Here is a 71,039-nt window from a genome sequence, read left to right on the forward strand (position 1 = left end):
CTAGTGTCTTTCCAAAAGTGACTGGGAAGGCATTCATTGTACAGTGTAGATCAGGTACAGGGAAGCTGCTTATTTTCTTCACTATAAAAGGACTGCTACGTACCACAAGAGACTCATATGCACACATTGACAGAGACTTAAAATGTGCCATAATAACCTATAACTCCTATTACTGTCTCCTAGGTTGTTATTTAAAAACATTAAAGCATGGAACATTTAGTTGGATTGTTGAATAAGCATCTCACCTATACTTTACCTCTTCATTGTCCAAAGGATTTCCTCAAGGTCCAAGTTTTCTTTGAAGTAAGGTTCAGGATTGAGCTCATCTTCCTTTTGGGTGGGATGTTCTCCAAGAGGGACTGTAGTAGCTTCCAGAGCACCTTCCACATTGCAGCCAACAATGACTAAGGGGGGGGGGGGTGAGCAGCTAGGTGATGCAGTGGATAGAGCACCAGCCCTGAAGTCAGGAGGACCTGAGTTCAAATCTGGACTCAGACAAAACACTTGACACTTACGAGCTGTGTCACCCTGGGCAAGTCATTTAACCCCAGTTGCCTAAAAATAAATAAATAAATGAACAATGACTAAGGGACCAGGATTTCCCAACCTTTCAAACTCCACAGGAAGAAAACTGACCCATCTTGCTGCCTAGGCATAGGAATCTCCTCTGTGTGATCCCTGACAGCAGATGTTCACTTCTACTTGAAGACTTTCAGTGATGGTGAACTCAGTCACCCCGAAATACCCCATTTTACTTTGGGGCAGCTCTATTAATTAAAATGATTTCATTACCATCAAGCCAACATCTGCCTCTGTATCATTCACCTATTACCTCTAATTCTACCCCATGTGGCTAAGCAAGAGAAGTCTTATGAATGTAAGGCATTTCTTCTGATATTTAAAAGCAACACTCATACTTCCCACCATCATAGCCAACAACTGCAAAATCTTCAGGCTAAGCATCCCAAGAGACAGCTGCTTTACTAGCTTTATTTCACAAACAGGAAAGATACTCCATAGCTGAAGCCTTTACTTAGCGGCAAGTAACCAGTCTTCATTCAAAACTCTTCCTAAGAAAGGCAGTAAGTGGCTCAAACTTCCACCCTCAGGTCCTTTCTCCTGCTCCGTTCCTACAGTTTGCTTGGAGACAATAGCACAGTAGCTCCGGTGGATGAACCAGAAAGGTAGTTGACAGATACATTCTCTTTTGAAAAGCATTTAATGGAAACTATTCTGTGCTCAGCATTGTACTAGACAGTGAAGGGCATGGGAAAGCTCTCACTATGTGCCAGATGATGGGAAAGGTGCAAAGATCAGTATAGAATAGGTACTGCTTTTAAAGAGCTGTATTCCACTGAGGCTGGGGGAGGGGGGGATACAGCTTCTTCACAGATAAGTCAGTGCAATCTATGGACAAAATAAATATATAGTGATGGCAAGAAGACTCCAACTGAAGGAATCAGGAAAGGCCTTTTTGGAAGAGTTGGCTTCAGAGCTGGAGGTCAACTGGGAGGATATTCCAGGCATGGAGGACAACTAGGAGAAGTCATAGAAATGGGAGATGGGGCATCATGTCCAGGGAGCAGCACATCTGCTTGTTTGGCTGGCAGAGGGGACGTGTGATGACAAATAATAACCTGGAAAGGTAGCCTGAAGTTGGTTTGGGAAGGCCTTTGAACAGTAAATGAAGGCATTTGCATTTTGTCCTAAAAGCAGAGAAACCACGAAAGGAATACTGTTGTAGAACAGGGGAATGGCTGGGTCAGACCTGTACTACAGGAATTGCAATGAGGCAGCTGTGCGGAGGTAGGCCTGGAGAAGAAGAAAGAATGGATTCAGGGAAACCAATTAAGAAGTTACGACAGCTAGGGGTCTAGGTGATGGATGATGATGTCCTAGCCCAGGCTGGGTGGGCCATAAGAGAGAAATGAGTGGATTCCAGAGATGTTAAAGAGTGGAATGTGAGCACATGACAGCTGGTTGGACGAGGCAGAGGAGGGGGAAAGAGAGTGAGAGGGAAGGATCCAGGATGACTTCTAGCTATGAAGCAAGGTAGCTGGGAGGTGAATGGTGCCCTTGAAAGTAGTAGAGAAGTTAGGAGGAGGGTAAGGTTAGAGTGGAAGGGAATGAGTTCTGTTTAGTTGTGTTGAGTTTAACACATCTGTGGGAGTTTCAGGAGGCAATATCCAACTGACATTTAGAAATGTACACCTGGAGCTCAGAAGAGACATAAGGAAATCTAGCTTTGGGAGTTCTCTGCGCAAGTGTTAGAATTGAATCTGTGGGGGCTCATGAGTTTACTAAGAGAGAGTATGTAGAAAATGAAGAGAGTGCCTAGGACTAGGGTACACCCCCACATGGAGCAGTGGGAAATGCATGATAAGGCCCTAAAGGAGACTGAGAAAAATATCCATCAGGTAGAATTAGAATCTTACCATGGCAGTGTCATGAAAAGAGAGAGAATCCACAGAAGGGAGTGGTCAGCAATGTCCAACACTCCAGATGGCTCAAGAAAGATGAGGACTGTGAAAATACCATTGTATTTAGCCATAAATACATCACTGGAGACCATGGAAAGAGTGAGTGGTGGTAGAGATGGGAGCCAGATTGTAAGATTGACAAAGGAGTGTGGGAGGCAGATGGGAAGCAAGAAAGGGAGATAATCTTTTCCTAGAATTTGTTTGTTGAAGGGAGGGAAGGTAAAGAGCTATAGCCGGAGGGGACGGTGGGGTGTTCATCAAGGAACATTTTTTTTATGTGTGTGTGAGACAATGGGATTGAGTGACTTGCCCAGAGTCACACAGCTAGTAAGTGTCAAGTGTCTGAGGCTGGATTTGAACTCAGGTCCACCTGACTCCAGAGCCGGTGCTCTATCCACTGGGCCACCTTTTTAGAGATGAAAATGATCTGGACAAATTTGAAGACAGCAGTAAATGAACCAATGGCTAAAGAAAGGATGGAAATTAGGGAGAAAACAAGAATAATGAATAATCAATCCAGTTTTCCTATAGCTTAAAGAAGGTAATATATAATCTAAAAGAAGGTTAAACAGGTAGAGTAGTCCTCAATGGGGGAAAGTGTTATTTGTCACATTAAATATTTTAGACTTTATTTTGCAGACGATGAGAGCCGTTGAAGGGCTCTTAATGATTGAGTTGCACTGATCATCTATATGTTGCTGACCTGCAAATCTGTATATCCAGAGCCAATAAGTCCCATATCTCTAACTGCCTGCTAGACATTCCCACCCAGGTATACCAGTTATATGTAACACTTAACATGTTGCAGGGAAGGTGAGAGACAGAGGATGTGGATCTAAAATTAAATTCAATTAAAAAACAAAGCTCATTTCTTCTACAAAATAACTAATATGGAAATGTTTTATGTGATTTTACATGTATCTGATCATTTACTCTCTCAGGGAGGGGGAAAGGGAGACAGGGAGAGAGGGAATTTGGAACTCAATTTAAAAAAAGGGGGGGGCAGCTAGGTGGTGCAATAGATAGAGCTCTGGCCTTGGAGTCAGGAAGACCTGAGTTCAAATCTAGCCTCAGACACTTGAAACTTACTAGCTGTGTGACCCTGGGCAAATCACTGAACCCCAATTGCCTCAGTGAAAAAAAAAAAGAATGTTAAAAATTCTTTTTACATGCAATTGGTGGGGGAGATAAATATTAATAAATATTAATTATTAATATACTAAATATTTAAATATTAATAAATATTATCAAAAAATAAAACCAAGCTCATCCTTATGTCCCCTAAGCCCCACTCTTTCTCCCAACTTCCCTGTCTCTGTCGATGGCACTATCTTAGTCCCAGTCACCTCAGCCATAACACCAGAGTCTGACTCTTACCTGTCCTTCAGTTGCTCAGTCCTCTTGCTTCCTGTCCACAGCATCTCTCTCATCTGTCTCCTTTCTATTCATTGCCACCACCTTAGTTCAAGTCCTCCTCACCTCTTGTCTGAACTATTTTAATGGTCTTTGGGCCAAAAGAAGGCAGCATAGTGCTGAACTTGGGGTCACAGGACCCCAGTACAAATCCTGACTCTGCCACTGACCTGTGTGACCTTGGGCAAGTCACTGAAGTTCTCTGGGTCTCAGTTTCTTCTTCATTGCCTCTGAGTTCCCTTCTAGTTTCAAATCTATAATCCCCTGATCTCTTTCTAGTCAGTCTTTCATCACCTCAGAACATAGGCACATCCTGCCATTGTGTAATGTTGCCCATCTAAACCTTACTAGTTGATCTCCAGGAGTTAGTAAGAGTCATCTTCACACAGCAGAAAAAAAAATCATTTTCTAAACGTTCTGACCATGGCCTTCCCCTCCTGAAAACACTTCAGTGCCTCTGTTGTAAAATACAAATTCCTTCCGTTGGTATGTGAGGTTTTCCTAGCTTGGGCTCAAACCTCTCTTTCCAATATTGTTACCCATCAATCTCTTTCATAAATAGCAGTCTATGCTGCAGCCAGACTGGACTAGGAGCTGCTCCCTGAACCTGAACCATCAGTACGGATTTAGGCAGGCAGTTCCCATGAGGGGACACACTCTCTCCTCATTCCCACCAGGTAAAATCCACTCCTATCTATTAAGGCTCAGCTCCAGGGTTATTCCCTCCACAAAGCCTTCTTTTAAGCCCCAACTGAAGGTCTTGCCTTTCTTCTCAAATTTTCCTAAAGCATTTTGTCTGGAGCTCACCTTTGCCTCTATCATCCAACCTCTTCTATGGTAGGCTGTCTCACTATCAGTCAGCAATTATTCATTAGCAACACTTGTAGGTAGTAAACTCCTCAGGGGCAGTGACTATGCTGTTTTTCATCTCTGCATGCCCAACAGAGTGCCTTGGGATAAAGTAGGCATTTAATCAATGTTTGAGAGTCAGCAAGGTCATATGCATGAAAAGACGGCTTCATCTGGCCAGAATGTGTCAGATGGATCGAAGAGACTGAAGGTAGAGAGACCAGTGAGAAGGTGTTTGCGATAATCCAAGGGGGAGGTAATAAATTCTAGTCATGGAAGAGGAAATGAAATAAAGCTGAAGATCAGACACCGTGCCTTCAAGGAACTTACCATCTGATTTGTCATGCACCCATGAAACCGATCATCAAGTGAAAGTACATAAATGTCCAGGGAGGGGTAAAAACAGAAAAGCAACTGAGCATTTCAGGGATGGAGTAGACCAGGGGTTACAGATTTTGAGGGAGGACTTTCTTGCAAAAGATGTGGCAAGCAAACACAGCCTTAAAAGATTGATAGGATTTGGAGAATGGAGAAGAAAGAGGAGTCCAGTGATGTGAAGCAGAATGCCCAAAGTTCCCAAAGCCAAGAGGAGGGGGGTGTGAGGGCAATGAGGGACTAGCTAATGAAGCTCAGTTGAATTGCTCCAGTTTTGGATTGACGTGATTCTTATTTCCATTACCTTTCTTAAAATTTGTATTGTCTTACTTTTATTTTATTGTCTTTTTTATTGTCTTAAGCTCCTATAGATTAGCTTGGTGAAAAATACATTATGCCTCATAGTCCCATAGATCAAAACTTTAAAAGTTATCCAGTCCAACCTGGAATCCATTTTGTAGGTGGGAGAACTGCTCAGTGACTCAGCCTAGGCCACAACATATTTATTATCTAAATGGTCACTGAGAGACACATCTACATCACCATAGAAAATAAGGGAACTATGAAGAATTCAAAAATCATTGATTTGTTGACCTTTGGAGAGGATTTCTTCATTTCACTCCATCTTGAGAGGTAGAGGTTGGGATAAGGGATGGTATACATTCTTAATTGGGTTTGCCATAGCTAATATCAAAATAAGATTGCTTCCTTTTCCTGATTTTTGCAAAGAAATGGTGGCGGATGGATATGGAAGGTTGTTTGTACTATTAGACATAGTCATCACTGGTTCTGTTTTTGGAGAGTTCTATGGGGAAGGGCATATTGGAAAATCACTGACTAAATGGGTCCTCTTAGATAACTGGGGATTGTAGATTTCAAGGAAGAGATACCTTGTTCCCTTGCAAACACTGGCAATTCAACCAGCCTGATAATGTGGAGAGAGGCTTGAATTCTGTGCTGATCTCCTCCATCACAGTGGCTAATACCAGCTGCACCTTTAGTAAATACTCAGCTCCCTGCTGTATTTCTCACCTGATGTGTCTTGTCAGAGACTCATTTAAAAGAGATGTTTTTGTTGTTACATCTTCCAGGTAATCTTGCATGATTTTGATTGATGGATGGATATGAGGTACCTTCTGGTAAGAAGAGACTGCAAGGCAGTCCTTTGTTTGACTGAATCAAGTGGGGGTTTTTTTTTGTTTTGTTTTTGTGATAAATGAAGGAGAAGCACAAAGGGATGTTATGTTCCCTAAGTTTTTTCAGTTAATTGTGAAATAGTAAAGATGTGACTCTTTTGGTTCATAATACGTGAAACTTTAAGAGCACTGTAACTTTCTTACTGAGATTTTCTCTTCTCTAGTTAATTATGGAACCAGTGATGATGCGTAACAAATAGTAGACATTCCGTAAAATACGTTGAATAAATGAATTCATGAAGGTAGAAAGGAATTAGTGAATGCAGTACTTTCTTCCTCCTGATAGAGTTTCCCTGGTTACACATGCACACATGGTAATAATAATAATAATAATAATAATAATAATAATAATAATAATAATAAACAATTTATCGAGCACTTTGTGGTTTGTTAAGCACTTTACCTATAGCACCTCAACAACGGTTTTAGGAGGTAGGATCTATTATTATCCCTATTTTATAGATGAAGAAACCAAAGCAGGTAGAGGCATTAAGAAAGAAAAGCAAGGAGAAGCACATGTGAAATGACTAACACTTTGATATCATTGGAATTCATCTTTAAAAGTAAACATGTTAGGGGCAGCTAGGTTGCACAGTGGATAGAGTACCAGCTCTACAGTTGGGAAGATCAAATCCGACCTGAGACACTTACTAGCTGTGTGACCCTGGACAAGTCACTTAACCCTGATTGCCTCAAAAAAGCTTTTACAAATAGAGTGAAAAACGTTAATTCAAATGATAAACATGTTGAATTTAGCTATTTGCCATTCTAAATGAGTTTTAAAACACCCCACCACTGTGAAAATATCATTGAAAGCCCAACTTATCTGGAAAAGAGGTTGTCATCAATCTCAAAAAACAGTTCCTAGGATTGGAAGTAACATTTTCTAAGACAATCAGAGGCTTACATGGAAAAGGTGACAGATGTGTGGCCCACCTGGGGCCCCAAACACTCGCAAGTGCCAGGGAAAGTGGACCGGAAAATAATTAGAAAATACAATAGCACACAGATAATGTTAATATGTGCTTTTCTAAGTCAATTGGTGGCCTGCAGGGACCCTAACATGAACTTTAATTTCTAATCCCCTCATTTTACAAGTGAAAAGAAAAACAAAAGATGGCTAATTTGATAGGCAGGTTAGCAGATAGTTGCCCAACATACAAAGACATTGTCCTGGGGTTCTGAAGTCCTGAGTTCCAGTGCTACTTTGGCCACATGACCACAGGCAAATTATTGCACCTTCCTGAGTCTCAGCATCTTTATTTTTCCAACAAAGTATTTGTCTAAATGTTCTCAGAAATCCCTTTCAGCTCTGACATTCTATGACTATGCCAAAGCTTGAACAATGTAGCCCATCCTCATTCCTCGGCTTTTTCCCCTGAATATAAAATGTGGAACTCTGATTTCTCTCCTTTTACCCATGGTCCTCTCTTTTGTAGAGCTTTCAGTATTCCATCCTGCATTTTGGTTTCTTCTTTTAGAATAGGACACTCCTGGACCCAGGTTGTGATGCTCTGATAGAAAAGGACTATCCCATGCAGTCCCAAAGGATTGAGTTTAGTGTTGAGTTGACCTAGTTCCCAGATTGACAAGCACCAATAGAACCTGCTGTTTGGGAAGCCGAAGGTTAGCTGCCAAGGGCTGGAGGGTGCAACAGGAAACTTGAACTGGTTTCTTCCCTGCTCATATGATCTTGTCATTCGAATTGTTTGCTCCTGCCACGGCAGCAGAGCATTACTCAGTAGGTTTCTCCTGCTGATTGGTTGAACTGGACTGGTTGGACTGAACCGGACAGGGGGACTAAGAGAGCAGTGGAGGGACCAAGATGAAGAGGCAAGCCAGGGCCAGCAGGATGGAGTCACAGATGCGGTCCTTCCCAAGAAGCTCAAGGAGCACTGTTGGCCACAGCACTGAAGGGGTGCCAGATAGGGAAGCAGCCGCTGAAGGGCAGAGGCTCCTGGGGGCTGTTGGCCAAGCAGTTGGGTGAGCTTTCCCTAATTGGGAAACAAGTAGAGAAAAATGGTAGAGAGCAGGGGTCATGCAGTACTGTGGGACTCACAGAATGGTAGACAGTATCCACACCAAGAAAGCACCAGGACAGAAGCTCCTGCTTCCTTCAGGATTCTGCCCTCTAGACTGACTCCCCTCCATGCTGGACTACCTCTCATACTTGGGATGCTCTGTGCCCTCATCTCTATTTCTTGGTTTCCTTGGCTTCTTTCAAGACTCAGGTAAAATCCAATTCCTACAAGAAGCCTTTCTTGGTCTCCCCTCTGAAATTGCCTTCCTAAGGTGGGTCAGTAGATAAAATGCTGGGCCTAGAGTCAGGAAGACCTGAGTTCAAACCTGGGCTCAAACACCTACCAGTTGTGTGATCCTAGGCAAGTCACTTAACCTCTGTTTGCCTCAGTTTCCTCATTTGTAAAATCAAGTAATAATAGCGTTTACCTCCCAGGGTTGTTGTGAGGACCAAATGGGGTATTTGTAAAAGTGCCTGGCACATAGTGAGCATTAAATAAATGTCTGCTAGTATTGCAAAAGCATACAATGCCTCACCTGTAGTAAGTGTTAGGTAAATGTTCATTGTCGATGTTGTTATTTACGCTGTATATATTTTATATGTACAGACTTGTTTGCACAGTGACTCCTTGGATTAGAATGTGAGCCCACAGGGGTCCCGGACCGTGTCTTTGCCTTTTGGAGTGCCTGCCTGCCACATAGGAAGCACTTGACGAACTGGAGTTGACTGACTGATTGATGGTGGGCTGTAACTTGATTGTTAATTCTGAAGCAAGAGGCAGGATAATCACTTTCCATTGTGTTGGGGGCAGGGCAGAGACGTATTGCCCAGAGAGTGAGTGCTGGTGAGGCAACCACAGGACAGGCCATGACAGGGTCATAAAAAGCCTCCCTGGGAGGTAGCCAGCAGAGGTGTGGATAGAGACACAGCATTTCCATCAGGTAGCTTTATGTTTTAATTAATTTTTCTTTTTAAGAATAATGGAAGGCAGCATGGCTGGTGAATCAGATCTCCTAGTATTTATCAAGCGTGTGTCAGGCACTGTGCCAAGCCCTGGTGATACAAATACAACCAGCGGTAAAGTCAATGTCTCAAGGAGCTTACATTCTAATGGGGGAAGACAGCACAGAAAGGGGAATTGGAAGAAGGGAAAGCGAGAAGGTGCCCACGGGTGAGAGGCAGAAAAGTCCAGAGAGTCTAGGAGGCCCTGGAGAGTAATGAACATGTGAGTGGCCTGGACATTCTTTGTTAAATGGAGGCTCTGGGAAGAACCATCCGATCAGAGGAAGGGGGTACAAGGTGGTGTTTCTGCTAGAGTGAGAAGACCAGGAGTAGAGGGAACTTGTAGGGTGAGGGGGCTTCTGTGGCATGGTGGAGAAAGTCCCAAGAGTCAGAAGAAGACTCAGGAGAGGAAATAGAGCGCCTACATTCTGGTGGGTGGAAAGCTAATCCAACGTGACACGGCTTCCTGCTTCTAGCACACACTGGCTATGTTGTCCTGGACAGGTCACTTAACCCATCAGTGTCTCAGACAATTCCTAAGAAATGGAAGACATATATCAGCATGGATAATGTGGTTCCTCACCAAGTAGCTCCCTACACCAAAGAGATTGCAGGTCCAGAGCCCCTTTTCTACTTCCCCACCAAAAATAAATCTGATTAATTAGGTGCTAAATCCACTTGGTTGTTTTTGCACTGAAAATCGCAACTTCGGGCAGCACCTGCTAAATTTTGGCACCCATAAACAAAGACCTGGTGGACCTACCCAAGTCCCTGTTCTGTGCACAACCGAAAGAGACCCCCTACTTATACTGTGAAATGATGTGTGGAGATGCAAGCTTACAGGCATTGGTTCACCAGAATGTATTGGAGTGGTTTCTCAACGAATCCCCCCCACAACGATTCTTAATATGAAGCTACCTTCTGAAGTCTGCCATCAGCTAGTCTTCCTGCTGAGTATCTCAGTTGCCCCCAGAAATCCATGCCAGGAGAAGCTGGAGAGCATGCCCGGGTTAGAGCATCCTCTCCAGGCCCTGATGAGGTATATTTTTCTTCAATTGGTGAGAAAGCAGGAAGGGGTGTCGCAACGTTACTCTACAGGAAGTGAGGGAGACATGCACCCAGTCACACCCAAGAGACAAACCACTGAATTTGAGGGTTTCAGAAAACCTAAGGAAGATTTCCTACAAAAACTGTATTTGTGTAGAAATGGCCATTGATGGGATCTCAGGAAAGTCATGGGAATGTTCTGGGCCTCAGTTTCCTCATCTGTAAAATGTAGGACTTTGACTAAAAGACCTTTCAGAGCTCCTGCGACTCCTGAGTTATTATCCTACGATAAGTCCACCTGGGGGGTCCCTTCTGGCTCTAAATCTTATCATCCCCCAAGGCCAACCACAAAATTCATGAAAAATCCACCTCTTCACAGGTTTCCCAAGCTGGTAGATCAGAGACATGGGATGGCTACAGGCAACCTATCATTGAGTAAAGCTTTCTGAGTAAGGTCCCCCATACTATACTTGGATGGAAAGGACGTGGGCTAGGAGAGAGCACAGTTAGGTAGATTCAGATGGAATGGATGAAATGGGTGGCTACCGAGAGCCTCGTGGCTCCAGGAACTGATGCTGCTGCTCAGCATTCTTATTGATTTGAACATAGGCAAGATGGAATGCTCATCAGATTTGCCAGTGACACAAAGGTGGGATGGAGAGATGATACGTTAGATGACTGCGCAATGCTTCCAAAGGACTAAAATGTTGGGCTGAATAAGGCTAACATTGAAGTCTGACACTTCAGCTTACACAATTAACTTCCCAAGTACAAAACTGGGGAGGCATGACTAGAAAGCAGTTTATCCAGAAATGACCTGGGGGTTTCAGTGGACCGCAAACTCACTATGAGTCAACAACATGGTAAGATGGCCTGGAAAACCAGGAAGATGATCTTGGGCTCCATTAAGATAGGGGTAGGGCAGCCCTCAGTTACTTTGCCTTCTCCTTCAAGAGGCCTTTCCCCAGTTGTCAGTCCAGCCCCCCAGTCCCCTTCTTAGTCATTTCATATGTATCTGGTGTTTACTTATCCGGAAACATGTTGACCCCTCTCAGGTAGAATGTAAACTCCTCAAAGAGAGAGCCTGTCATACTTTTATATTTGTATTGCCAGCCTCTAGCCCAGTTCCTGAAGCCTGCATGGTTGGCACTTAGTAGATGTTTGGTGATCCATTAAGTGATTGATTGATTGAATAAGGTGATAGTCCTATGGTACTCTGCCCTAATCAGACCACAGATGTCATTTGAATCGATTTCCGGGCTTTTTAGGAAAGATATTGATAATGTGGAGGGTGTCAGGTATCATTGCCTCTAGTGTCCATTGGAGGACAACCAGAAGGGTTAATTAAGAGCATGGAACAGCTGGAGGAACTGGGAATGGAACTGTTTGGACCAAAGAAGAGCAGAAGGTGGGGAGAGTGCCTAACAGTTGCATCCCAAATATTTGAACAATCAACAGTGGATTATAGCTTGCTTCACTCAGCCCCAGACTAGAAGCAATGAATGAAAGTTGCAAAAAGAAAGATTTAGGCTCAAGGTCAGGAAAAGCTTCGTAACAGGTGGTACAGACTGCCTCTGGAGGTGGTGGATTCCTGTACCTTAGTGGGGGTCTTCAGGGAGAAGCTGGAGGACCTCTTGCTGGGATGCTGGAGAGATGTTTGTTTAGGTCCAGGCAGGACTCGATAGTCTCTTCCACCTCAGATAATTAGATCCTCTGGGGCAGCTGGAGTTCCCTGCTGGCATGCTCAGATTCTGTTGGGTTATTTTCTAAGAGTTCAGGGAGCCCAAAGTAACATTTTTTTTCCCATTTAGCTGCTACAGAGGACCTGGGTGGAGCCAAGGTAGGACTATATGGAAGGAAAGAGGAAGGAGGCATCCAAAAGGAGGACCTAAAACTGGATTTCAGTTCCTCTTACCGGGAAATGGGCTGCTTCCAATTCTGCATTTCAAGAATTCGAAGGCTGGTTATTTGCTGGCATATTTTTTTTTCTTCTTCTTTGATCACACTGAATCCTTCACAGTGAGTTATATTTTCCTGGACTTACTTCAATGGTTTGGAACATCTGTAATTCCCATTCTAGGGAGGTGCTCTCTCTCTCTCTCTCTCTCTCTCTCTCTCTCTCTCTCTCTCTCTCTCTCTCTCTCTCTCCCCACCTCGCTCATAACTTCTTGCACACAGTAGGAAAGAATCACACATGGTTGTGACCCCAAAGGAGGTCATCCAGTGGCTACCCCTTCCAAACCCAAGGTGACAAACAGTCGGTGGCACATAGTAGGTGCTTACTAGATGGTGGCTGACTGATCAAGCTCCCAGATGGCAAAGATGGCTTTGATTTTGTCTTTTCATCCCTGGTGACTGGCACAGTCAGCTCTTTACTAAATAGGTGCAAGCTGATTGATTAGAATACAAGCACCCTGAGGACAAGAATAGTATCGCTTTTGTCTTAGATGAGCACAGTGCCTGGCACATGGCAGATACTTAATGGCAGACTATTTGATGGATCAATTCTCCAGCTGGTCTTTGAACCAAAGAGAGTCCAACCCTTCCTAGTCTGATCAGGCCTGCCTGGGCTTATATGCCACTGACCCAGATTCTTTGGGCCCGGTTCACCTCCATGCCATGAGGAGACAGTGAAGGAGGATTTTCGTAGAGGTTTCCTAGCTTTAGGAAAGCCCGACACTAAAGTAAGCTCAAACTGGCCAAGCTCAAACTAGTGACCCCATGACTCCACCTCCATATTGCCAAAACCCATAGATGCTAAGCAAGTTCCTTGGCCTTCTTGCGCCCCTGTTTCTCCTTCTGAAAAATGATAGAGTTGGACTCGATGACTTCTCAAATCCCTGCCACCTCTGGATCCTCTGACCCCTCACATCTGCCCGTGCCTTCCCCAAATATCACGTATATTCACATCATCCTCAATAACCCTTTCTTTATCTTTTTGCTCCTGGCTTCAGGTATTTTACTGAGGTGGTAACACAACCCCCCCCCCCAAAGGTAGGGCCTTTAGAAATGGGAGTTTATTCAATGAAAGCCCCCAGGATTCCAGGTAATCAGAGACTGATAAGATGGACTAAGAGAGCACACATGAGCCCTGATCATTTCATTCAGTGTGGGTACGTCCTCCCACCGAGGGACATTCCATCAACACACATTTATGAGCTTCCTCCAGTGAGCCAGATACCATTCCAGGTGCTGAGGATACACAGACTAGAAGGAAGCAGTCCCCTGCCCCCGGCTTGTTGTTCAGTGATTCTTAATCTTGTCCGCCTCTTCGTCATCCATTTTGGGGTTTTCTTGGCAAGTACCCTAAAGTTCTTTGTCATTTCCTGCTCCAGCTCATTTTGTAGATGAGAAACTGAGGCAAACAGGGTAAAGTGACCTGTCCAGGGTCACACTGCTAGGAAGTGTCTGGGTCTTCCTGACTCCAGGGCCAGCACTGCCCTGTCCCCAAAGCACCTACATTCTATTAGAAGAAAACAACAGATACATATACATGCAAATTTATGGTTTATATTTTCTATTTATACATGTATTTAACTAGAAAATGTAAACTGAGTCAATATAAAGTTGAGTAGAGAGAGATAGTCTCAAGAAAGGCTTCAGATAGAAGGTGATGCTTCAGTTCATTGTGAAAAAAAGCGAGGCAATGTAAGAAGAGGAGGGACGGCTTGCTGGGGCCAGGGACAGCTTGGGCAAAGATGTGAAGGTTGGAGGTAAAAATGTCAAATGTGGAGGCTCATTTGGCTTGAATAGGCCTGGAAAGGTACACTGGAGCTATTTTCACTTTTCAGGGTCTTAGAAGGCCAGTCAGAGGCATTTGGGTTTGGACCTAGAGGCCTTAGGGAGGTGGTGGGGCTTTGGGAGCAAAGGGGTCACAGTTATGCCTTAGGAATATCACAGCCCTTTCCATATCTCAGCAGAAAGTAGCTATGAGTTGCTATGGGAAAACAATAATGAAAATAATCACTTGGTGGTCAAAACTTAGCATTCCCTAATCTGGGAATTAGGGCTCACAGGACCCTAGCCAGAGCTAGGAGCCTCAAGAGACCCAAGGCTCTCATTTTACAGATGAAGTAACAAAAGCCCGGGGATTACAGTGACTTCTCCAAAGCCACCTAGACAGTGTCAGGTCCTCGGGCTCCAGAGCCCACAGGTACACAATCTGTGGCGAGGCACATCCCTTTCCAGCTCCCAGATGCCCAAGCTCCTGCACCCCAGTAGAGCCCTAGAAAACCTAGGGTCCTCCTCCCTCCCCCCGCCCCTGTTATGAGACAGCAGAGAAAGAGAAGAGAGTGATATGTGGAAGCTGGAGGCCTAGCACCTGGATCCCCATCCTAACTCTGCTACTCATTGTTTGGGTGACATTAGACAAGGCACTTCACAGCTCTCTGACTCAGTTTTCTCACCTGTAAAACGAGGGGGCCAGAATAGATGACTTTTACGACCTCTTCCTACTGTAAGTTTTTGCTCCCATGACTTGGTCTGCACATCAAATTTTCATGTCCTTAAGGAAAAAAAACTCATTGAAAGGAACGGATGGCCTGGTTCATTTCATTTCCTCTATTTCTTGGCATCAGCCAAACCATTTTGTCAATAACTAATGACATCTAGCTTCAGTGGTGGAGCCCAAGGACCCCAGACTCACTCCTTCTAGCAGTCTCAAGTTCAGGCTCACAGGTGCAGCTCAGGAAGAAAGAAGCCCTTTGTGCTTGGCTGCCACATACAAGTGAAACAAAGGTGGGGAGAGCGGCAACACCGAACAAGAAGTGCAATTCGAGACTTAAAAAAAGCAAAGAAACCAAACAAAAGAAAAGCGATTTTCTCAGCATGCCTGTGGCCACTTGCTTCAGCTTACACAATGTCAGGCTGCATGACAGGAGTCCTAGAACAGGCAGGAGGTGGTCCTGATGAAGGGATTCCCTACCTACAAACACTGAACTAGCAAGGGGCCAACAGGCCTTTGTTCCAAGGTCCTGATGATCTGGTGGGTGCAGAGCAGATTTCTTCCTTTGGTGCCCCCTCCTAGAGCCCAGGATGAATCAACTCTCTAGGGAAGTTCTCTAGAGAACCAGGCAATTCCCCTCCCATGACATGACTACTCTGACCTCATCCCCTCCAGCAACATTTTTGTTCCACGTAAACGAAGTCTTACTTAGCCTATGGTTCAGGAGAGTCAGTGTTGATGGAGGCAGAACACAGAGCTTGAGCAGATCAAAGGTCACAGGATCATGCCATAGGAGGGTGTGTTGAAGGAGTTAGGGCCATTTGTCTAGGCAGCAGAGAGGCCAGGGTGGTAGCTGAGAATATGGAGCTACCTTCAAGCACTGGTGTGGTTGTCACATGGAGGAGGGGGTAGGTTTGTTCTCAGAGGAATGGGCTATATGAGGAGGATTGTTTGCCTCATAATAAAATTTATCATGGGTAATTAATTATTCATGTTAATCTCTGGGAAATCCAAGTGTATGAACACATTTATTAACATCTATTTAACTAGTTCAACAGCAAGGCACTGTTTGCTAAAGTAGCTCCTTCTTATACCATTCCCTTAGATAATATGAAGACACGTGCACTTGATGATAATAATAAGAGCTGGATTCAGATCCAGTTGGATGATGGGACCTAATGAATCCTGGTTATGGTTCAATGTCAAAATAGCAGCAAGTGCTCCAGGGATCTATGCTTGGCTCTGCGCTGTGTCATAATTTTAGCAATGACTTTGTACAAAGGCATAGATGCCATGATCATCCAATTTGCAAGCTGACACAAGGCTGGAGATTCAGAGAACATACTGGACACCAGAGTCAGGATCTAAAAGGATCTTGACAGGGTGGTGTGCTGGACTGAATCTAACAAGTTGAAATTCAGTAGAGATCTTCCATTTGGAAAGTCTTCCATTTGGGTACCAAACAACCAATGTTGAAAGTCCAAAATGTATTAGGGAGAGTTAGACAATGAGTTTGCCTGAAAAATATCTGAGGACTTTTAGTGAACTGTAAGTGAACAGTAGGATGATATGGCGGTCACAAAAGCTGGTGCCGTCTTGGGTTGCATCAATAGTGGCAGAGTTTCCAGGAGTAAGGAGGTGAAAGTTCCTCTGTATCCTGTCCCTGTCAGATATCATTTAGAGTACTGTTTAGTTCTGGGCATAGTTTGGTTTAAGAAGGGTATTGATAAGGTGGGCGTCCAAGGGAAGACAACCAGAAAGGGCCCTAAAACCTCTCCATGTCCTCTGAAGATCAGTCCAAAGGACACGGAATGTTCAGCCTGGAGAAGGAAAAACAATGAAGGCATATGATAATTTTGTTCAAGTGAAGAGATTACATTTCTTCTATTTGGCTCTAGAGGGCAGAACCAAGAGTGGTGCATGGAAGTTGGAAAGAGGTCACTCTATACTAGCGAAAAAAGAAACAAAACAGCTTGCTAATAACTGGAGCTCCCCCCTCCCCAAATAGAAATGGGCTGCCTTGATAGGGAGTGGCTTCCCCTTCCTTGGAGGTCTTCAAGTAGAGGGGATGACCATCTGTTTAGCATTCCATGGAGCACTGACTGATGGATCTGGTGCCTCCTTGAGTACAGAGCTGAGGGGAGATGTGTTAGCGGCCCCTGCCTAGTGATGACTGATCAGAAAGAAATGAAAAACATCTCTGGAATTAGAGGCGAAATTGAGGTAGTGATGAGCAGGTCTTATGAAAATGTGAGTTATTGTTACCATGTAATTCAATGAAAAATTAGGACTCAGTTTTGAGAGCACTTTGTTTCCCATATTTCTCTTTCATATCCATCTTGCTTAGAGTCATGGATGTACTTATAGTTCTCCCAATTAAATGATTGGCTAATTTATTTGGGAGCAAAAACTCAGGATCCTGATTGTGGGGTTGCCTGCCAGCCTGAATGAACTGTGCCAGGCCCACAAGGCAAGAGAGCCTGTGCTATGTGACATCATCAGTGACTTGGATGAAAGCATAGATGACAGTCTTATTGAACTTGAAAAGCTGGTTGGGATAGCTGTCTTGCTGGCTGACAGAGGCAGGACCCAAAAAGATCAAGACAAGTTAGAACACTGGCCAAAGAGAATATCAAAATGAAGAGGCTGAAATGGCAGGCCTACACTCAACAAAAACAACTTCTTAAGGACATGGTGAAGGAAGTGTGTTTGCCTGAAGAAGATTTGGGCATGGGGTGGGGGGAGGGGGCGGCAGGGAGGAGAGACCTACAAGCTCAAAATAAGCCAAGCAACTGAAAAATTTAATGGGATCTTCAGCAACATTAAGAGGCCAAGGAGCCAGGACTAGGGAGGTGATAGCTCCACGGCCTCCTGGCCAATCAGCTGACATCTGGAGCATCATGCTTCTCTATGGCTCAGGCGGCCACATTTTAGCAAGGACATTGATAAACTGGACAAAGTCCAGAGGAGGACAACCGATCAACACCTGTTCATCTATGGGCATTCATTAAGTACATGTTGGGTTTGAGGTGATACAGAAAACAAAAATGGTGGTCCCTGGCCTCAAGGAACTTGAGTTCTGGCCATCTCTCCACCGTGTTACCTGTCCTCTATCATCAGCCTTGGCTCCCACCAAGCTCTAGCAGCACTTCCCACAGTGCCCTGCACAAAGTAGAACCTTAATAAAGTGCTGTTTGATTGTTGACCATCTGTGGGCCCTGGGCTTTGGTAGATGAACCTTATTCCTCTTTCTTGTCAAGCATCAGGCCTCTGTGCCACTTCTGAGCTGTCTTCACATGCAGCCCAAGCAGGCTCCCACTCTCCCTCCCTCTCCACTATTTAAGCTCCTTGAGGGCCAGGACTCCAGTTTGTTTGTATTTGTGCTTCCAGCACTGAAGACAGTGTCTGGCACATAATAAAGGGGCAGCAAATGCACTCTGTATCATCTACCTATGTAATCCCATGATGAAGGCCTTTGGTTCATGCCATGTGAGGAAGAGCTGAAGGAACTGGGTATGTTTATCCAGGAGAGGGGAAGATTTAAGGAAAAGGGATTAGAGCAATTCCATTTGGTTCCAGAAGACAATTAAGACCAATGGGTGAATTTTGTCTGGACAGATTAAGGCCCAGTGTAAGCAAGGAAAATCCTCTTGACAATTAGAGTTTCTACCAGGAGAGTGAGCTGTATCCCAAATCGGGGATGGGGACTCCCCCCTTCCTGTAAGTCTTTTAGCCAAGGCTGGATAAGTCTTTGATGGAATGCAATGGAGAAGATTCTTATTCTGGCATGTGATTCTGTGGCAGTGGGAGGTGAAAGCCAGTCTCAAGCGGATCAGTGACCTAGCTATTGGTGAGATCAACAGCTACCAGAGTTCTTAGACTTCTAAAATCCCCTTTTACAGATGAGAAAATCGAGGCCCAAGAGGTTGGGTTATTTGGCTCCTCTGGACCCCTAATCCCTCAGAAGGGGCCCCTCACCGGCTGTGAGACATCCTAAGGTTTTGTCCACATACGGCGCTCGATAAAAACGTATTGCCTGAATGAATGGACAACTGTGAAGCCCACGACAATTAAATGAGCTCGACAGAGGTTTGGCCTCATCTTGCCCTAGTCCTGTGCTTCTTAAAGCAATGCCAAGCACATCAGAAAGAAACAATGCTTTTACTATGCCTCCAGAGCCCAACAGGGAAAATGCAGCTTCCACCAACCCTCTCTCTAATTTTAGTGCAAGGGGGCAGCTTCAAGCCTAAGGAGTCAGGCTTTGCCTCCCCTCCCTTCTCCGCTTTTTATAGGAGCCATATTTTTCACAGGATTGCAAAGAAACTGGTGAGGAATTGGAAGGCACTCCCTGGTTTTACAGATGATAAGCATAGATGAAAGTGGGGCAGAAGATGCAACTAGGACATGGTGACTAGAACTTTGCCCCAGGGCTCTGAAATTTAGAGGGCTCTGATAGCTTTAGCATTCCTTCTTCAGTTAGAAACCACTGAGATTTGTGCTTGGCTTCGTTGTTGTTTTGGGTCAGGGAAATTATTTCATTGGTGCAGCATCTTTCAGTGCCTCCTACCCAGTTCAGGTTGGTACTTGTTGGACAACTTACAGCCTTACGGACTGCCCAGGGCAATGAGAGTCCCTAAGTGACTTGGCCAAGGTCATCCAGTCAGTATGTGTCAGAAGCAGGTCTAGGTCCCAAGGCTTCCTGACTCAGACACTGGCTTTTTATCCACTCCAAGAACAGTCAGTGAAAAGAGAGAAAGCTACCAGATGGAGCTCGCGCTCTCTCTCTCTCTCTCTCTCTCTCTGCCCCTTTCTATCTCCATCTTTCTCTCTCTGTGTCTCTCTCTGATACTCCCTTCCCTTTCTCCCTGGCCAGGTACCTGACTCCCTATCAGTACTCTCCCAGTGTCTCTGGGTACTCCTCACCTCCACCCTAACTGAATTTTCCCTAAACATTGATTTAAGGGCATAGGTTTTTTGTTTTTGCTTTTTTGTTTCCCTCCCCACCCCCTGCAATATTCTACCTCTGCTATGGGATTGGGTCAATTTGGATACGACAATTAAGTGAAAGAGTTTCAGCCTTTGTTTTTAGAAAGAATTTTTTTTTAAGTATGGGAAATACTGATATGAATTTCTTTGCTCTCAGAGTCAGTGCTGGCAGATAAAGGCATTTTTTTTTTCTTTTGAAGGAAGGAAGGTATACTCCTGATCTGCTATTTCCTCTGACATCAAATAATTACCCTGAATGCAGCCGGGCTGAGCCATCTCTAAGTTTCTTACTAGGAATTTCTCTCTAGGTTTTTTTTTTTTAAATGAGCCACGTGACGGTTGGGACAGGCTCCGAAGTGCCCACACCCAGGGCCTGGGAGCTTCTGCCGAGGCTCCTGCCCTTACCCCACTTCTTCTATATCCTCAATCCTTTCCTGGGCTGTTTGCAAAAACCGGGCTCTGGGGCAGGAAAACCAATCCAACTGTCACTTTTGTTTGAGGCAGTTGCAGGTGATCAAAGGTACAAGGTCTCCCGACCTGCCCCTGCCACTCTGGGTTTATTTCCAGCCGCTTTTTGACCCCCTCAGCATAATCCCAGACTTTGGTCTTCAATTGGTTAAAAATTGATAGAGGGGAGGCCAGCTTTTACTTGACTTTGCCAGTTTAAATTTTAACACTCCTCTAGCTCCAATGACCCCCTCTCCTTTACTTTTTTCGGATCTTAGGTCTGGAGTTCTTTACCCAGGCCCCACGAATGTGGGCCCCCAGGCTGGGGAGAAACAGTCCCTCTGCCCTGCTGCGTCCATCTCCTGGTGCCTGGGCAACCCCAGAACTAGGGTTTCAGGCCCCTGAACGGCTCTTTACAGGAGGGTGAAATAAACAAGTCACTGTGGGTTTGCGAGTGGAAAAATACCAATGCCGTCCCTGGGCACATTCTTCAGCCCTCCGTGCAATCGGCGGCTCCTTCCCATAGGCTTCTGCGCGGTCAGGTGTACAGAAGGCGTGTGCGAGGAAGAAAGCAGAGGAAAAGAAAAAAAAAAGAGGCAGGCCTGACACGCAAATCCAGTTTTTCCACTCCCAGTCTATGCCTAGAGAGCCCGGCAGGCCAGGCCCCAGCGTGCTTGGTTTGCAAACAGCCGAGGTGCGTTCCTGCGCTGTGGCCTTTCCTCATGCTAGGGGTTCATGGGAATTGAAAGATAACCCTGTTATCTGAAGAGACAGGGCCCCCATGCCATAAACAAGAGATCCCCTCTCCCTCCCTTTCCTAATTATTTCTCTATTTTAAGCACTCACCATGCATTTCCTTTTCATAAATAAGTCCTGGGAAGTTTTGGAAAATTAATGCACTGGGGAAAACTGGGTTGGAAGGGTTTCTGAAAACAAAACCACGCATACCCGCACACGAGGGACACACAACTGTCTCCAAGTAATCCAGCTCAAGGCAGCAGGCAAATGTGTGAATTGAAATCAAGTTCAATCCTCTTTTCTGGAGGTCTGAAATAGTCCCTCCAGTCCCAGTGTGCTCTGATGTCCGCCGAGCTGTCTGTCTAAAGCCTATTTTAAACAAAACGTTTACTTCCAAGGGACAGCAGAGCAATGCTGAAGTTTGCTTATGATAATGGAAGGGGGGGGGCCCCCGGAATGTGATTTCATGTAAATCCAGGGAATGAATGGGCAAAACCTGAAGCCAGCCTACTCCTGAAGCACTGACGTGATATTGTGGCCCAAGGGAGGCGAGCAGCCCCCAAGCCCGACCTGTCATCAGAAGGCAAATACCAGTTACAGTCCCAGTCCCCAAAGAAATACACAAATAACACAAAACGGAAACCCAGATGACCCACTGGCAGATTTATTTACTCCTCCTTTAAGAATAAGGGTCTTCTTCCTTGAAAATTATACTGTTGCATAAAGCCCTACTTTAATGCTATAGAGTGCTATTCAGCATGACAGGGGAGGGAGAGAGATGAAAAGACATGGCTTGAGTAGTGGTAAATCCTTAGGGCAGGCAGGAGGAAAGCAAGTCTGAAGTGGCAGTGTTATCAGGGAACTGTGCATCTATTGGCCAGGAGTTCCCACTTCTATTTGTTTTGGTGAAGAGTTGGAGGTGGGGGGACTGCATGGTTGAGACAAGGGTGGGTTTCCTTTATAAAAGCGACTTTATCTTCAGTAACTGAGCTGGAAGAAACTGACTGTGAAAATCTGTCCTTTTCTTTAAATAGATGTAATATTAGGAGTAGCCCATTGGCATTTCTATTAAAGTTTATATTTACCCGGCAGCTGTGAGCAGGACCCAATAGAACCCTCCTCCCTCCTTTACCCTCCCCTCCCCCCCACAGAGGAACTGCTTTCTGCTGTTCTATTTTGAGTGGCAGTGCTCAGCAACTATTAATTCATGACACTGGAGCCCACATTCCATCCCCCTCCCAATCTGAGCAGGTGACCCCGACCCACTGAGGCCTAAGTACTGTTGAAAAGTACTTTCTGTCTTACCTCTAGCCCCTCCTCAAGTGTTACTGCATAGGCACTCCTGAGGTGTCAGGGGCTGCCCTGGTCTGCTACTAATGATACTTCCTCTCTGGTTTGTAGCAGGGAGAAACTGGAGGAAATTCTGGAAGGAATTGCCACAGAACAGAATGGCCAATGTCTGCATTCAGGCCTTGCAAGGGCTTGGGGGTGGGAGTGGGGGGAGATGGTGAGGAGAGGGGTGCAGATCACCTTTGTCAACAGAATCTGTGTTCCTATGGCTGTTTGAAACAGGAGTGTTTACTTCAGAGACCACAGGGCTCTTTTCCATTCCTAGGGTAAAGAGAAGTCAGCTCACTTCATAAGCTGAGCAGGAATCTTAAATTATTTTCTAAATTTTAACAGACTTTCTTCTTTTTCTTTCTTCTCCTTTTTGTAAAAACAAATAACCTACCTTCCCTGCTAATCCTCACATGCCCCACCCCAACTAAGGTCCAACTAGAGATTTAATAAATAAAAACAAGAAGCAGCCCCTCGGATCCTGCAGATGTTGGCATAGGCCAGTCCTCTAACCTGACCATTGCTGTCACTCCAAAGGCCCAGACTCACGACTAACAGAGGTGATGGAATGGTGAATTTCATTCCCCCAAATATCCCTCCCTCCTTGTCTTCCTGAGCTTGAGGAGGTGGGGGCTGGAATGGAAGAACACGCATCCAGGCTCTCACTCTGCTCTGCAGTGCCCCCATGGGGCTGAGCCCAGAGCGGCAAGAGGGAAAAGGTGCAGGGGACCTGCAGCAGGTCAGTGTGGAAAGGGGAAAGTGTGGGGCCTGCAGGGAGTTTTATGAGGGATTTCCCAGCAAAATCACTACACTGGTGGGAAAATGCTGAGGAGTGAACAGGTATACAGCCAAAGGTCTGTCTTCACCTGCTTTGGTAAAGAATCTCCAAATATATACTGCAGATAAAAGATGCAAGGGGGAAAATGCAAAGAAATAAAACAGAGAAGTAAATATACATACATACAAACACACATACAAACATACATACATACACACATATGTATATGTTGTATTTCTGGCAAAAAAGAAATATTGAAACTCCATGAAAGTAATTGCTGTAGGACCAACCAGGAAAAGCTGATTAGGACTTGGGGGGGTGGGGGTTCCAGAGGGAAATGGACTGAATTTTATTTCCAACAACGGTGGGTGGATTAGGCCTCTGCATTTCCCTAAGAACACTTTACAAAGCATTGCTTTCTTCAGAGACCCATCTGTCCATAAGTACTAGACTCTTCAGATTTCACATGGTCACACCCCAGGCAATGTATTTGTTTCTCTCCGGCCCTTGAGGAAAACACCACAGTCTTCCCCAGAAGTGGCTCTGATCCTTTCTAAAAACCCAAGCCTGGTGCACTCTGCCGGGTACTGGGATGCAGTATCCAGAGAACGTCCCAAGCCTTCTCTGATGCCTAACTTCTCATGGGAGAGCCAGCAATATCGACGTGCCAGGGGGGGGAAAAAACGTCCAGAGCTTTCACTTTCATAGCCCTGCCCCCTTACAAGTCAATATAAAGGGATTTTTTTCTAACTTTATGGGGGTTGAGGGGCAAATGGGCATAACTTTGTAGAAAGGCTACAAACCTTCAGACATTTCTCTGTTTTTCAATGAGTTGCCTGAAGGAATAGGACTTAGGATCAGCAGAAGCAGGGTACACTTCGGCCTCTTATGGGGACTTCTGGTCTGAACATTTGGAATTAAGTGTTGAGGAATCTGAAATATCATTAGTTGCCATATGTATTAAGAAACAGAGACAGAAATCAAGGAAGAATCTCCTTCATCTAGGGATGAGTAGGAGGGGAAAAACCCCAACCACATTTAAATAGAGAAACTGTCAGCTAAGAACAAAAACAAGCCAGGCCCCACAGTGCACTTGGGCAGCGTGCTGGCTTTAAAAAAAAAAATCGCCTCAGTAAGCCCCCCTCCCATAAATCATATGTAAAGTGCACAGCCCTTCGGGGCTGAACTGGGCTGGGCTAGGCTGGCCCGGGCTGCCGTGGAGCACGGTCTGTTCCCAATCCATGCTCAGCCTTCTTGATCCCGGCCAAGCAGGCCTGGAGAATTCCCTCTCACTGTTCTCTGTTCTCTCCCAACTGCTTTTTTTTTTTTACAATGCCCTTGATTCACAGGAAAACCAAGAGAAACCAAAAATAGAGATGAATTTATTTGTTCCCGTGATTTGTCGTCCCCCCTCCCCCTTCATTAAAACATGAAATCTATTTCACAAGAGTCAACAAAAACAGTAAAAGAGCAAACCTACCACTTACAGTCCTGAAAAGAAACAAGAGAACAGAGCCCTAATCCTCAGAGTATGTGATCCTAGAGCAGAACGTTCCCCCTTTTTTAAAAGACGGGGGGGGGGGGCGGAGAAGAGAGAGAGTGAGAGAGAGCAGCGGGATTTAGAAAGATGAGAACATAAAATACGTCTGCCCGCGGGAGGGGGCCACATGGAGAGGGCAAGGGTGGGCAGAAAGATTACCATCTACGACCCCAAATTACGCTTCTTCCAGAAGGTTACAACCTAATAAAAGCCCCCCTTAAAATGCTGGAAGCAGCCTATCTTTAAAATAATAATGATAATAATGAATAATACCTAACAACAGCACCCGCAGAGAAAATCCAAAGGCACCCGGGGCTCACGGGCTTTTTAATATAAAAGCAGAAACTTGCAAGAGGCTAAGTTGGAAGTCAAAAAAAAAAATTTACCCCCCCCATAAACCAACCAACAAAAAACCACCAGCAACAAAAACCCCAGCCTCCACCCCCACGCCTCCGACCCAAAGGCCAAAGCTCGGTCCCCCAAGAACCCCAGGCCAGTACCTTCCCCGCCCCCCCCCGCGCCCCCGCCTCCCCAAAGAGACCCGGACCACGAAGACCCACCAAACACGGCTTGGCCAATGTGCTGAGAGTCTAGCTGGAAAGCTCTCCCTCTCTGCTGTGTCCTCTCTCCCCGTGCCCTGGATGCGTGTTTATTGTTTGGCTCGAGCTGCCTAACCTACATCTGGGCAGGCGGGCTTCCTCCGGGGGCTCAGAGCCCCTGCCCCCCATTTGGTGCCCTGAGCTCGTGGAGGTGGTGGTGGTGTTTATGGGCGCGAGACAGTGAAGGAGCCCCAGACCCCGGGCAGGCGGCGCACGCTCCCCCCTCTTATGTCACTGAATAGCAAATTAGTTCTCAGAATTCCAGAGGCCGAGCTTTGCTACATTGAAGCGGCCGACGTCACAGAGGAGGCGCCCACGTGACCGCGACCGAGCGGGACGCACCATCTTCCCCAGCACGGGGGGGGGGCCTCCTCCAGACCCCTCGGAGATCCGGCAGGACCCTCCTAGTCGAGGGCTTCCGCGCCCCTAAGACCCCGAGGCCGACTTTTGGCTCGCAGAATCCGGGGGTCTGAGGGGCGTGGGGCGGGGAGACGGGGCCCCAAGGCTGCGGCGGTGACAACGGGTCCTCCCCTGCCGCGTGGCAGTGGTAGAGTCGGCAGCTCAAATTCCGAGAATTGAGCTCTGTTGATTCTTAGAACTGGGGTTCTTAGAAGTGGTGATGCAAGGAGTTTCTAGGAAAGCCCGGAGACCAGGTGATTATTGCTGCCGCTGCCGCTGCTACTCCTGCTGCTGCCGCCGCCGCCGCCGCCGCCGCCGCCGCCGCCGCCGCTGCTGCTGCTGCCGGTGCTGCCGGTGCCGCCGCCGCCGCCGCCGCCGCTGCCGCTGCCGCTGCCGCTCATGATCATTATGATTTTACCCTCTAATTAATGCCTTTTGTTTTTTGTTTGTTTTGTTTTTTTTCGTTGTTTTTTGCTCTTGCCAAATGCTTTGGCTCCAAGTTTTCGATGTATATTTATTGATATATAAATATATATTTATTTATTTTTCTTTGTCAGGTGTTAAAATAAATGCAGACGATTAGTCCCATTTCTCTCCCGCTCTAGGATGTAGATTTATATATTTATATATATTTATATATTTATTTGTTTCTGTTTTCTTTTGCTCTTGGAGTGGATCGGGTGGTTTTTCCTCTTTCCCCCCCTCCCCCCGTTGTTTTGGTCTTCGTAGAAGCCGCGGGGGATAGGCTAGGGGAGGCGAGAGGGGAGGGGAGGCTGGCGGGGAGGTGAGAGGAGAAAGGACGAGGTGTTGTTTTGGGGGTGATTTGTGAACGTCTGTCTGTAGGGTGTCTGCCACGAGCCGGGCAGAGAGCGCACGCTGGGCTGCCGCTGCTGCTTGCCGCTGCTGCTGCTGTTTTCCTCGGGGGCTTGTGCTGTTACGGGATTTGTGTGGCTTTTTGCACGGGGCTGTAACCTCCCCTCCATTCCTCTCCTTCCCCGTTTGATTTTGGTCTGCAGCAAACTGCCCTCTTTCTCCCTGGCTCCTTCTCCCTTCCGCAGGCTCCCGGGCCGCCTTCCTCCCCTCCCTGGCCCGCGCGGCTCCCTGCCCCCTTTCCTGGTCCCTCCTTCCCTCCTCTCTCTCTCTCTCTCTCTCTCTCTCTCTCTCTCTCTCTCTCTCTCTCTCTCTCTCTCTCTCTCTCTCTCTCTCTCTCTGTCTGTGTGTCTGTCTCTCTGTCTCTCTGTCTCTCTCTCTGTCTCTCTCTCTCTTCTCTTCCTGCCTTCTCTGTCTTCTCCGTAACTCAGGAAGGAGAGCTGCTGGCTGGGTCTGCCTGCGCCCTCCTCCCTCTCTGCCTGCCTGGCCTGCCTGGCCCTCTTCCACCAGCCTCAGCCGTGGAGATTAGATTAAGTGACACCGGGCAGAGCGGAGATTTGGGGGAAAAAATGTGCAAGCAAACTCCTTTGGTTTTGTCATGCACCCAGATGAAGTGTCGTGTCGATTTCCTTTCATGGCTGGGTTCTTTTTAAAGAGAAACAAATGGTTTTGGGTTTTTTTGTTTGTTTGTTTTTGTTTTTTAAGTTGGGTGTTTTCCCCATTTCTATTAAGGCTTTTCTTGCATAAAAAGAATTGCAAAAAAAAATATTCCAGACATTTTAAAAGTTTTTGCTCGGCTACATTCAAAGAGACCCGACGACCTCCCCCCCAGCTCCTGCTCCCTGTACTCTAACCCTCAGGAGAAGGCTGGATGAAGGGCAGGCGTTTGGGGGGAAAGAGAAGGGGGGGGCGTGAGCCTTTGCACCTGCGGTGAAATTGACTTGTATGGGGAGGGAGGAAGGTCCTGCAGCTTTGGCAGCACCCCTGCGGGCTTTGGGGCGCTGGAGAGGACTTCTCCCTCCCGCAGCCGGTGGTGCGGGGTCTGGGGCTCTGCGTGACTCGGGCTTGGCTCCCTTTTTGGCTGTTTTTTGGGGGGGGAGCCATCGCACCCTTTATTTTTTTTGGGCGATGCAAACTCCCATCGGAAAATCCGCGGCCTTGAGCGCAGTCGACCCCAGCCTCAGAATGTCCAGACCAACAGTTCTGGGCTGTAGATGGAGGGAGGAGAAAGTGTGTTTCTTCTGTATGACACCCTGGGACAGAGGGGAGGGCAAAGCTCCTCAGAAGTCTCCTCGGGGGACCTGAGCGATTGGTGTCTGACAGTGCAAGGGATTATGTCAAAACTAGCGACGAGGCTGGTGGTAGTTGCAACCTGTGGAGAGACAGATAGATACCCCGGGGTACCAAATGCGCGGGGAGGGATTTGCAAGGGACAGAACAGCGTAGAAATCGAGGTGTCTTCTCTCGCCGAGTTTGGTCTGTTTTTCTTGGACCCCCCCCCTTTTTCTCTATGGTCTCTATCTCTACCTCTCTTTTTTAAAATGTGTTCTGTGCCTGTTGTCTCTGTGTCTCTTTCTCTGTCCCTTTCCCTGCTGTTTGTCTTTCTGTGATGTCTTTCTTTCTTTCTTCCTTTCTCTCTCCTCTATGTCTGCCTGTCGGTTTTTCTAGACCTGAACAAGGCAAACTCCCCGTCTCTAGTCTGAGAAATGTGGGGAAACCTGGCTTCTGGTGTGCAGGCTTCAGGCGTCGTTATCCCAGCAGCTGCTGGAAAATGTAACTAAGATTGCGAAAAGTAGATAGGAGGTAGTGCCGCTGTTCTCAGCCACTTAAGAAAATCTCGGGGCTCTTCCCCTCATATGGCAAAGGAGGGGAGGAAGGCTCGGAGCTGGGGCCGACCCCCTCCCCCCCACAAGCCTGTGGCGCTCGCTGTCTGTGTGTTTGGGCGGCGGCGGCGGCGGCGGCGGCGGCGGCGCGTGTGAGAGGTAGCAGCTCCCTGCCTTCTCCCGTCAGTTTCGCACACCCTCCTCCTCCTCCTCCTTCTCCACCCCCCCAATCCCGAGGAAGCAGATTTAATCTTTTATGGATTTTTCAATTAGTTTATGGTCCCGGGCAGGGAAACTCGCTGCGGATTCCTAGTAACGAGAAAGAAAATGTTTTGCCTTTTTTTTTTTTGGTTAATGTAAACAAGCTCTCTAACGCCGCCTGAAAAGTGGGGCGGGCAGGCCGACGAGAGGCAGAGGGAGGGAAGGAGGAAAAGGCCAGTTTAGACCTAGGTTTCAGAGCGCTGAAGGAGAGACACCCCTGGCTCCCCCCAACTTCTCATCACAGAGAGGGTTGGAAGAAAGCCCTTTTCCCAGATGTGGAGCGGGAGGCTGAGCATAGGACTGGTCGGTCGTCCGGGTCTGGCCTGCACCAGCCCGGCCGCCTTCCTTGTGTTGCTCCGGGTTTCCGAGCAGGGCCCTTGGCAGAGAGAGCCACGATCGTGGATGCGCAGCCGCACTTGCGGTGCCCCTGGCAGCGGCCCGGGGCTCTGGGGAGGGGCGACCCCAGCCGGCCAGCTCCCCGAAGGGATTGGAGGAGGAGAAAGGGGAAAGGGGCGGAGAGGTGCTAGGAATCGACCCCTTAGCAAAAGGCCCCTGCAACTGAGGCCTCGGGCCAAAATAGCCAGCGGCTCTGTGCAGAAGAGAAAGGTTTGCTCTCCTCCCCTTCCCCCCAAGCCACTTATAAATAGAAGTTTCCGACATCCCATTTGGAGGACTTTAGCAATTGCAAACCGAGGCTGGCTGGTGTGCCTCGGCTCACACCCGAGCAGGCGCGAGTGGTGGTAGGAATGTGAGGTCGGGGTGCATAGAAATATGCCCAAGCATGGGAGTAGCGCCACCAAGGTTATCTTTTAATCGCCTTCAGCAACCACTCCCCGCCCCATCCAATTGCATGTTACCCCATTCCCCAAAGCAGACTAGCTTGTGCTCCAAGAGAGGGCTCTGAAAATCCCAGGGGTCACCAGTGGTGAAAACAAAGGGGCCAAGGCCAGGTCAAGGTTGTGACCCCCAGGCTGATTCCCCCTTAAAGAATTCCAGTTACTGAGTTGAGTAAGTGATTACCGAGACTCGATGTCAAAATCCTTCCTTCCTTCTCTCGATTTCCACCTCATCACGCACACACACACACACACACACACACACAGAGACAGCCCCAACTTTGTTGTGAAAACTTAGCGGTTTGGGTGCCACTAGCTGGGGCAGCAACGCCCTCCTCTGGTTGGTTTTATGCAGTCTTTTCCTCAGTCCTGGGAACTCGAGTAAAAAAAGGTTTTTTTGGAGCAATTGTGAAATAAGCCTTGTGAGTTGTTTTTAAAGGGGAATAAGGAATGAAACTGACTTAAAAAATATTCCTGCCATGGATCTGCCGAGATAGATACTAAAGAGTTCCAGGCTCTAGGAAGAGAGGGGGAGATGGTAGGAAGGCTTTTGGTGGGACTGTGTGAGCATGGCAGGGTTCCATTTTTCCCCCTCCCCCAATGGACCTTCTCATTTGTCCTTTGTCTCTTGGACCAAGATGCTGATGTCGGTTTGCTGGCTGAACTGTATTATGTTTGGTGGGAAAAGGAATGGTATACACACACACACACACACACACCCCTTTTTTCCCCTCTTAAATAGCTGGCAGGACTAGACAGAGTGGTTGGTTACTTGGTTTGGGCCATGGGTTTGCTTGTGAAAGGACCTGGGGCCAAAGCTGTTGGTATATCTGTTTTCTGGTTTTGAGTAACAGGTGGGAAGGAAGGGGCAGTAAGCCATGAGGCTTTTGCCTTGGAGATCCCGTAAGAAGAAGGTCCAGCTTGATGAAACTGCCCCACTGCCCACACCTTGAGCACCTTCCTCCTCGAGTCTGTAGACTGTCACATTCCTTACCCAACTCCTTACCAATGCGCTGGGCTGCTTCTTTCTTGCCCCCTTCTGGTAGACAACCTGCTCTTCCCTTTCCTAGTGCTTAGGACTGAATGTGAAGAAAGATGATGGGGGTGTAGGTGCTGTGTTTTGGAGTTGGCCTTCCATTGTCTGTTCCTATTCTCTGTTTTAACCGAGGGTACCAGCCATTGAATTGTTGGCACTGTTGAATGGATTGTAAGATCGATCTATCTTTGCTTTTAAAACAAAACATCCTCTCTATCCCCCTTCCAAATACACCCAGCTAACTAGGCAGGAATGCTGTATAGACAGCCCACCTCCCCTCCGGTTTCCTAATCTCAGCATGGTTCAAGTCTTTTAAAGGAGGAATCAGTATAGTAGCTGGGCCTTGATTCCCCCCACCCCAGTCCTTCCCCTCCCCACCCCCGCCCCCATCGAGATACCTTAGGCTTGTCTCTGTCTGCCATCTAGTGGTTATTAAGAGTTGATGTTTAAAATTCATCTCTTGGAACTTGGAATCAGATTGAGCAAGAGGGTGGGCTGCAAGAAGAAAAACCCCTTGAGAACTGTGGGATCCCAATTAATAAAATCTTGCAATTCTATTAGAGGATCAAAACTAGAGGAGTATCCCCCATAGACCAGAAAATGTGATATGAGAATGACTTAGTTACACACTCTGTGCCCCATGAGACACAGGGGCTCCCTCCTTCCTCACCTCTTTCAAGCTGTCAAAAGACTAGGGATGGCCATCCCTTTATTGCCAGTTGCATTATAAAATTTAGGGTTGGAAGAGGCCTAGTCCAGTTTCCCTCTATTTTGCAGAGGAAGAAACTGAGGCCCAGAGAGGAAATTGTCTTGTCCAAGGTCAAAAAAATAGCAAGTATTTGGACCTCAGTCCTCAGACTCAAATGTAGTGCACTTTATTACCCGATAAAAGGGGCGGTGGGGGTGGGGTATGCAAACGATTTCAATACTTTTTTTTTCCTTTCTTTTTAGGCAATTGGGGTTAAGTGACTTGCCCAGGGTCACACAGCTAGTAAGTGTCAAGGGTTTGGTCTGAGGCCGGAGTTGAACTCAGGGTCTGACTTCAGGGCGGATGCTCTATCCACTGAGCCACCTGGCTGCCCCTTCATTACTCTTAAAACTGAAGTCAGTAATGTGGGGAATCTATGTAAGGGAGGTGGCAATAATGGAATAAGTGAAGACTTTGGGGACTTGCCCAGCCCCTCCACTTCTATAGGAGGGAAAAAGAATAACTTCTACATAGCACCTACTATGTGCTAGGCACAGAGCTGAGCTTTAGGAGTATTATCTCATTTGACCCCTGCATTTAGGACCAAAATCCTGCCGTTCATCTAAGGAAGAGTACAGAATATTTCCCCTTTTAATTTTTGGGGAAAGAAAGACCATCTCTCTAAGATGTCTGGCCATCTCATGTTTTGTTTACTCGCTTGTAATCAGCTGTTCTGGACACTGCGCAGAAAGAGAAGGCTGAATGGGGCAAGTGGTCCACTGTCTTCGTGCTGAACTAACACAGCTACATTGGACTTCGATGGAGAGTATGTGTTTAGGGCCTACCGAGGGAAAACAGTTCATGTGGCTTTCTGGAAACTGCTTCTAGGCGTATACAAATGTCTCTCAGCAGTCTTTCTAACCTTGTCGGCTATTTCAGAGGTTGTATGCTAGGTATATGTCTAGATGGGGATTGGCTCAGTCCAGGGGTTAGAGACCAGTCCATTCAGCATGCCCACCTGGCCTGGCCAACTAGTGCTCCAGTCCATCTGCAAGTACAGTGGCTCGGTTTCACAGGCTAGCCCAGTGAGCAGCTATGGGAAGCTTCTTGTTGGATGAGAAATGCTCTTGTATTCTGTTTGGAAATTAATGCTTGGACACTTTTGAAACCCTGGCAAGGCCGACTCATCACTTTCTTAGTACAGTTACTGATTTCCATCTTCATTTATATGAATAATAAAAAACGTTGGCAAGCTTGTGTTGAAACAGAATTTAAAAGGCACTTTAATGGGGTGGGGGTTCCAATTCGTGCGCCTCACCTTTTTATACAGTAGGCAGAACAACTGGAGGGAAACTTGCCCGCCGGCGCCGGCCATGTCCGAGCCTGCCTAGGCACTGCAGCCTCAAAGGTGGTGCCTCCTTCAGGCGTCTGGGAGTGGGATTGAGGATCCTCCAGTCACTAAGTTCCAGAGGCTGCTGAGGAAACCCATCTCTCTCTTTTATTGCATTTCCTAGAAGCTTGCAGTAAACGCTCAGAGCCCCACTGGCTGCAGGGAATGTGAGTTCAAACTCGAGAGACAGGACTGAGTGGCTGTGGGTGCGAGTCGAATAGCCTTTCAGAGTGGCTGGCATTCCGCAGCTTTCTCCCCAGCTTTTGGGACTCGTATCTCTCGATAGCACCGAGAGCGCTCGTCACCTCCCTCTCCCCAACCAAAGGAAGACCGAGATTTAACTCAGACCCTGGAAATATCGAAGCCTGCTAGAAAAGCGAGCAGCTGCCCTGGGGACAGGTCAGGGTCTGGGGAATCTTCCCTCCTCCAAGTAGCATCTTGGAGCCCGATGGAACTGGTCTTGAAGCTTGCCAGCTCCAGCCCATGTGGATGAACCCCCTCTTCTAAAGCAGAGCTTTAGTTCCCCCTGTCCGTGTCCGTCCCCCATCTCCATCTTGTATTAAGTTCAGCCTGGTTTGGCCAGTGCGAGATTCTTTCCTTAAAAATGCCCAAACCATTTCGGGCCGGAAGACGCCAGATCTGAGGCTGGCTGTGCTCATTCCCTCTCCAAACCAGGGTGATAAGAAAAGTAAGGGGGGAAGAGGGAGGGGGCGGTGGAATGAGGTCAATGCCTGGTGAAGAGCGGCCCCTTGTGGACATCAAGGGAAGCTACCCTTAAACTCTCTCCCCGCCCCCCCCCAGCCCTTGAACCCCTCGGCTTCTTCTCTTTGCCTGCCACGGTTTTATCTTAGAATTTTTCAAGCTCCCTCACTTCTCTTCCATCCCCAGGCTCTCCACATTTCCAGCTCTCACGCTTGCCCTCGGGCAGAGGGGATTCCGTGAAGGAAAAGCCACGCGCGGACCCTCTTGACCCCGGCTGGCCTTGACAGCTGAAGGGTTCCGCGTGCGGACTCCGGGTCCCAGGTGGAGAGGTTGGGGCAATCGGTGCAAGCGCTGTCGCTGCGTCCCCCATCTCGAAGTCAGTCCAGACAATACCGGGTGGCAGGCCGGTTGGCCGTGGCTTTGCAAGGCTTGCAGTGGGCAGAGCGCGGTCGGGGGGGGGGGGGGGGGGGGGGGAGGAGGGGCGGAGAGGATGTAGATGGAAGCTGAAAGGTCAGTGCAAAAGGAGAGAGGAATTATCCGAGGTAGTTGGACGCCTGAAGGAGGCGCTGGAAAGAGCCTTGGGCTTAGTGACTTCTGATCCGGGCCTTGTGGTTTCCTAACTGCGAAATGGGTCAGCCCAGTCAGAAAGCCTTTCTGGGCCTCAGTCGCCTGTCTGTAAAATGGGGATGATGACGCTACTTGCTCCACACTCTGTAACCCTGAAAGCTATGGCAACGTGAATGCCTCTGGCACCGAGACTGGCGAGACGCCAGCCCCTCTGCTGGCCTGCTGTAGATTGAGGGGGAGGGCCAGGATTTCGGGGAAATCAGCCTCGGAGATCTCGAAGTCCCTCCGGGGTGGGCCTTGGTAATTCAGAGTTTGGACGTTCGCCACCCTTTTCTCAGATGTAGGCGGGAGGGCTTTGGCGCAGGCTCCCTTTAGGGCAGCCAGTTGAGGGTCCCACCGGCCGTGGTGCGCGTCGCCCCTTGCAGCTCTGTTTAGAACCAGAATCACATGGGGGCTTTGGGGCAGCCAGATCCACCCCTGCTCCCAACTCGCTCCCAGTTCATTCTCCTCCCAGACAAAATACGGGGAAGCCTTGGGTCTGATCCCAGCGCAGGCAAGGAGCAAAACCGTTAGGAAGCTCTTGCATTTCCTTTGGGAAAGAGCGTGCATCCGCTGGCGGCTGAGCCAGCCTCGTCCTCCCTGGGGGCTAGCCTGGGCCGAGAGAGAGAGAGAGAGAGAGACAGAGAGAGAGAGAGACAGAGAGAGAGAGACAGAGAGAGAGAGAGACAGAGAGAGACAGAGAGAGAGAGAGAGAGACAAAGAGAGAGACAAAGAGAGAGAGACAGAGAGAGACACACAAAGAGAGACAGAGACAGAGAGACAGAGACAGAGACAGACAGGCATACAGAGGGGCAGACAGACTGAGAGACAGATTGAGAGAAAGACAGACAGAGGGTGAGAGAGACAGACAGAGAGACAAGGACAAACAGAGGGACAGAGGCAGAGAGACGAGCGAGCCACCAGGCCAGTGGTGGGGGCAGCAGCTACGCCGCGCTGCTCCCAGGCTCCCGCTGCCCGCTGCCCGCTGCCCGCTGCCCGCTGCCCGCCGGCTTAGCCTGCTTAACGACTTAACCTCGGGCTACTTCCTGGAAAGTTACTTCTGGTTGGAGCTAGCGATAGGCGGGGAGGGTTCCCTGAAATCCGCCTAGTTTCAATCAACTCCATTCCGGGAATGGGACGGCTGTGACATTCCCCTCGCTGCCCCCCACCACTCCCCAGCTTGACGCGATAAAATAGGGAGGAAAAAAATGCACAAAAATTTTGATTTGAGGCTGAGCGAATTATGTCACACTAGCCCAGCTCCTTCCGCGGATCTGCCGCCGCTGCCAAGCCGGCGGCTGCGGGACCGAGCCGGCAGAGCCCCGGGGGTGGGAGGTGACTGGCAGCCAGGTACTGTGGCCTGGGGAGGCTATGGAGGGGAGAGCTAGGGAAGTGTTGGCATCCTCCATTTGCCTAGAGAAGGGGGTTGTGCATGGAATTCGGGGGTCCAGAACTCTGGGACTTGGACATTTATCTGCTGCAAGGCGCAGCTTACCCTTCCAAAAAAGAAAAGGGTGGAGGTGGAGATGCCTTCTGGGGCTGAAATTCAGGGAAGGGCTTTGGGTACCAAAGGGAGTTGAAGAAAGAGAATCCCTAAAAACCCTGACTTTGGTGACCTGGAAAAGCTGGAGAGGAAGAAGGAGGTGTTCGTGGGCGGGTGGGGTGGGGGACCGGGAGAGGATGGAAAGGATGTTTGACTCTTTGTCTATGGCCTTTTCCCTCTTTGCAGTATTGCTGGGGAAATCCTTTCTGTGAGGCAGCCCCCCACCCCCCACCCCCCCCGCTGGACCTGCTTTGGAAGCTCTGAGTCAGGAAGGCTGAGTTGTGGGCAGCCGCTAAGCCAAGCCCACCAATTCCTGAACTGCCTGGACCTCTAAAGACTGGCAGCCCATAACGATTATGTGTGTGGTCATTGCAGAACCTTGGTTTGGGAATGTTTTCCAGTCTGGAATCCCTCCCCCCAAAAAAAATTGCTTCTTAGGGAGAGGGGAGAGGGGAACAAAAAGTAGAGACCTCACCTAGGAAAGCCGGGATTTGCCAGTTCATATAAACAGAGCCTAACCTGCAGCTTTGGGACCTCCCACAGTTGGGACAGAAATCGTATAAATAGATCCGATGAGTAAGCCAGAGCCCTGCTTTTAGTACTGGCTTGATGTGTGTATTTCTATGAGAAAATGCTGTACTTCAGTGCAGACCTAGCTGTTGCCGCCCTGGGAGAAGACTGTGATGGTGGGCAGAGTGCTGGACATACAGCTGTTAACTTTTCTTTAGTGACTTTGTGGCCTCCCTGTCTCTATCCTCAACTCACTTCACCCACACTTTAGAACTGGGAGAGAGCACTGAGCTTTCTGTGGGGGATACAGAAAACTAGACCAGGGTCTGAAGGTTCAAGGAAAGAGCTGATTCTCCACTTTTCCCTTAGTAGGCATGTCACTGGGGAAGATGCCCGTATCATTTGAGTTTTCTCTCACTAATTTAAAAAGCCTTCTAATCCGGATTCTGTCACTTACCAACTTCCTATAGGCAAAAGAGAAAACTATTTGGATGTCAGCATCTTTATCTATAACCTGAGGGTGTGTATGACCTTGGGCAAGTCATTTAACTTCCTTAGGGCTCAGTTTCCTTGTCTATGAATTATGGCCTCTGAGGCCCCTTCTAGTACTGGCTCTCTGTGCCTACAATCCCTTCCAGTTCTCATGTTCTGTGACATTTCCAAGAGGAATTTAATTAAATTGGCACAGTGAATACAACCCATAAGCCGACTTTATTCACCTAGAAGGTTCTAGCGCTCAGCTGAGGCACAGTAAGAATCCATTTACTAGTTACTTCTTTCCTTCCCTCAGTTTCCCCCTATCTCTGATTTTTAGGCCACCCTTTGAAAAGGACCAGTTACATACCTCGCAGGCAAAGGAGAAAGAACCCCTAAGCAGGAGGGGTCTTTTTCCCCCTAGTCTAACTCAGAGTTGAACCAGTAGGTGGCAACAATTTACAAGACCACAACCTAATGAGACTCTTAGGCCAGGGTGGGAAGGGAAGAGGTCCTTTGTATCATGGGACTGGAGAAGCTGTAATTGTCCTGGAAACTTGAGAGGATGGGGGAGCCCTTTTTTTTTTTTAAAGCCTTTAATGCCTTGCTTCCTATCAGTGCCTGTATGATGATGAAAAGAGAATACTGGAATATGAGTCCAGACATTCAAGTTTTGGTGCCAGCCACATCTAGCTGTCTGACCATGCTCCAGTCACTTCTCACTTCTGGGCCTCTGTTGCCTCATCTGCAAAATGGATATAATCATGCTTGCCTTGCTTTATCTCACTTGGTTGTCCTAAGGATCAGATGATATTAGAATTGTGATTGTGCTTTCATGCTGGACTGCCTGTTTTCTCATCCCCGTTTGTAAGTCACTACAGGATGCCTCCCAGTTCTTAGGTTGAGAGAGACCCTCATTCAAAGGGTAAGGAAGAACCGTGGCATGATCTCCTGGTATTGTTTCAGAAAGCAAATAGCTGGAGAACATGCTTAGCTTTCGTGTGGAAAGCTCCCCTAGCTGCAGTCTGCTTGTCTGTCTAAGCCTAATAACAAAAACTACTTTGCTTACATAAGACTATACTGGCTGATTAGCAGGTGTGAGTCAATTTCCCTTTTCTCTTTTCTCTTTCCCACAGGTTTTAAAAGAAGTCTTGAACTGTGAATTGAGGCTTTGGGTATGTAAATTGAATTTCTTGCTGTTAATACTTTATGGACAAAAGGTTTCCCATAGCCTTGGTTAACACGTGGATTCACATCAGCCTACTGTGGGCTAGTGGGATTTTGCTTAAATATTTGTTGTACTGCTGAATAAATTACTCTTCACGAAGTGAGAAGAGGCCCTCCCTCTCCTCTCTTTTCTCAACTTTGGGTTATCCCATCAATTAGAAGTTGCATGTGAAATGTATATTCACTAGTCTGGCAGATAGATGGAGTGTCCTCTCCATCTATCTGGGCATTAGTATGCACACAAGTTCAAGAGGCATAGAGGAAGGACCAAGGCATGTCAGGTAGATATGGACAAGAATCCCATGGGACACACAATCTGCCTTACCGGAGGCAGTGCCCACATTTATGAAATCACACCTAAGAGTTCCGTGTAACTAAACCTAACTCAGGAACACCTCAGAAAAAGCAACAGAAGAAGAGTGACAGAGAAACCTCAGGCCCAAGGGAGGGACAGAATGACCCTGGGTCTAACTCCAAACCCTTGAGTATGCAGACCATTTCTTTAGTGAACTGCACCCCCTTGTGGCAGCCATGGTAGTGACGGCTGAAGGCTTCTGGGAACCAATGGTCATCAGCCATCCCCTTCTTTTTCAGGAGGAGACAAGATGGCCTCGCCGGCAGACAGCTGCATCCAGTTCACCCGCCATGCTAGCGATGTCCTCCTCAATCTGAATCGCCTGCGGAGCCGAGATATCCTGACGGATGTTGTCATCGTGGTGAACCGTGAACAGTTCCGGGCCCACAAGACTGTTCTCATGGCCTGCAGGTGAGAGGGTGATGGAGCAAGGGCATCAGCCTCGGAGTGGTGGAAGCCTCTCACAGGGGGCTGGGAGCCAGAGGAGCACGCTCGGGGCTGGCCTGAGCCTTTGACTGAGTGAACTGATGAGCCCCCAGTAAAGTCCCCGGGTAGGACACCACAGCACAGCAGAGCCTCTGGGTCTTCCAAAGCTGTGCCAGCCAAGCCCAAGCTCTTCAGGGTCCTAGGGCCGGTGAGGCAACAGCACAGACCATCTGTCTACGGGACAGCCTAGCGAAGCTTGGAGAGGCTCTTCCGTGGCTTGTATAGCTTGTGCCCTGGAGACACCCAAGTCCAGCCTCCTCGTGTACAGATGAGGAAATTGAGGCCCAGTCGGACAGGCAGTCTGGCAGAGGTGGGAATCAGGCTTCCTTACTCCAAATCTGGTCCTGCATCTCCTGTGGCACTCGCGTGTGTGTGTGTGTGTGTGTGTCTTACAGAGTATAGCTTGGCTGGCCAAATGTGTATACATGTGGCCCTCACTTTATACAGAAATATTACATATTCTATAATATGATATACTATTATATTCTATACTATAGTAATGCAGTGTACTGTTACCTAGAATATAGTTTCACATCATCTGGCATAGTACCATGTCACAAAATTCATAGCGCGTAATCTAGTGGCATGCCACCCTGCTGCCGCCCCAGAGTGCAGAGCATCACGTTTCTCTGTCTCTGTTTTGGCAGTGGCCTGTTCTATAGCATTTTTACTGACCAGCTGAAATGCAACCTGAATGTGATCAACCTTGACCCTGAAATCAATCCGGAGGGCTTCTGTATCCTTCTGGACTTCATGTACACATCCCGCCTGAATCTCCGTGAAGGGAATATCATGGCAGTAATGGCCACCGCCATGTATCTGCAGATGGAGCATGTTGTGGACACGTGCCGAAAGTTTATCAAAGCCAGGTGAGTCCCCTCTGTGCTGGGGACAGAAGGGGAGGAGCGTGGGGGGGAGGGTACAGCACAGCTGAGTACTTGGACTCTGCAGCTGGCACGCCACACAGTCTGCTTCAGAGAAGGGTCCCTTCCCTTGGGATCCCTCTTGGTTGCTGATCTACCGTGTGGCCCCAAGGCTTTGTGAAGAACCCTGGGGAACTTGTGGAGGGAGGGCATTGATGGACAGAGGGTAAGGTTAGCATTGGCTCCTCCTGGCTAGTCTCCAGGACCTGAGTTGGAAGCACCTGCTTTGGGTTGGAATAAGAAGCTAGTGTCCCATTCCCTGGTGAGACCACGTCATTCATATTCAGGGTGCAGGACACTGGGTGGGAAGGGACAGGAGCCAGAATGAGGGCCCCTTCCACATGTGCTTGGAACAGACCATACCATCTGGTTTGGTAGACAGGGCTAGCACATGCACAAGTGGCTTAGAAACCTTCAGATGGCACAGAAGCGACGTGCCAGCAATCGTTACCTCCTCACAGCCAGTCCCACAGCCAGCTGGAGGGGGGAGGGGAGTTAGAGCTAGGAGGGACCACAAAGATCAGCTGGACAGGTGAAGCCCACTTCAGTGACCTGCCTAATTTGTCACAGCTAGTTAGTGGAAGCACCAGGACAAGGATCCATCTACTTGATTAAATATAAAAATGGGATTTTGAAGAAAAGAATCCACATGACCATTTTCTCCTGGGGGACGGGACGGTCTCCCTTCCTTTCTCTTAAACAGTGAAGCAGAAATGGTGTCCGCCATCAAGCCTCCTCGGGATGAGTATCTGGCTGGCCGGATGCTGCTGCCCCAAGAAGTCATGGCGTATCGGAGCCGCGAAGTGGCTGATAACAATGGCCCCCTGCGGAACGGTCCCCTCTGTGACGGACGAGCCTTTGCTCCTGGCCTGTACAACGGCTTGACTGCATCCCCAGCTTCCTATCCTGTGTATGGCCACCTCCCGGTGAACAGCTTCTTTGATGAGGAACTGAGGGATGTCAGGATGCCCATGGCCGACCTACCTAGGGCCAACCCGTACCCTAAAGAGCGGGTCCCCTCCTGTGATAACACCCGGCCCCTCCCTACAGATTATAACCGGGCTGTCATGGAGGTCTCTGCCAACATGTGCCATGCTAGCATCTACTCCCCTAAAGAGGCTACTCCAGAGGAGGTGCGGAGTGAGGTACATTACAGCGTGACTGAAGCAGGCCCCAAACCGGCTGCCCCATCTGCCCGGAACAACTCTTACTTTGCCTGTGACAAGCCTGGCAAGGAGGAGGAGAGGACCTCCTCTGAGGATGAGATTAGCCTGCACTTCGAGCCCCCCAATGCCCCACTTAATCGCAAGGGCCTGGTGAGCCCCCAGAGTCCCCAGAAGTCAGACTGCCAGCCCAACTCACCCACAGAGTCCAGCAGCAGCAAGAACGCCTGCATCTTACAAGGGGCCGGCTCCCCTCCAGCCAAGAGTCCTACCGACCCCAAGGCTTGCAACTGGAAGAAGTACAAATTCATTGTCCTCAACTCTCTCAACCAGAACACCAAGCCGGATGGGGCTGAACAGGCTGAGCTGGGCCGCCTCTCACCTCGAGCTTATGTCCCAACGTCTACCTGCCAGCAGCCCTTGGAACCAGAAAATCTCAACATCCGCTCTCCAACCAAGCTGAGTGTGAGTGGGGAGGACTCTGCCATATCGCAGGCCAGCAGGCTCAACAGCATCGTTACCAGGTGAGCTGATGGGGTGCTCTTTGGGAGGCAAGGAGGGGCTCTCATGATGGTTGGGGGTACAGCATCTTGAATATTTAACAATTGGTACTGCCATGCTGGAATCAAGCCTCAGGACCCTGAGCTCGTCGGCTGTGCCCATGGGGTCAGTACTGGGGAATGTGGACTTTAGTTGTCCATGCCAGTCCTCTGGGCAGCTGAGTTCTCTTTAGGACAAGGAACTTGGGCCACCAAAATATCACCAGTTACTGGACATTAACCAGTCTTAGGGGGTGGCCAACTTGCAATGAAGGAACTGTCCACCTCGGATTAGATTGAATGTAACAAGAATTCATTAAGCATCTACTCTGTTCCAGGCACTAGGCTAGGTGTTGGGGACCAAGGACAAAACGAACAGCCATCTGCTCTCAAAGATCAGTCAGTCTCCTGGAGAATACATATGCCCAGATAAATAAATGCAAAGTAGATTAAAGTATCTCCAGGAAAGAGGGGGTGTGTGATGCTGACCAATGCCATCAGGAAAGGCCTTGTGTAGAAGGAGGGGCTGGGCATTCTGGGAAGGGAAAGAAAAGGAAGGGAAGGAGAGTGGGAGCTGTCCAGCCAAGAGGAGATGCTCTCCCCAGCCTCAGGGAAAGGAGATGGGAGCTAGAGGGCTTCCCTGCTGTCAGACCTAGGGGCAAGGAGTCCCAGCTTGCCATGACCGAGCTTCCCATCACTCTCACCCTCAGGTCCCTGGCTGGCTCTCCCCGGAGTAACACAGAGGGACATTCTCCGCTGTATCTGCCCTCGTCCAAATGCCGCTCCTGTGGCTCCCAATCCCCACAGCATTCGGAGATGTGCCTTCATGCCACGGCCACTACCTTCCCAGAGGAGATTGGAGAGACCCAGTCTGAGTACTCAGACTCTAGCTGTGGTGAGTTCCCAGGTCCTGCACCCTCCCCCACACTCTCCTCCGCTTCCATCCGCAGCTGCACTAAGCCACCTTCTTCTTCCTCTTCCTCTTCCTCTACTTCCTCCTCCTCCTTCTCCTCTTCCTTATCTTTTTCCTCCTCCTCTTCCTTTTCCTCCTCCTCCTTCTTTTCTTCCTCTTCCTCTTCCTCCTTCTCCTCCTCTTCCTCCTCCTCCTCTTCCTCCTCTTCCTCCTACTTCTCTTTCTCCTCCTCTTCCTCCTCTTCTTTCTCCTCTTCCTCCTTCTCTTCCTCCTCTTCCTCCTTCTCTTCCTCCTCTTTCTCCTCCTCCTCTTCCTCCTTTTTCTCCTCCTCTTCCTCCTCCTCCTGCTCTTCTTTCTCTTCCTCCTGTTCCTCCTCCTCCTCCTTCTCCTCCTCCTCCTCCTCCTCTTCCTCTTCTTTCTCCTAAAGGACATTTGTCTTATATCTCCAGTTTGGGGCCACTGCTTGATGTAAGCTTCCCTGGCTTTTCTGAAGACAAGAGCAGGTCTCTGAGATCATGAGGGTCATTTTAATCACTCCAAATGGCCCCCACCTCTGCCTTCATGTAAAGCCTGCCATGTCACAAGACAGAGTCAGTGTGCAGCACTCAGGATCATCATTCATGTCCCTGCTCTAGATAGGACAGACATATGGCAATGTTTGGGGGCTAAGCCTCTGGGCTCAATCCAGACCCTGAGGACAGCCCCCAGTTTTCCAGGCAATAGCTCACCCATTCACTCTACTCTGGCTGGAACAAGGCAACACATGTTCGGTGACAAAAAGATGCTCTTTGTACCATTTCTAATCAAAAAAGAAAAAATCCCTATTTGATCTTCTCAAGCTGTCCTTGAAGTAGTCAGGTAAAATGTGGTTTTCTGCCTTTAATAGATGAAGAAAATGAGGCATGGAGAGGTTAAATGTCTGTGTATGTGTGTGTGTGTGTGTGTGTGTGTGTGTGTGTGTGTGTGTATGACGTGTGTGTGCGAGTGTGTGCATGCACACATGCTTTTAAAGCATCACTTACCAAGACAAACCAAGTCACTGGGGTGGCAGAAGGAAGGAAGCCATTTCATTGTCTCTTTGTTCCACATGAAAGGGGCAGAGCTTTGCAGCTGTGGGGGGTCAGGGAGGGGGTGGATTTTGCTTGTCTTCTCTCCTCTCTTTCTGTCTCTTTTCATTCTCACCAATTCTTTCACGTCCTCTGAACCCAGTTCAAGTCTCTGGATTCCCTAGGAGTGCTTGGAGTGGGGTGAAGGGGGCTGGGAGACCACAGCTCAGGATTAGTGTCAGGGACGGGGAGCCAGCTGGGCCTCTGAGGGCCCCCATGCCCTTCCTCCTCATGCTGACCCTGGTCCCTCCTTTCCCCCCCTCAACAGAAAATGGAGCTTTCTTCTGTAATGAGTGTGATTGCCGCTTCTCGGAGGAGGCGTCCCTCAAAAGACATACCCTGCAGACTCACAGCGACAAGCCTTACAAATGTGACCGCTGCCAGGCCTCCTTTCGCTACAAGGGCAACCTCGCCAGCCACAAGACCGTCCACACGGGTATGGCCCTGCCCTGATCAAATCACCATGGCAGCTTGCCAGGGTGGGGGGATGGCAGATGTGCCCAAGAAGCCCAAGCCCCAGCAGTACCTGGAGGGTTCTGAGGGAATCTCTCTGCCTTCCTTCTGTGTCCTTTTCCAATTTAGAACCCCCCCCCCTTCTTAATGGGAGGGAGTGCTCCTTACCACAACCCAGTGAAGTAGGTAGGGTTGTTATTTGACAGATGAGGCACTGAGGCACAGAAAGACTGTATCTTATGGTCACATAGCCACTGGAAGCAGTGCCAAGGTCAAAGCCCAGGGATCCAGAGCGCTATTGTGCCCTGTTGGCTTAAACTCTGAATCTGCTAATTTCTCTCTCAGGGTCACCTTTAAACACTTTATCCCAGGGGGCTTAAAACACTTTACTGAACCGAAGAGTAGATGGCTAACCAATAAACTGCCTGAAATTGCCTTGTATCCCTAAGACTTCTATCTAAAGGGAGCAGGCCCCTGGTGAGGGATCTGGGATACAGGCAGCTTAGAGGAAGAGAAGATAGCCCACCTACCCCAAACAGACATCTTGACAAAGGCAAGAGGCAGACCCAGCCAAGCAGATGGCTTAGTGGCAAGACTACTGCCCTGCAAGTCAGCGGGTACCTAGGGTCAGATACTGCCTCTGAGGCTTATTGCCTTGGTGACCTTGGGCAAATGACTCGCCCTGTCTGGACCTCAGTTTGCTTATCTATCCATTGAAAGGATGGGATTCTGGCATCCGTTTCAGCTTGGGTTCACGTTCTTATGTTGCTGTGATCTCTCTGGGCTTCGATGTCCTCATTCATAACATGAGGGGTTTGGACTGCAAAGCCTCTTCTACCTCAAGGTCTAAGACCCTCTGATCCTTTGAATGGACAGGATTTGTTCAATGTCCCTCCATCCCTTCCTTAGAAATGAGATCATGCTACAAGGGGGCAGGGTGGGGGAAAGTGTCTATAGAAAAAAAGGTGCTTACTTAGAGCTTGTCACCCACCTAGATAAGTCCATCTGTTATGCAGACGTAGTGCCTTTAGAAAGGATGGCCCCGAGGGAACTAAGGGGGAGGCTAGCCCTCACAGAGTGGCAGGCTATGAATCAGGACTCCTGGCTTCTCAGGCTGACTGCCTTTCCTTTGGGATGTCAGAAATCCTGACTTTCCCACTTCACCCTCATTAGCCTAATCTCCAGTGAATATTCTGTCCCCTGTTGTGTCTGCCTTTCATTAGTTTGGATAGACCTTAGCACTGTGCACTTACCATGTGGCCTCCATTTTCTCTTTCTGGCAACAGGGGAAAAACCCTATCGGTGCAACATTTGTGGAGCCCAGTTCAACCGGCCAGCCAACCTAAAGACCCACACCCGCATTCACTCTGGAGAGAAGCCCTACAAGTGTGAGACCTGTGGAGCGAGATTCGTCCAGGTGAGTAGAGGGATCTGTCTGTGTGTGAATTTCTTTATCTGTCTGTGGATCTCTGTCTCTCTGTCTGTCTCTCCATATCTGTGTTTCTGTTTGGGGTGGCAGGGCTATGGTCCCTTTGTTGGCCTATTGCTGACATCCCTCCTTCTTTCCTGACAGGTGGCCCACCTGCGCGCTCATGTGCTCATCCACACTGGTGAGAAGCCCTACCCGTGTGAAATCTGTGGCACCCGTTTCCGGCACCTGCAGACCCTCAAAAGCCACTTGCGCATTCACACAGGAGAAAAACCCTACCATGTATGTAAACCTTGTTCTTTCTTTTTGACAAGCTTTACCAGGGATAGGGTTTGTCCGGTGGTAGGGAGGGAAACAACCCAGGGGTTTTGCCTAATCTTGAAGCATATTGTGGAAAGAACCTTGGATTTGGAGGCAGCAGATCTTGGACAGGGCATTTTGTTTTGTTTTGTTTTGTTTTGATGGGTTTCAGGTTCCTTGTCTGTAAAATGGAAGGGCTCCGAGGACGTGTGCTTTCTAAGGGCTCACCCAGCTACAAGGAGGCTTGTAGGAATCTGTGGAAGGGTCTTTCCATCTGTGAATCCTAAGTAGGCAGTTTAGTGATGAGACGAGCACATCGTTCATTGGATTGTAACCTCCTTGAAGGCAGGACCTTTTGCCTTTTGTTTTCATGCCCTTGGCTCCTTGAATAGGACTTAGTATAGGAGTCCTTACACTTTTTCGCGTTACGGACCCTTTGGGCAGACTGGTAACACCCATGGAGCCCTGTTCAGAATGGCTTTAAATGCAGAAAATGAATAGGTAATATTACAAAGAAAACAAAAGATTAGTAAAAATAGATGATATTTTTTTTCCATCCAAGGTTGTGAACCCTGTGAAATCTATGCAAAGAATCCTTAGGAGTCTATGGACTCCTGTTTAAAAACTCCTGACTTAGTAATAAATGCTTATTGATTAATTAACTCGGAAGGTAACAGGGAAGTTGGCCTTCCATGGACATGGTCCACATGCACTCTGGAGGACCACATAGTCTACCTTAGAGCCCTCTTCTGTGCCCTGACTTGATTTCATCCAACTCCTCCTGGAGCGGGCATTGGCTCTGGCAGACAAACAGAAGCTCTTATAGCCTCTACCCAGATGGAAAGCCTTGAAGTATGGGCCCCCAGGGGGACCAACCTGGCTAAGTTCAGAGATGGTCATTGTCAAGGTGGCCGTAGCAGCCCACTTGCCAAGCCGTAGGGAGTTCACAACCTACATTTGTCTGGCAGGGGATGAGATCTCACAGTCATGAAATGAAGTATGGAAGTGGTCTTCTGCCAGAATTCAAGGGCCCTCCAGAATTTTGAGGAGAACATAACAAGTATAAATTTATATCCCCCTTAGGGGATGATGCTGAGAGTAAAAAGATACAGTGGTTATTAGTCAATCAAGTAACAAGCATTTATTAAATATCTACTATGTTTGAGGCACTCTGCCAGGCTTTAGAGATACAAAGACAAAAGAGATGCAGCCCCTGACCTCGAGCAGCTTATAGTCTATCAGAATTTGGTCTTGCCACAGATTTATATACAGGCAAAGGGATGCGCCTTGACATCAGTGAATGAATGAACTTATTTCTCTAACCCTGAAAAATGTTTTATTAATTTTTAAAAAAAATTTCTTTGTGCATTTCCCTGTACCATTCCCCCCCCCCGCCCCGCACACTAGCCAATATAGCATCCATGTGCAACAAATTACAATTAGGCAAAAAAAGCAAATAAACTTGACACCTTTGACCACATATGGTAATGTGGACCTTATTCTGTACCTGTCTACCACCTTCTTACTGAGTTAGTCAGTCAATGCATTCATTAAGCACTTAATGCACACTGCCATGACAAGACCTTTAGAGTTAAGACTGGTCAATGCATTAATCTGAGAAGCGATGTCTTCATCTTTAGTCAATGGGGTTAAGTGACTTGCCCAGGGTCACACAGCTAGTAAGCATTATGTGTCTGAGGTCAGATTTGAACTCGGGTCCTCCTGAATCCAGGGCTGGTACTCTATCCACTGCACCACCTAGCTGTCCCCATCTTTCTTTGCATTATTGTGGTCATTGTATAAGTTGTTCTGTTTCTGCTTACTTGGGTCTGCATCAGTTATATAAATTTTCCCCTGTTTCTCTAAGCCTTTTATAGTAATAATTCCTTATGGCACAATATGATTCCATTACATCCATGGGCCACTATTTTTTCAGCCACCCCCCCCATCAGTGGGCATCCATATTGGTACTACAAAATGAAAGCACTAAATTAAAAATATTTTTTTATTTGTTCAATAAACATTTACTAAACATTCATATGTGCAGAGCTAAATCATTGGTTCTCCAATGGATTTTTTGCTCATGGCTTAGTATTGTGACTTGCCATAAGGAATCGTGGTTTATCAAGCGTTCAAGTTGGTGACACTAAGGTGGGCACCAGCTGCCCACCTGTCCAGCAGTCCACTCATAGACTCAGCTACTGAGATGGAAAGGATAAACAACGTAGTGTGTGGCATATAGCAGGTGTTGAATAAAGGCTTGTTGACTGACTGATTAACTAACTGATCCCCCAGTGTGTTGCCTTAAGAAAGCTAATGTGTTATTCCCATCCCAATTCCAAACTAAATGAGTACACATATTATAGGCAAGCAAGTTAGACCAGAGAGTTTGTGTCCTACCTTAGATCACACAGCGAGTGGCAGGATGGAATTGTAGGAAGAGGGACTACTAGAACACAGATCTCTTCAGTTTGACAGCTCCTCTTCCTCATCTTGACCCAGGTTATAACTTAGAATAAAGGATTCTTTCCCTCTTTTTTTTCTTTAAGAAATAATTTTGAAAGGCTTCCCCCCTCAGCCGATATCAGGGTCACCGAATTGTTAGGTAATGAACCCCTCAGGAAATGACCCTTTACCGAGCACCTGCCCTAGCGCCTCATCCCCGGTCCAATCTTAGTGGAAAATCAGACTCAGGCTGGTCTTCGGGATGGCCCTCTCTTTCTTCAAGGCTACTGGAAGGGATGGTCAGGGAGAAGTCCTTGGGAAACATCTCCCCAGGTACTGGTAAGAAAGAAAGTGAGAGTGTCCACAAGAGTTGACCTTTGGAGAGGCTGACGTGAGTGTTCAAAGGATCGCAGATTTAGAGCTGGCGGGGACCTTAGAAGTCGTTGAATGCGGCTTCCTCATTTTTCAGATGAGGAAATTGGCCCTGAGAGCTAAAATATTTAACCCAGGTCTTTTGACTCCATTGCTTCTGCTTTTCCCTCCAGTGTGAGAAGTGTAACCTGCATTTCCGCCACAAAAGCCAGCTGCGGCTTCACCTGCGGCAGAAGCACGGTGCCATCACCAATACCAAGGTTCAGTACCGCGTCTCTGCGGGCGACCTGCCCCCGGAACTACCCAAGGCTTGCTGAAAGCATTGCAAAGGGGTCCCCTCTCTGGAAGTTATCCAAAGGATACTGTCACACTTTACAGATGTTCATCCCATGACGTAGTGCCTCTTCTCATCCATTTGTGCAGATCATAAAGGGGGGTGGAGTTGGGGGGCGGGGCGGGACGGGGAAAGACAAAGGGGGAAGAAACATGTAAATCCTCCCACTCACCCAGTGACGTAACGTAAACACAAACAAACACACAAGCTCAATCTCCTATGTGTTAGGGAAACTCTATCGGTGAAAAATGCAAAGAAAGGTCATTTTACCCATCACCCCATGGGGGAGTGCACAGAAGCTTTGGAATCTGACTTGACTCGTTCTGAAAAATGAGGAATGTATATGTTTTGTGGGAACAGATGTTTCTTTTGTATGTAAATGTGCATTCTTTTAAAAGAAGAGAATTCAGTATGTTATAAAAGAGAGGGCTTTAATTTTTTTAACCAAAGGTGAAGGAATATATGGCAGAGTTGTAAATATATATAAATATATATAATAAATATATATAAACCTCAAAAAAGATATATTAAAAATAAAACTGCATTAAAGGCTCGATTTTGTATCTGCGGGCAGACACGGATCTGAGAATCTTTATTGAGATAGAGCCCTTACAAAATATTTTAAGTATTGCATCTGTGTAAGTAAGAAGATATTTTGTCTAAAACGCCTCAGTGTATTTGTATTTTTTTGCAAGTGAAGGTTTACAATTTACAAAAGTGTGTATTAAAACAAAACACAAACAAGCTGCAGAAGGAAAAAAATGCGTAATTTTGTTCTAGTTTTGAGCTTGTATATATCCGTACAACGTGTACTCACGGTGCCTTTTTTCCATGGAAGTTTTCAATGTATGGACTAGATGAGCCCCCTTCCTTTTCGAGGCGCAGGCAGACACAGGGACTTGAAGCTGGCACTCACTAAGCTCTCTTTGGGAATGTTTGTCTTATTCCATGCTGCGTCACGCTTGCATCATATAGGTCCTCCGGAGACAGGGTTGGGCTGTGTCTAAACCGCATCACTGCATTGTAAAATATAGCTGTATAAAACCAAGAATAAAACGATGAAACGTGAATGCTGTTATTGGGCAGTGTGTTCCTTTCTCCCTCCGTGGCAGGGCTGGACCACATGTGGCATTTCTGGTTCCATTCCATTCTGTGCATCGTGGTGCCTTGACATTTAATGACAACGTATGGCGAAATGGCAGAGCCTGGTGTTAATGAAACCAAGGTCAAGGGCTAAATCCCCCCAGACCTTCACAGGGAACGGTTTTAATGTCTTAGCCAAGTCACCCAAACCTAGCACGTGAATGGCTTGGCACAACCAAACCTACTGATCCCAAGGGGGAGGGATGTTCTTTCCTTTCTTTCCTGCCAGTTCTTCTGGATTTACTTTTCCACAGGGCTGTTCTTTGTTCAGAATTAAACCAGGACGTGGACCGGAGTTGGGTGGTGTAGATGAAGTCACAAGGGATGAAATGAGGAAAGGATGGAGGGAGGGATGCTCGGTGCAGTGATGTAGCGCAGAAATGAATGGCAGCATTCCAGGCCCAGAGTTCTGCTGGGTCTGAAGAAGTAAGAGGAGAAGGGATTAGACTAGGCTAGGTTCAATAGACATTTATTTATTATTTCCTATGTGCAAGGTAAAATGGCACATGAAAAGCAGGTCTGGCCTTTGAAGAGCTTGCATCTTCATAAGAGGGAGACGTTCTTGCTATGTAATTTGAGGAAGGGGAAAATGCAAAGAATAAGAAAGGGTGAGGAAAGGCTTATGGTGGGTGGATAAGGGGAACGCCTGAGCCAATCCTAGAAGGAGAAAGCCCAAGTTGCTAAGACCAACAGAACAAGTGAGTGCCCTGAGGCCTTTTGCTGCAGATTCCAGGCTTCTCACCTCTCAAGCTGAGGTGTGAGAATCCTGGGGCTGCTCGGCACTCAGGTCTGCTTGGAAAGATAGAATTCTTTGATGCTGTTGGGAGGAGGAGTGGGGTGTATTATAGCCTACAGGACCATCTCAAAGCCCAGAAAGCCTCCTCCTACTTGCCTTCCTGCCCCTGGTGCCCTACCTCAGCTTACTTCTTTCCTTGGAACCAGCCTTACATGGAGGTGGAATAGGTGAGTGGCCATAGGACATGATTTCAGGGACCTAGGGAAGACCTATCTGCCATCAATCAAAGACAAAATGACACAGCCCTTGTCTCTCATGGAACCTATATTCCACAACAAGGGTTCTGAACCTCTTTTTGTGTCTTGGACCCCAGGGGGCAGTCCGGTGAAGTGATGGACCTCTTCTCAGAATAATGTTTTTAAGTAGTTGAAGGAAATGCCAGATTTCAGTTAGAGGCTAGTGAAAAGAAATAATTTGTTCACATCTAAGTTCACGAGCTTCTTGAAATCTCTTCATGGACCCCTTGATGGGTCAATTAAAAAACCCTTGTTCTACAGGCAAACATCTTCCCAAGCAATGGATTTGGAATTAGAGAATCTGGGCTCAAATGTTGTCTCTGTCAACTTATTTCCTGTGTGACTTTGGGCAGGTCATATTCTTTTATAGGCCTCAGTTTCCTCACCTATACAATGTATGGGGTGTCCCACATGGCCTTTAAGACTCCTTCTAGCTCATAACCTATGATTCCAGGGGCCGCAGTTGACGTTCTGTGTGGCCCCTCTTCCATAGCAACCCCATGAGGTCAGGAGAACAAATATAATTGTCCCCACTTTACAGCTGAGCCACTTGAGGCCCAGAGAGCTGGTGTGAATTTCTCATGGCCACATGTCAAGTGAACAGCAGAGCTGGACCTCAAACCCAGTTTTTCTGGCTCCCACTTCTGTTCTTTCTTCAGCTAACAGATAATTTGGTTTTCTTACCTGCCACATGAAGGGGGTGGATTAAACCCTCTCCAAGGTCTCTTCTACCTCTCACAGTCCAGAATTCAGGGATTCGGGCTCCTTGCAGCTGGCTTTAGTATAGTTTTACATCGAGTTCGTGCTCAATCACAATGGACCAGGGCCACTGGCCGAAGGGGAGGAAGCCTGTGGTGGGCTTTGCTGTCTGCCTCTGGGGTCCTTCCCCAGTCTGCTCAGCCAGCGACTTCAGAATAGCCTTTAGGCACATGCTCTAAGGAGCTGCCCACCCAAGCCCAGGCCAGGAAGCATTCTCCACAAGCCACAGCACATCGCAGCGGGCCTCACCCAGATATAATTTCGTTTGGAAATGACTTCCAAAGGACCAACTTTGCTTGTGACCTATTTAACCCCACTGGCTTTGAAAAGGGAGAAAATGATCTCTTTGGTCCTTTTAGAAACCTGGCATGACCAAAGTGAGACATTAAGGAACCATTATTCTCTGGCCAATGTACTCCCTGGGCTCATTGAAGTACTGTTTGTTGTTTGTTTGCATATCATTATTACTTATCTTTAGAGATGCAGCCTGCCATGATGTAGAGAAAGCTGACCTCCAAGCCAGGAAAACCTGGCTTCAAGTCCTGCTACTGACCTATGTCCAGGATGTGTGACCCTGGCAAGTCACGTAACTTCTCAGGACCTCAGATAGCTCTGAGACTGTAACTTTCAGAGATGGTTCCTTCCTATATTGGTAGAGGGAATTTCCTCATGCAGGAGTCCCCCAGAGAGAGCCTGGGGCAAGGAGAGCTGTTACATAGGCTGCTTGGCTAAGCTTGAAATCCAGTGTGTTCCACCTTCAGGGAGGCATCCCAGAACCCCCTCCTCTCTTTCTGTGCATTACTAGTCTTCCTTTGGACCTCACACTGCATCTTGCCTGACCCTCTCTGCTAGACTAAACATGCATTAGTGTGTATTTTTTATTGTTCAGTCATTTTTCAGTCATGTTTGACTCTTTGTGACCCTTTTTGGGGGGTTTTCTCAGCAGAGATACTGGAGTGGTTTGTTATTTTCTTCTCCAGCTCATTGTACAGATGAGGAAACGGAGGCAGAGTTAAGTAACCTGGCCAGGATCACACAGGTGTCTGAGGCTAGATTTTAACTCAGGAAGATGAGTCTTCCTGACTCCAAGCCTTGCACTCTATCTACTGTACTACCTAGCTGCCCCCTATTATTGTGTATGCTACAGGTGAAAGGTCTTTGGCCCTGAAGCCAGGTGAGACTTGGTCCAAATAGTGCTTCTGACACTTGCTTAATGACCCTGGGCATCTGACCTTTTTTGAGCCCCATTTTCCTCACTGAAACAATGGGGATGGCCATTTCTTCACAAAGTTGCTATGAGAATTGAATAAAATGTGGTGTGTAATACCTTAGGGTTGGGATTGGACTTATTTAATTGCATGAGGAACTCCCTCTACCAGTGTATGTAGGCACCTTCTCTTCACCTCATAATCTTTGAAACTGACTGTCTCAGGACATCGAGAGGTGAAGGGACTTACCCAGGGTCATATAGCCAGTCTGTGTCAGGGACAGGGTTTGAGCTCATGTTCTCCTGGTTGTGAGGACTGCTCTTTCTCCACTATGTGCCATTGCCTCTTTTTTTTTTTTTTAGGCCGTTGGGATTAAGTGACTTACTTGGTCACACAGCTAGTAAGTGTCAAGTGTTTGGTCTGAGGTCAGATTTGAACTCAGGTCCTCCTGACTTCAGGGCCGGCACTCTATCCACTGCACCACCTCGCTGCCCCATACCATTACCTCTTTGCAAGCCCTGAAGTGGTGTAGAAATGCCAGCTTTCACCATCATCATCTTCAGAGTTGTTTGTGTGACTGTCATATACTCTGGACTGTAAGCTCCATGAAAACAAGCCCAGATTCTTAACTAAACTTAGCAAGACCCTATCTTGGCAGAGTACTCTGCACACACAAGATACTTAATACTTGTTCATCAAAGGCTAGTTAGGATGGAAGATAATACAATTCAGAACAGATCATTTGACCCAGATTTACAAAGTTTGGCCAAAAATATTTTATTGGTGTTCTTTTTTATATGTCTGTTACTTTTTAGTGACTGCACTGAACCTCAAAGATCCCTGGGTGTCTAACCCTAGGAAGTGGAGGACAGAGTAGGAACCCAGGTGAATCAAGTTGAAATCAAGCAAGATTGACCGCTCCACCCAATAATGAAGTACGATGTGGAATCCAGGCCCTGGCACAGAGCCTCACTTCAAAAACAAAGCCTATAGAGATGGATAAATAAAAGAAGATAGGAGTACAATAAAGGATTATATCCAGGGATAGCTAGAAAGTTAACCTAGAAAGAAGGAATTACTCCACTACAACTGTAAGCAGAGACTCAAAGGCAATTGTGGATTTTCTTTTTTTTTTTTAACCTTCAGTTTTGCTTTATTTTTACTTGTCAAAACTTTAAAAAGTAAAAAAGGAATAACATTATGGATATAAAATTATAGCTCATGATGTCATCACCAACATTTTAAAGGACTTCAGCAATTTTTGTGAGTTTAATAGAAACACTAACCTTTGCTATTATTGGTGAAACATAAAATTCAGGATTATGACCTTCATCCTAATGATCTTAAAATATTTGAAAGCATCTTAAGATATATTGAAAACACATTGATGCATCCACTTCAAAGCCAAGATTTAAACGAACTGCTATTAGCAAAATGTTGCTGGATCTACTCAATAGCATTTTAATTGATATATTCCCCTGCCACGCCTTAAAACTTATATTCCTTAATACACGATGGAACACTAAATCCTTATTACTACCAAGTTATAGCGTGCATTCCATCTTGACCTGAGTGTGTCTCATTTGTGGTGGACATTGACCACAACCCAAAGAACCACTCTTAGCAGCCCCAAACATATGGCTGTTAACAAGAATTCACAAGGAATCTAATGGCTTTACCCAGCAAGGCAGTCACCACACAGGATCTTCCCAGTGAAACCCTCAAAAATCTGCCTGAGACTTAAGCTCCCCAATGGAAAAGCAAAGCTCTGTGAACTTTGTGGGAGTGAGAGAACCTCCATTTCTAATGAATGCAATGCACTTCTCTCACCAAGGGGGTGAAATGCACACAGCTGGGCAACTAGAGCATCTTGGCAGCCTCTTCCAGTAGAAGCATGCCCAACTCTGAGCTGGGTGCACCCTGTGGGAAAGAAGCTCATTAGAGGAGCACAATGTTTCTGAGGCACTCAGATTTGTCTTTGCAGGCTACAAGTTTCTCCTAAAAGAACCTGAGGATAATTAGTTTATAAACTAATATTAATTAATTAATTAACTAGTTAAACTAGTATTGTAAAAAGTGTTAGTTTTCCTCAAGACAGCATGCTTCTTAAAGTTGACTTTCTAAATCATTCCCCAGTACAACAACTCTAATCTCAAAATCACTCATCACAGGTGTTTTGGAATCTACATTACAGATTTTCCTCATAATGAAGTCTTCTAGATACTTTATTATGTAAACTTCCTTGTGAGAGTCCAAGACAGAATTCTCTTAAATTGAATTTCATTCTAGAGTCAACACTATTAGAACTGAGGTTCCAAGACAGTGATTGCTTCCATTTCAAATAGGATTGCTTTCCATTTTGGAATGAAGTCTACAGCCTGCTTAGGTCAAAGACTTACATCACACTGGGAGCAAACAAAAGGGATTTAGAGCGAGGAAAATTCTGCAATGTACTTACAGTTATTAGAAAATAACTAAATATCAACTAATTCCACCTCAGCCAAAAGAGCCCTGAGAACAATGCTCTCCGAGGAAGCTCAATCTAGAAATATTCCATTTGAGAAGCAATCATGAGCCAAAACCTCGGCAAGGACAAAAGAGAACTTAGCAACATTTGGGGCGCTAACAGGCTACAGTGCTTTGGAGGGCTGGAGAGACTTCAGAAGGAACAAAAACACTCAAGGCTGTGTGTTTGAATGTGTGTTTACACACATATTGTGTCATAAAATGACAGCATTCAGAATGGCAATATAGCCATCATTTTACAGCCTACACAATTTCGCTTTATTATAGCATCTATGAAAGCTTCTCTATTTTGCTCTATTATAGCATCTATGAAAACATCATGCCCCGCCAACAATGGTTGGCTGGGAGTGTAGAATGTTTATTTAAAAATTAGTGCTTCAAGGGATAAAAAAAAAAGTTGTGTTAGTAACAATTTTGAATTTGACCGACAACTCTTGGGTATGGGTAAAGGAGCCATCACAATTATGCTTACGATGCAAATGCTTCATTCGGATAGCAATGATTTCAACTGCTCCACAGGTAATATGCAAATTTAAGCAAATAATAAAATATGATCAAAATGAAGTTATCAACTGAGGCAGTTTGTTATGTGAGGAAATATTCACCTTAAATTTATTGAACTTATTGGTTAACGCTGCAAAATAAACTGATAAAATACCTGGAGACATATAGGTGCTATACCATACATCATGTGAACTGTCAACATAGCATTTGATATTCTGCACTGGGGAAAACAAGATTTCTACCCATTTGCTTCCAATAGTGCAGCAATACTAAGGAAAATTAAGAAGAACTGTCATCAACATTTCTTGTTTAAAAGAAAGACAGTCATTTCTGTTGTTAAAGTTAAAAAAGCACGGTTCAGGGGCAGCTAGGTGGTACAGTGGATTTAGCACTAGCCCTGGAGTCAGGAGGACCTTAGTTCAAATCCAGCATCAGACACATGGTACTTACTAGCTGTGTTACCCTCAGCAAGTCACAGCCCTGATTGCCAAGAAAAGAAAAGAAAAGAAGAGAAGAGAAGAGAAGAGAAGAGAAGAGAAGAGAAGAGAAGAGAAAAGAAAAGAAAAGAAAAGAAAAGAAAAGAAAAGAAAAGAAAAGAAAAGAAAAGAAAAAAAAAAAAAAAAAAGAAAAGAAAGACTTAGGTGAACTGATACAGAGTGAAGTGAGCAGAACCAGAACATTGCACACAGTAACAGTATATTGAGTGGTGAATAACTGTGAATGTCTTAGCTGTTCTCAGTGATACAATGATCCAAGACAATCCCAAAGGACTCATAATGAAAAATGCTATCCATCTCCAGAGAAAGAACTTTTGGAGTCTGAATACAGACCAAAGCCTACTCTTTCTTTCTTCCTTCCTTCATTTCTCTCTTCTTTCTTTCTTTCTTTCTTTCTTTCTTTCTTTCTTTCTTTCTTTCTTTCTTTCTTTCTTCCTTCCTTCCTTCCTTCCTTTCATTCATTCAAGTTTTCTTCCACAAAATGGCTAATGGAAATGTTTTACATGACTGCACATGTATAATCTATATCAGATTGCTAGCCTTCTCAATGAGGGAGGGATAGAATTTGGAATTCAAAACTTAGCAAGGAGCGTTAAAAATTGTTTTTACACATAATTGGGGGAAATATTTTTAAAAAGCATGGTCCTTGCCCTCTTTCAAACAGAGGCAATTCTGCGAAATAATGAAATGCTTGCTTTATAGAATCTCTTCACTATTAAGACATATCACATGGAAATAAATGGTCCTAAAACCTTCAAAATAGCCACATGGATTATATTAAAAACAATAAAAAGTATTTACATTTTTTAGAGAATATTTCAAGGAAGTTTATATCAAAAATGAAAGGAATAATGCATAAATACCTAGAAGAAATGAATCAAGAGATAACACATGAAATAAAAGCTCTCAAGAAAGATTTGTAAGAAAATAAATATGGTAGAACAGAAAGTGGTAAATTTTATCAAAATAACATACTCCCTGAAAATTAGAATAGAACAACCAGAAATCAATGATTTCATAAGACTGCAAGAAATATCAGAACAAAATCAAAAGATGGGAAAAAATAAAGAGAATCTAAAATATTTTCAATTTTTAAAAAATAACCTGAAAAACAGGTCGTGGGATAATTTATGAATCATTGGGCTCCCTGAAAAATCACCAACATTATCATCAAAGCCTGGACACTGTATTTCACAAATACATATCTGGAAACTTTCCAGATCCATTAGAATCAATGTGTAAAGTAGAAATAGAAAGAATTCAATAGTCACCTTCTGAAAGAAACTCTCAAAGGAAAACATTCCTCAAATGCCATAGCTAAAATATAGAGCTTCCATTTCAAAGGAATAATATCACAAGCAGCCAGAAAAAAAAAGAGCTCAAATACAAAGAAAGTGTAGTGAGGATCACATGAAACCTAGCATCTTCTACTGTAAATAACAGAAGACCTTGCAATGCAATATTCGAAAATGAAAATGACACAGGCTTATGAAGAGAATAACTTACCCTACAGAAGTGACAGTAACCTCATACCTTTAAAGAAAGGGAGGATTTTCACACATTCCTGATAAAGAGATGTTTGAGCTAAAGAAGAATTTTTAAATACAAATACAAGATTGAAGAGAAACTTAGAAACGTAAATTTACTTGGAGAATTGGAAGGATGTCTATGATTATGAAGTACAAATATTATAATACAGAGAAGAAATAACTATTTTTCATAACTTTACTGTCTTCAAAATAACTATTCTTTCATAACTTTACTGTCTTCAGAGGGTATTGAGGAAGATAATTAAGAAAAACTAGGAACCAAGGGGTAAATCCATTTTGTTCTGAGAATTTTTAAAATCATTTTTCTCTGTTCTGTTTTATTTTTGCTAGGCAATGGGGTTAAGTGACTTGCCCAGGGTCACATAGCTAGTAAGTGTTATGTGTGTGAGGCCAAATTTGAACTGAGGTCCTCCTGACTCCAGGGCTGGTGTGCTATCCACTGTGCCACCTAGCTGCCCCCTAAATCGCATTTTCTCAATCAGCAGAAAATCCAACTCCTTTACTTTCCATCCCAACTCATTTCCCAGTTGAAAGTAGGCAGGAAAACCTTTAATTACAAATATATACAGGAAAGCAAAATAAATTTCCAAAATGGCCACGTTTAAAAATATAAATATTTCTCCTTCTTCACTCAGAGTCCTTCACCTCCTTATCTGCAAGTGCATAGAATGTTCCATCATTAGTCCTCTGGAATCATGGTTGGAGATTACACTAATCAGAGTTCTTTCCTAATTCTTTCAGAATTGTTTGTCTTTACCGTATGGAGGTCATTGTATTATTTGTTCTCATGTTTCTATTCACTTTACTCTGCATCAGTTCATATGTCTTTTCAAACTTCCCTGAAGCCATCTTCATCATTTCTTAGAGCACAATAATATGCTATCACACTTGTATACCATAATTTGTTCAGCCATTGCCCATTTTATGGGTGCCCCACAGATTTCCATTCTTTGCCACCTCAAAAATAGTAATAAATATTTTTGCACATCCTCAGAGTTTATTTTGCTTGAGACTCATTCCTTCCTTAAACTACCCTCCCACTAATTCTCCCTTCTTTCTTCTTTTGTTTCTCTTTAGAGTAAGATTTATTTTTTACCTAACTCTATGTGTCTGTGTATATTTTCCCTTATTTTGACCAGTGCAGATGAGAATGAAGTCCCAATATCAGCCACTCCCTCGCCTACCCCACTTCCTTGTTTGGGTGGATGTCTATTTGTATATGTGGGTTACACGAGATAACGTTCCCTAATTTTCCTCCCCCTTCCATTGTATTCCTCTTTCCCTCTCTTTCCATTCTTCTCTTACGATCCTCAAGGCATCACCACTCCTAAGTCTCCTTTCTAATCAGTCTCCCTCGATGACTCCTGATGATGACAGCGTTTGGTGAGGTCACATACATCATCTTCCCCTACTAGAATGTAAGCAGTTTGTCTTTGTTTGTTGTTGTTGAGTCATTTCCAACTCTTCACGACCCCACTGGGGGTTTTCTTGGCAGAGATACTGGAGCGGTTTGCCGTGTCCTTCTCCAGCTCATTTTACAGATGAGGAAACTGAGGCCAACAGGGTTAAGTGACTTGCCCAAGGGTCACACAGCCAGGAAGTGTCTGAGGCCAGATTTGAACTCAGGAAGATGAGTCTTCCTGACTTCAGGCCCAGCGCTCTGTGCGTTGTGGTGCCGCCTAGCTGTCCTACTTATCCTTGCTTAGCCCTTTATTATTGTTCATTCATGTTTACTTTTTTATGTTTCCCCTAACACCTTTGTTTGAATTTCAATTTTTCTCTGCAGCTCTGATCTTCTCATCACAAATGGTTGGAAGTCTTCTATAAAGGTCATTAAAGGTCTATTTTTCTACTTTAGGATTATACTCAGTTTTGGGGGGTAAGTTATTCTTGGCTATGAGGTTATATCCTTTATTTTCTAGAATATAGTATTTCTTTTTAAAAAATTCCAATTACATGTAAAAACAATTTTTAACATGTGATTTTTTAAAAATTTTGAGTTCTAAATCCCCCCTCCATTGAGAAGGCTAGCAATATGATATAGGTTATACATGTGTAGCCATGTAAAATATGTTTCCATATTAGTTGTGTTATGAAAGAAAACAGATAAACATATGAAAAAATGAAGTGTAAAATAGTATTTTAATCTGAATTCAGACTCCATCAGTTCTTTCTCTGGATTTGGATAGCATTTTTCATTATAAGTCCTTCAGAATTGTTTTGGATCTTTGTATTGCTGAGAATAACTAAGTCATTCACAGTTGATCATTGTATAATATTGCTGTTACTATGTACAATGTTCTACTGATTCTGCTCGCTTCACTGTACATAAGTTCCTGTAAATCTTTCTTGGTCTTTCTGAAAGCATCCTGCTCATCATTTCTTATGGCACAATAGTATTCCCTCACAATCATGCATCACAACTTGTTCAGCCATTCTTCAATTGATGGGCATTTCCTCAATTTCCAATTCTTTACCACCACCAAAAGAGCTGCAATAAATATTCTTGTATATATAGGTCTCTATTCTTTTCTTTTCTTTTCTTTTCTTTTCTTTTCTTTTCTTTTCTTTTCTTTTCTTTTCTTTTCTTTGTTTTGGCAAAGGGGAATCTCTTTGGGATACAGATCTAAGTGATATTGCTAGGTTAGAGTATGCACAGTTTTGTAGCCTTTTGGGCATAGTTCCAAATTACTCTCCAGAATGGCTGGATCAGTTTATAACTCCATCAACAGTACATTAGTATCCCAAATTTTCCCACATCCCCTCCAACATTTGTCATTTTTTTCCTTTCCTATTAGCTAATCTGATAGGTGTGATGTGGTACCTTATTTTAATTTTCATTTCTCCAATCAACAGTGATTTAGAGCATGTTTCCATATGACTGTATATCACATTGACTTCTTCATCTGAAAACTCCCTGTTTATATCCTTTGATCATTTATCAGTTGGGGAATGACTTGTGTTCTTATAAATTTGACTTATTTGAGAAACAAGGCCTTTATCAGAGAAACTTGCTGTAATTTTTTTTCTCCAGTTGTCTGCTTCCCCTCTTGGCTGCATCGGTTTTGTTTCCGGCAAACCCCTTTTGATTTAATGTAATCAAAAGTCTCCATTTTACAGCCTGTAATGCTCTTTATCTCTTGTTTGGTCATAAATTCTTCTCTTATCCATAGATCTGACAGATAAACTACTCCATGGTCCCCTAATTTGCTTATGGTATCACCCTTTACATCTAAATCACATGCCCATTTTAACCTGGTATTGATATGTGGTATAAGATGTTTCTGCCAAACTGCTTTCCAGTTTTCCCAGCATTTTTGTCAAATACTAAGTTCTTATCCCAAAAGCTGAGCTCTTTGTGTTTATTCAAGCTTAGATTACTGTCATCATTACCTACTGTGTATTGTGTACCCAGTCTATTTCACTGATCCACCAATCTGTCTCAGCCAAGACCAGATCGTTTTGATGACTACCATTTTGTAATAGTTTGGCACAGCTAAGCCACCTTTTTTCACATTTTCTCTATTAATTCACTTGATGTTCTTGACCTTTTGTTCTTCCAGGTGAATTTTTTAATATTTTTTTCTAGCTCTATAAAATAACTTTTGGTAATTTGATTGGTATGCACTGAATAATTGAATTAATTTAGGTAGAATTATCATTTTGTTATATTGTCTTGGCCTACCCATGAGCAATTAATATTGTACCATTTGTTTAGATCTGACTTAATTTGTGTGAAAAATGTTTTGTAATTATGTTCATATGAGTTTATCTTGGCAGGCAAACTCCCAAGTATTTTATGTTATCTACAGTTATTTTAAATGGAATTTCTCTTTCTATCTCATCCTGCTAGACTTTGTTGATAATATATAGAAATAGCGATGATTGTGTGGATTTATTTTATATCCTGCAGCTTTGCTAAAGTTGTTAATTATCTCAACTAGGTTTTTAGTTGATTCTCTAAGATTCTTCAAGTATACCACCGCAGCATCTGCAAAGAGTGAGAATCCTCTTTCCTCATTGCCTATTCTAATTCCTTCAGTTTCTTTTTTCTTCTTTTATTGCTGTAGCTAGCATTTCTAGCAGTCTTGAACAACAGTGGTGACAATGGGCATCTTTGTCTCACTCCTTATTTTTAAAGGCTACTAGCTTATCCCCGTCACGGATGATGATTGCTTATTTTTAGATAACTACTACGTATCATTTTAAGGAAGCTCCGTTTCAGGAATACAGTATTTCAAGCTCTCCTGTCCTTGATAGTGGCTCCTAAATTGCATGTGATCATGACTGTGACTCCTCGGTCCTTGAATTCTTGTTTTCAGGCTGCTTGCAGTATTTTTTTCTTTGACATAGAAGCACTGGATTTTGGCTGTGATGTTCTCGAGAGTTTTCATTTGAAGGTTTCTTTCAATGTAGAATCTTACTGTTTTCACTTTACCTTTATATTCTAAAGATTTGGGCAGTTTTCTTCTAAGATCTCTGGAAACAGTATATTTATGTGCTTTTTTTGTTTATTCATGGCATTCAGGTGGTCCAATAATTCTTAATATTTTCTCTTCAATCTTTTTTTTCCAGGTCAGGTTTTTTTTTTTTTTGCTATGAGATGCCTTAAATTTTTTTCTTCTTTTTTCAGTCTTTTGACTTTGTTTTAATATTTCCATTTGTCTCATGGAGTCATTGGCTTCTAATTGATCCATTCCCTTTTTCAGGGGGGTGGTTACTTGGGCAAGATTTTGTACCTCTTATGCTAAACTATTAATTTTTTTTAAATTCCTTCTTCTATAACTCTAATTTATTTTCCAAAATTTTCCTCTACTCTTCTCACTTCTTTAACAAAAACATTTTAAATGCTTTTTAATACTCTCTTTCATCTCTTCCAGGAAATCTAATTGACTTTGTGCCCACCCTGAGTTTTTCTCTGAGACTTTGCTTGTAGATGTTCCAGAGTCATTCTCATCTTCTGGGTTTATATCTTGAGCATCTTTGCCCCCATAATAAGTTTTTTTTTTTTATGGTGGGATTCTTTTATTGTTTACTCATTCTTCTAGCCTATGTTTTGACTTCAGACTTGATTTTAGGGCTAGGCTCTGTGCACTTCTATAGGGAAGGTCTGGGGTGGTGCTGTTTCCAGTTTCCTAGGGTCTTGAGTGTTGTGTTGTCCCAGAATTTCAGGAGCAGTTCAAGCTGGGGACTTATGAGCTCTCAGCACTGCCAAAGTGATCTGATCCAGGGCAAAATGTGATTGTTGTCCCTTTGATCTGAGTTCTGCAAATTCCTCATCTGGGTTTCGGCAGGAGCAACAGAAAACTGCTGCTGGGCTCATTCACTATCAGCCAGTTGAGAAACTCTGCTGGTTCAGAGGGATAGAACTTCAAGCTCTCCTTTGATGTGGATTTCTTACCTAGTTATTCTTTTGCAGGCTTCAGAACCATATCACCGTTGCTTGCTTCTGAATCTGGTTCATTCTCAGTACGCTAAGCAGAGTCTCCCAACTTGGGTACACCCCCCCCAGTTATAGATCTCCTTGTCAGTGTGCCCTTGATCTCCGACCCAGAGCTGTCTAGTAGGAGATGAAGCTGCCAGTTGGTTCCCATAGAGGTGCCCAGGTATGGGTCTGGGGAAGCCTTGGTAGATATCTGGGACTTCTGCTTGTTCCAGTGAATAGCCTCTCTCCCTGTAGAAATGCTCCACACCATGCTTCTGGCCAGACTCCATAGTCAGGATCCACAAGACCTCGCCACCTGTGCTAATCCTGGGGCTGGAAAAATGGCTCCCTATGACTTTGTCTTGGATTTCCCGTCAAGATTGTCTGAGGCATTTTTTAGATCTGTTTGGAAAGGTGGTTTTTTTTTTAGGGGGTGGGGAGTTCTCTGTAGTACTTCCTTCTCTTCTGCCATCTTATCTCTGCCTCTGTGCTGAGAATTTTAAGAATGAAAGGACAAGAGAGGGTAAAAGAAATACATTAGTGTAGAAACGAGGAAAAGGAAATGAAACTTAACTATTTCTCATAATTGGAGTTGGTGAGAAGACTACACAAACATGGAGGAAGGAGTCAGGTGATGGGGCATCAGATATGTGAAATGGAGAAAGGAAGATTTAACATGCACACTTATATACACACAAAGGGATGGTTTAAAAATACTCAAACTCAAAAAGGAAAGGCAGGATAGGTGGAGAGGAGGCATTTGGGAGGAGAATAAAACCAGGAAGGGAATAATCATAAGCAAAGCAAAATTGCTGGAAAAAAGCAGAAAAGAATTAGAAACTAAAGAGGTGGCCATCAGCTGGGAAATGGCTAAGCAAATTACAGCATATTAATGTAATAAGATATTATTGCATCATAAGAACTGAAGAAAGGGATGGTTCCAGAGAAAGCTAGAAAGACTTCTATAAAGTGACACAGTGAGAAGAGACAGGAGAACAATTTATCCAATTATAAAGGCGGGGGAGGAGTTTTGAAAGACTCAAGAACTCTAATAATGAAGTTCCAGAGACTCAGTGATGCAGTATGCTGCCCACTTCCTGAAAGAGATGTGGGAGACTCAAGGTGCCAAAGGAGACATCCTTCTTTATTTTTATATCATCACTATGTTCTTTAGTTTTGCTTGACTCTGTTTATTTATTACAAGAGATTGTTTTTCCTGTTTTTCTTTGGGAGGGTATCGGTGAAGAAGTGAAAGAGTGATGGTGTTATAAAAAAATAGAAGAAAGAAAGAATAACCATTGAAATAGTTAAGCACACAGAGGAGTACAGAAAAAAAAAAACGTGCAGAAGGAAGCAAAACCCAGCAGGGCAATTTCAAAAGTAACAGGTTGAATTTATGATTCACTTGAGAGCAAAGCAAGTGATATGGAACAAAGATTCATGTTTGCATATGCAATTCTCTTTTTTTTTTGCTTTGTTTTGTACATGTAAAAGCTGATTTGGGAGGGGGTGTCTGTTAAATTCAGAAAAGAAATATTCTTAAAACAAGAGTCAATGGGGTCTAATGGAAAAAGCCCTAGATTTGGAGACAGAGGCTCTGGGTTCCAATCCTGACTGCTACTTACTACTCATGTAACTTTGAGCAATACAGTTCACTTCGGGGCCTAAATGACCTCATTTGTCAAATGAACGTGTTGGCTTAGGTACTTTTGAAGGTCCCTTACAGCTTTAAATCTATAAATTCCATATGAAGCATGAGAAAATAGAAACAGAGTGGGAGAGAGGTGAAGTCACAGTCACCAGAGCAGAGCTGGAGGATTTGGAACACCTCATCCTCCTTCTGTGACTGTAGTTTCCCTCTTCTGCTCAGACAGATGTTTCCCGGCATCCTCAATGACATAGGTACGCCAGGGTCTTGCTGGCATCATGTGAGATACCACCACAAGATGGCAGGCTAGGCCAAGCAATGCACGCTTGCGTTTGCTGCATTTTGTAGCTGGCAGCTCTGATTCAGATGTCCATGGAAGTGGAAGGCAGGCAGCCAGAGGCCACTGAGAGGTTGATCAAGTTTGTCATTAGCGCTCTGCTCTCCTCTTCCAAGGAGACTGCCCTCGGATCGAGGCAAACGCCTTTGTGGCCTGGTTTGCTGCTCCCTTAGCCTAGCTCTCTCCAGATTTGCTAGTGTGACCAAAACGCAGGTCTCGAAGGCTCGCCTGCCCAGTGAAGTCATTTACTTACTCAAGTAGGTAACTTACTTGAAGTGAATTGTCCGACATCCCACAAGTTGCAATGGTCACATGTGAGATCTGAACTCAGTACCTCAGGCGCTCAATCCAGTGCTCAGTCCATGTACCATGCTTCCTCAGCCTTTCTGACAGCATTCTAGCTGGGAGAGGCTCTAGCCCCCTCTCAATTCTGCACACTCTCCTTCGGATCGTCTCCAACTTGGATCGAAAAGGAGAGCATGAGAATTGCACTCAGTAGACACCGTAGATGCGTCTATGCAGGCCTCTTCCCTCCCTAGTCCTGTCCACTATGTTTCCCTTACTGCTGTCTTACATAGAGTGTGAGGTGCACAGCCCCTCCCCCTCATTCTCTCTCGAGGTAAAAATCTGTTTTCTGTTATCCAGCTTTATTCCCACCCCCCCACCCCAACCTCACTGATGTACTTGATTACTTAAGGACAAGTATAAGACTTGACGTCACCACCCAGGTATTAAGAAGCCCTCACCATCTCCAATCTCTAAGCTGTCTTAGCTTTGTACTCCACCTTGGACGCTATTAATGAAAGTGGAAAACACCTTGGGTGACCATGTGTCTCCCTGTTTTAGGCCTCGTGTAGTATTAATAATCTGAGGATCACCAAACACAGTTATCTCTGTTGTTTCACCCTTCCATGAGACCTATTTGATTTCAACCCATTTGTGACCCTGAAAAAGTGACTTAACCTCTGCTTCAGTTTCTTCATCTGTAAAATGGGGATAATAATGGCACCTATCTTGAAGGGTTGTTGTGAGGCTAAAATGAGATAATATTTGTAAAGTACTTTGCAACCCTTGAAGCGCCATATAAATACTAGCTATTAGCTATTGTCTGTAGGCCTAGGAAACTTTTTCCTAACAGGGATGGCACTAGTCTCATTCCATAGCTCCTTCAAAGTGTCCTTCCCTCTCACTCACCATTCAGTGGTGATGTGGGATGCTGGAAGTAGTTAGGGAGATCTGGTTACTCCCCAAGGCCACCTTTCCTGTTCAGAGAATGTTGCTTTGGACTTTAATAAACCTTTCTAAATTGAAGTTCTCTTTGTTACTGGTTTAAAATTATTTCACTGTCTGTAGTAGCTTGAAGGATAACATGGTTTCCTCGTCTCATCTCTTGAATTTTTGAATTTTTCCTTTGTCTGAGAGCATGATTGTACTGCTACTGTTTTTGCAGTGTGTGACACATAGTCATGCTTCATATCCTCTTATTTTCCATTTGTGCCTATCTCTGACTGTAAGATCCTTTAGGACAGTGACTGTCTCACTGTTTTGTTTTGTTTTGTTTTCCCTTTATGTCTCCAGTATCCGGAAAAAGTGTCAGGGGTATAGCAATCTCTCAATAAATGCTGTTGGTTGACTTTTTTAAAATGGTTCATACACGCAGCAAATTGTTGGAATTATTTTCTTAGCCATTCTTTTTCATTGCTTTGGATTACTTAATACATTCACATTTAAGGTTATGATTACTAGAGTTAGTTTTCAATTTATTTCTTTTTTGTGGATTTTCATCCCTTTGTCATTGAAAATGTTATTTTGTATCTGTGATTATTTTTTTGCCTACACTACTTTGATGCTGGTGAAACCATCTTTGTATAATCATTAAAGGAAGTTCCGTATAGACTTGCTGTTGTACCTAAGACAACTCATCTCACATTTCCTTTGGACCTTTGCAGCAAATTCTTGCTTATCATGTGACAAAAAATCACAAAAATTTACCTGGAAGTAAAACCTATTATAAAAGTAGAAGCAGAAAAGAAACAAGGTTTAAAGAAACTCCTGACAGTCGTGATGACGGTCGGCCAGGCCAAGAGGTGAGGGAGGGGACAGAGTGGAGAGGGAATATCTTCATCATAATGCACAGTATGGCCAACAGGCACATCCAGGGAAACAGCAAATTCCGTGCAGGCAGATCTCTCCTTTCACGGCTTAGTGAACCAGACAAGGTTCCAACTGCTCATAATCACATTTAGTTTGAGGTAGCTGTGTTCTTCTTTGTCATATGGTTCTGCCTGCCAAGATCCTTTAGTCCCACCTCACAGGTGGAAAAAACTGAACTACACTTCCCACAATAAGAGGCTTATTAAAAGACACTAGTCTTTTAACATTGGCTCTCTCTACTCGACTGCCAACTCTGTTTACCTGTCCTTACTCAAGTTCTTTCATTTTATTTAAGTTGTCTATTTCCCTCCTTCCCTCCTCTCTTTCCTTTCTTTTCCTTTCCTTTCCTTCCACTTTCTTTTCTTTATCTCCCCATCATTCCCCTTCCTTCCTTCCTTCCTTCCTTCCTTCCTTCCTTCCTTCCTTCCTTCCTTCCTTCCTTCTTTCCTGCCTTCTTTTCTTCTTTCCTCCCTTTCCCCTCCTTCTCTCTCTACACACACACACACGCACACATACACACACACACAACACACACACACACACACACACACACACACACACTCCTTTTGCCCCTTTATTTCCCTACTTGAATAAGCAGATGATTCAGACTCTCCCCACCATTCTCCAACCTCTTCTCATAAGCAGCCTTCTTTTTGTGTCATCCTTTTATAAGAAGTGTTTGTTTGTTTTGCTCTTATTCTTATTTCTCTCCTCTTCTAGTTGATTCTGAATGTTACTATCCCATTAATGGGTTCTACATTTATTCTTTGATAGCTTGTGGGGCCCACAGTTAGATTTATCTCCTCCCTCCCATTTCTGCATTAATCCATTTGTACATCTCACACAATCTCTACTTTGTTTGTTGAGGTGAGGCCTTCTTCTGGGCCTTACTTGTAGACATAGCAGCTCATGAAGGAGCCAGAGAAGTGTAGTGTGAGACACCCTGTGTCCTGAATCAAGAGGTTTGGGCCTACTTTCTGCCCTTTCTGGGATCACTCATCCTTTGCCCCCACCCCCACCCCAACTCAATATAGCCAAATCTGGATATATTCAGATTGCATTCTCCCATTCCAGGGAAACTGGTGTCTCCTCTGGCAATGCTTCTCTGATTTGCCATCGTCTTTCAAAGATCACTGACACGGCCCCAGTTCATACCACCTGGCTCCTTCACTCCCCTCACAACCAGAGGAATTCAATAGAGGAACAGAGTCTAAGGCCTAACCACTCCTGTGTTGGGCTGAGAAAGACTGGAGATTGAGTTTATCAGAATTGAGGAGGGTGAGGAATGGGAAGGAGGAAAATATTTGGGATAAATGGAAGTTTTTTAAAAAAATTATTGTTATATTTTATTTTTTACAATACCTGCATTTCACACTGCACTCCTCCCACAAGCCTTGGTCAAAGAGCCATCACTTATAATAAAGAATAAGAAAAGAGGAGGAAAGAAATTCATGACAATTAACTAGCACACAGCAAAGTCTGAGGTTCTATGCAGAGTTCCACACATGGTCCCCCAGTTCTACAAAGAAGAGGCAGAGAGAAGTCTTGTATCTCTCCTTTGGGACCAGCTGTGGTCTCTCTAGTTTCACAGCATTCCATTAAAATTTTTTTGTTTTGTTTTTGTTTCCGGGGTGGGGGTGGGGGACTTTCCATTTGTAGCGCTTCAGTCTTGCGAAGTCATTCTTATCCTAGTTTTATTTATCTCATTTTGCTGCAGTTCATAAGCCTTTCCATGTTTGTCTGTATGCACCAAATTCACTATTTCTTCTAGCATAATATTATTTCATTATACTCATGGACCACAATTTGTTGAGCCATTTCCAATTGATAAGCATCTACTGTTCCCAATTGTTGTTGCTCTTGTGGCTATAAAAAGTCTTGCTATAAACATTTCTTCTGTATTATGAAGCCTTTTATTTTTTTTGTTTTTGACCTCTTTGAGCTACATGGCTGGTAATGGAATCCGTGGGAAAAAAAGGCATCGACTTTTTAGTCACTGTCTTTCCATAATTCCTAGCCACCATCCATGCCACCTCCACTGCACCATCTTCCCCACTTCCTTCCCACAAGAACCATAGACATTTCCCCTGGAACCACACTAGACTCTGAGAAGTGAACTTTTACCTTATTTTGGAGAAAACTAGGCCCCTCAACTCACCGATCACATCTAGTTGGGCTACCAGAAATGAAAAGTTAAGCTGAAATGAAGACTTCTATTAACATTATTTTAAATCAAACTGCATTTTAAAATAGTACCATAACTATAAATAAAATCTTTTCATATACAAAAATTTCCTTTCCTTTTTTTTTTTGCTAGGCAATGGAGTTAAGTGATTTGCCCAGGGTCACACAGTAAATGTCTGAGGCTAGATTTGAACTCAGGTCCTGCTGACTCCAGGGCCAGTGATCTGTCTACTGTAACACCTAGCTGCCCCAATTACCTTTTCTTTATAAAAGTTTGTGTGAAAATTCCAGGGATGAGGAAATAAGATATTTGGAAAGGGGGACATAGCGGTCTTTGAGATAAAAGAATTTTTACAGTCAGAAGTGAGGAAGTTCAAGAAGAAATGATGGCAAGACTTTCATTTTGCAAATGAGAAACTGAGACCCAGAGGGGATAAAACAAGTCTCTAACACCACACAGAAGATGAGTAGCAAAATCAGGATTCAAATCCAGATCTTCTGGCTTCCAACCCAGTGAGATTTCCAGCATGCCATACCACCTTTGTACAGAAAGGTTCATATGTGAATATGGTCAGGCTTCTATCTGAAATCTGATGTAGATGAGTGTAAGGAAGAGAGAACCAGACACACAGGCTGGCTACTGACTTCTCTGGTGAAGCACTAAGCACTGAGACCTTTCTGGGGGAAACCATTTCCCCTCAATGGCCTGTTTCATAAAGCATTCAATGAAGCCACTGAACCAGATGGTCTCTGATAGGTCTTCCTGATCTCAAGCTCCATGAAAATCTTATATTCCTCTATAACCCAATACAAGGATAGCACCATGAATTTCCCTTCATATCAATGGCAAAAACAAATAAAGAAATGAAAACTCCTTTTAGGTGATTTAGACTCAGAAGATAGATATTTTATCCAAGTAGGGAAACAGAGCAGAGGCAAGTTGTTGCAGACAGCATCTTCAGTTATACCAGAGGCTGTTTAGTAAAGAAAGACAGCTCTGGAGACCACACTGTCACTACCTTGAGAATGCTCTGCTAGGTTCCAGTACATCAGACAGTTTTCATTCCTACCTCTTCACAAAGACTGGGGGGTCCCAGGTGCTGCTGGTGCTTACAAACCTGCCAAGAACACGAGGGCAATGTGGCTTAATCCTTCCTAGGAGTGTGGGCCATCTTATTCCCTCCTCCAAAGGCACCTGCTCAAGTCTGGGCTCAGGTACTGGTGACCAGCCCAGTGCCAGCACAGAGGGTTGGGGCAGAGAGTTAGCATGCATTTTTGCAGAAATGTTACATGTAAACAATTGGCAGTCGGGATCTAAGATGAGCGTGGTTCTGTCTGTAAGTCAGAGCCAAATGCCCCTAGAGCTAACCAGGCTGGTGCCTGTCCTCTTGGCCTGAATTCATTTGTAGGACACAATGAGCTGTCATAATACCTAACTTAGAGAAGGTCCTATCACTTCGTAGCTGGGCATTTTTTTCCACCACAGCCTATAATCTCATCCTAGTATCAATGCATATGTAGATAAAAATGGATCATGCTCATCCATTAAAAAGGTACCTGTAGAGAAACAGTTATTTAACTAACTAAAAGTCACATTTGGAAATTCAAGAGATTTTGTTCCAGAAAAAAATCCAAAC

At 45.4% G+C, this 71,039-nt stretch overlaps 1 protein-coding gene and 1 long non-coding RNA gene across 4 annotated transcripts; one reads left to right on the plus strand and one right to left on the minus strand.

Moving 5' to 3' along the window:
• Positions 1 to 21,645: 21,645 nt before the first annotated feature.
• LOC110210187 (uncharacterized) lies at positions 21,646 to 25,749 on the minus strand. The gene is made up of 2 exons (XR_002325047.2): positions 25,214 to 25,749; positions 21,646 to 22,608 (listed from the first exon to the last, which is right to left on the minus strand). It is a non-coding gene; the product is annotated as an uncharacterized LOC110210187 (long non-coding RNA).
• Positions 25,750 to 25,834: 85 nt separating this feature from the next.
• On the plus strand, positions 25,835 to 49,505 carry BCL6 (BCL6 transcription repressor). Of its 3 annotated transcripts, none has more exons than XM_020989035.2 (10): positions 25,835 to 25,905; positions 37,527 to 37,565; positions 38,212 to 38,383; positions 39,106 to 39,327; positions 40,085 to 41,068; positions 41,794 to 41,978; positions 43,371 to 43,538; positions 44,842 to 44,972; positions 45,129 to 45,266; positions 48,275 to 49,505. In XM_020989035.2, the coding sequence occupies exons 3-10, from the start codon at positions 38,223 to 38,225 to the stop codon at positions 48,416 to 48,418; spliced, it is 2,133 nt and encodes a 710-aa protein (XP_020844694.1). In that variant the 5' UTR covers positions 25,835 to 25,905; positions 37,527 to 37,565; positions 38,212 to 38,222; the 3' UTR covers positions 48,419 to 49,505. The 3 variants fall into 3 exon arrangements, with proteins under 3 accessions (XP_020844694.1, XP_020844693.1, XP_020844692.1); XM_020989034.2 differs by lacking the exon at positions 25,835 to 25,905 and adding an exon at positions 33,752 to 35,213; XM_020989033.2 differs by lacking the exon at positions 25,835 to 25,905 and adding an exon at positions 35,642 to 37,315.
• The last annotated feature ends 21,534 nt before the right edge of the window (positions 49,506 to 71,039 follow it).

The sequence above is a fragment of the Phascolarctos cinereus genome, unplaced genomic scaffold (genome assembly GCF_003287225.1).
Source record: "Phascolarctos cinereus isolate Bilbo 61053 unplaced genomic scaffold, phaCin_HiC Scaffold_7;HRSCAF=346, whole genome shotgun sequence".
NCBI lineage: Eukaryota > Metazoa > Chordata > Mammalia > Diprotodontia > Phascolarctidae > Phascolarctos > Phascolarctos cinereus.

Excerpts from the sequence above, each read along its gene's own strand:
- BCL6 (XM_020989035.2), top strand. The coding sequence starts at position 38,223 with ATGGCCTCGCCGGCAGACAGCTGCATCCAGTTCACCCGCCATGCTAGC. Across the intron at positions 41,979-43,370 it reads GTACTCAGACTCTAGCTGTG|AAAATGGAGCTTTCTTCTGT; the intron begins GTGAGTTCCCAG and ends CCCCCTCAACAG. Across the intron at positions 43,539-44,841 it reads CCACAAGACCGTCCACACGG|GGGAAAAACCCTATCGGTGC; the intron begins GTATGGCCCTGC and ends TTCTGGCAACAG.